Genomic DNA, 72089 nt, shown 5'->3' with positions numbered 1-72089 from the left:
TTTAAACATAAAAAAAACAATTTCGACTCCCTTGCCATGGTGAATGGCTGCATTATTTGGGCTCTTGGTCAGGTGTCATGCAAGGAACGCTACAATCCCAGAGCATTTCTGTAACCCAGAGAATCAGGGAAGCCCATGGTGTTGTGCTTTGAGTGGACCCTAGCAAGTTGTCTTACCCAGAATGCCCTATAAATGTCAATGTATGGGTCAAAAATGGCTATCTTTTCATATTTACGTGTCACAAAACTCAGACACTTCAAACTAATGGCCAAAGTATTACCACCCTGCGCTCCCATACTTCTCTCGATTGTAAAGCTACCTCCAGTGTGTGGTTGTTGGACCTGATGCATGTCATTGGAAGGACCAAATCTGAAAGCATACGAAGACCTTATTGACAACACATTGACTTTACACACTCCAAGTATTGACTGGCTCCAGTAGCAGGCAAAGACCTAGCCAAAGAAGTGGGGTACCATTTTGATCAAGAGAAATGTAGGAATGGTAATGAGCAGGAATTTTGTGGACCCACACAGATTACGGAACTTTCCGTCACAGATATGTAAGGAAAATCCATGATAAAGTTTGACATTAGCAGGGCATTCATGATAAGAAAACATAGTGGCATCCAGGCAGGTTATACCACCTTGGACTTCCCTCTTGGACTTCCCTGGATATCTAGTTTTCAGGGTTTAATATTTTTACTTGGGTGCCAGCCAACCCTGGGCCTAAGCATTGCAGCTATCCCCATCACCAGAACGTATTATTTTGAAAGGCCAAATCTTGATGTCTCTTCAGTGAATTTTGGGGCTTTCTGATGCAGGTCATAGGCCCAGCCACACAAGTGGGGTACCAGTTTTTTTGGTAGAAGCGTGGAAATGCTAGGAACTCCCCTATAGATAGGTTCCTGTCAGTGCCCTTGGCTTTCTTTTGCTGCTCTAAGCTTTTATCTTTTTCTTGACAGGGGATGGACCTATCTGCCTTGTTTGTTGCTCACTTAAGGCAGGCTGTTCTCCAGCAGAGTAATTATAGTCTGCTTGGTGTCTCTATTAATGGCAAAATTTGAGATGTCTAGGAGATTTCTTGGGGGAGAGGGGCTAATGCATCTTTCTTGAGCATTCTCGTGGTGGTGTGCACCTCTGCCTTTGCTAATTACTGATTTTACTTTGGGTGCTCCAGTTTCTTCTTTGCCTTTGGTTTTTGTCTCTTATACTGGGTATTTCCAATTAAAAATCTGCTTCAATATGCCTGCTCTATTCCTAGCTCATCTTGCTGCAAGCAGGTCTTCAGTTCATCACCTTTCTAATTTGACCAGAAAACTGTGCACTAAGTTCCAGGTTCTCGACTGCCCAAGCTGGAATGGAGCAGATTCAGATTTGAGCTTGAATTGCTGTCTGTGAGGGTCTGAAAATGAAGATTACTACACCGACAGACAGGTGGCCTTTCCACCTCTGCAGCAGGTTGGACACAGAGGAAGAGGCCAGGACATGTGCATTTTTAGTTCTGGTGCTGTGTTTACCCCCTCCTTTCAGTGAAGTTACTCTTCCTATTGAGTGGTGATGCTTACATCTTTGAATCTTTAGGTGTTGTGTGGAGCTGTTAGTGCCGCAGTTCAAGGGGGAAAATGCAGAGCCTAGTTTGTGGGGTGTATTTCTGTGATTGCAGGGTTAATATTTGTCAGGCGAATGAGGTTTGGGCCATGTGTATGGTGTTTTCCTATTCCCGTTGATTCGAAATTCTCCGCCCAGTGGTAGAAATGGCTGCCCAGTTGTGGAGATTTCCACTGCTAGGACTGAGACCTCCCTCAACAGGCTTATAGTAGAAATCTGACCATAAAGTTACTGTTTAGTGACATTACGTTGTAATTATGCCATGAAAGGATCCACCCCCTCCTCTTGGGAGGGAGGATGGAGACTCAAAAATCATACTACTAGGTTGAGATATATGCTTAAACAGGTGAATAATATCTGGGCAGAGTTCTCCGCCTAGGAATAGGCAGAAATCTACATAAGCAGAGACTCCACCTGCAGATTTTCCTTTTTTTTAATCAGGTTCTTCATCTTCATTTACCCTGGGCACCATTTGGTTGGGGATCATCGTATGCACCATTTTACAGAGCGTTCCCATAGAGTAAGAAAGAAGGAAATTATTTGTATTGCTCTATCTAGAATCAGACTGCGTAGAGTGCCGCCATCACAGAATCAGACTGCGTAGAGTGCAGCCATCGTAGAATCAGACTGCGTAGAGTGCAGCCATCATAGAACCAGACTGCGTAGAGTGCAGCCATCATAGAATTAGACTGCGTAGAGTGCAGCCATCAAGGAATGTGTTAGCGAGATGTAAACTTTCACCGCTGAAACGGCTAGTATATAATTTGTTAATATATGCCTATCCTATGGAGATTTAGCATTGGGTTGAAGGGCGTTTGCTGGTGCAAGTCATAGAGTGAAAATAGACAGTTTTTGTAGTGTTTCTGAAATGAAATGAAAAATGGGTTTTTGTAGAGAGCGTGTTTGCCGTGGCGTCTTAGCGCTTGCTGCCATAGAGTGCAACCGGAAAATCAACCCCCCGATTAGGTGCACGTAAATAACCAAGTTTTAAGTTCCTTCCTGAACTGTAGTAGATTGTTTTGAATTCTGAGGTGCAGAGGCATGGAATTCCATTGCCTTGGGGCTAAGTATCGAAAACTTCTGCCACCCCATTTCAGCGTTTTTATCCATGGGACTACAAGCAGAGACGCCGATGCTGAACAGAGGGATCTCTGTGGGGTGTAGCGCTTAATGTATTGGCTGATCTCCAAGCCTCTATATTGATGAGTGGGTATTAGTTCATAGTTGGCGCCTTAAGCGTTTTTTTAGTGAGATGAAACTCCCCAGTAAGATGTTGGAAAATTCTGATTTCTATATTTAAACACATCATCAAACAAAGGGATACACACTTCCAGTTTCGAAATTCTTAACTATGATGTTTGTCGATGAGCTGATTAACATGGAACTCAAGAGATAGCTAGGTATGTACTCTCACCAAATATAAAGCAATTGCAATTGTTGAGCGACATCCAAATCACGTTCTTAATACATAAAAAAGGTTCCCAGACTGCAATCTCAGTCCCATGACCTTTATTTAGGGAGAAGGTTCACTGGGACTACTGTTAAAAATGTTCTCCGTTTCCCACGATTTGTACAGAAAGATTCATTTCAGAAAACATGCTGATTCAAGCATAAGAAATGGAATGTCTTCAGAAACAAAATTCAAACAATTGTTTTGTCTGCTCCAAAACAGCAATTATTTCTCAAAAGAAAAAGAAACAAAATTGACCCACTGAAAAAATATGCAAAATGGCGGAAAAATTAATTGTAAATTAGCAACACCAGAGCAATGTATGTAATCCAACCCTATGTTTTGGTTCCACGCAGTGCAGAAAAGCATCACACGCAGCAAAGGTATCAAGATGCATCGACCATCGAACTACGAATTCTAAAGCCCAACCCAGCGGGCAGCGGAGACGCCATCTGTTCAGTAGATTATTGTCTCGTGGCGACTTCCTGTGCTTGTGACACCTGATCCCGGATCATTCCCATCAAATGAAGTACACGATTTGATCTCCCCAAAAATGTATTGCTTCAATATAGAATGATGACCTCAATTTGGCATGCACTCTCCAATAAGTTGTTTTAGGGTTCTAACTTGTAACAATTCAAGCTCCTTTATTTGCACTCTTGTGTTTGTGTGAGGCGATCTGCTGGTTGTGAGAAACTATGGGGCAGATTTACAAGGACTGGCACATCTCTGCATATTAGCAGGGATGCGCCAGTAAAGATGCAACACGTAAAATTACCCTTGCGCCACCACAGATGCACCGCATTGACAATGCGGCGCAAGGATAGTCAGATGCGTGTCGCATCTTTTGTCGTAAGGGCAGTGTATTGCTGGAGTCGTGTCGCAAGCCTGACGCAACTCCAGCAATGCTCAGGGGCGGCCTACACCTAACATGCTGCGTCACCCCTTACGCCTGCTACAAGCAGGCGTAAGGTTTTAACGCAGAGGGGACATAAAAGTGACTCAGTGATATTTTGTAGATTTCACTGCGTCACTTTTACGGGGCTTCCTTACAACGGAACGCCCACCCTGCATAATTATACCTGACGCAGGTATAATGTAGCACAGGGCTTTACAACGTGACGCATCTCACTAGATGCGTCACGTTGTAACACGCAGCGGAGAGCGAGGGGTTTGGAGGAAATCAAAGAGGCAAATTCAAAAACAGAGTCTGAAGCGTCTGAATTTTCATCTCTGTATTTAAACTGATACGGGGCGATTAAGTCACGTTGAAAATCTGTCGCATTGTGGCTCATTGTTTACGACGCCGCTGCGTCACAAAAGTGACGCAACGGTGTCGTAAAGATGTCGCAAGGGGCTTGTAAATCTGCCCCAATATAATAATTATAACTTAAGTTAACATATGCAAGGACAGCCTCAGTTTATGCATGAAAATATTTAAAGACAATTAAAAGGTATAGCTTAGATCTTTGGAGGTGCATTCGAGTGTGGTTTGTAAGGAGGCCCAACCTAACAAGCTACGAGGCACTATGGGACAGATTTATAAGCCCCTTGTGCCTCCTTGAACCGCCATTGCGTCACTTTATGGACGCAATGGTGGCACTGCATCTGCTCCATATTTACATGGATGCAGATGCGTCACTTTTCTACAGGCTGTGTCGGTTTTCACGTGGGTGCAAATCGCCTGCGCTGCCTTAGATTTTTATTCATGCAAGGTAGGCGTTCCACTGGAAACACCTACCTTGAAAATGCCGCAATGGAGGGTCTCATTTATGAAAAGTGACGCATGTCGCAAAGAGTTACAGATACGTCAGTATTTCTGACGTATCTGTAGGCGCAAAAATGACGTATTGCTGGAGTGTGTCACGAAAGTGACGCAACTCCATCAATGGGTCATTTCTAATGGGAAAGTCCCATTTCAAATGTGCCTGTATCAGTCTTACGCCTGCCGCGAGGCAGGCGTAAGATATTGACACATTTGCATCCTAGAAGTGACACAGTGAAATCTCATAGATTTCACTGCCTCACTTCTACGAGGTTTTCTTCCGTCAGAACACCCACCCTTCATACATTATACCTAGCGCAAGTATAATGTGGCGCAGGGGTTTACAAAGTGACGCATCTACCTAGATCTCATTGTAAATATGACGCAACATGGCGCAGTTAAAACTGACGCACCGCCTCTAATTTTGATGCATTGTTGGAGTAGCATCGGTTTTCTTGCCAACTCCAGCAATGCGCCAAAAAACCCTGTGTCATGTTGCCCCGTATTTTAAATATGGCGCATCCATGGTGGCGCAAGACTTTCTCCTGCAGGCGCAAAAAAACGGACACATCGCTGCTTGAACGCAGCGATGCGTCACTTCTTGTAAATGTACCCCCTTGTCTCTAAAAAATGGCGAGGGATAATTATAGGAAGAACTAGAGCATACTAAAAACTTTGAGGTTCTGGTCTACCACACAGTAAGCGTTTTTGGGTGAAATAAAATAACAGCAAATATGCAAAGCTGAAATGGTAAAATATGTATGTGACTATCTCACAAAGGATCGTGTAATAATGCAAAAGTGCAAGTGTTCAGTCTAGTTAACTGTATTAGCAAAACTATGTTACACGGGTTTGAAAGACAAAATGAAAAAGTAAACAATTATGATGTTTGAGTACGTTACTTGTAATGCATTGCAGAGTCCATACTAAGGTTGTACAGATAATTCATTGATATGAACCACCAGTCCAAATATACTGTATTTTAGCCATAGTACTATTCTGTTTTTTTACTTAGGGTAAAACATAACGGAGTACCCTGTCTGCCTAACCTTTGTTCCGCCAGCACAGATATGAGATGGCTCTGACTCGGAAACTTACTCTAGTAGCCCAAAGAAGTAGGTACCATCAGATTAAGGGTATCTTACGGTCTGCCCTATAAAATGTGGACGATCTGATGTTTCTTCATTTCTGTCATTCACCACAAACAATACCAAGCATTGGATTAGTCAACAGGTCTTGCCTTTGGGACCTTATAAATGTTTAGCCATGCAGCACACTATCCTGGGTGCTGTGCCGCCAGGGATTGATAAACTTTCCAAATAGTACACACTGGGTCATGCAGTGTTATTCAGGAATACACGCTTGCCTCAGGAGACATTTATGGACATATTCCAAGGCTTTTTAATGCACAGACAGAAAGACAAGTACCTTGATGCAAGTCAACAGCACCCTAACATTCTCTGTGCAACTGCATCGCTAGAGTATTGAACAGCATAGGAAAAAAGCAGTGAAGTACTCTCCAATGGGTTAGACGTCACATCCCTCCTCCCTCAGGCCTCTATTCCCTACGCACCCTTTTCTAGAGTTTTCCATTCAAAACACTGCTTGCACCAGCCCCCTGGGTATAGGAGCACTGGTCATAGCAACAACAAAATGCTCCAATTTGTCACGTAGTGGAGAAATAATGAATAAACAGGTACTGCGTCTGCATCACTTAATCTCCGCACACCTAAAAACCTAAAAATTAACCTGTCCTTGTTTAATGTAACTGGCACATTTGTAAAGCGCTCCAAAACCTTTGGGTCTGTCGAGTTCACGCTCTATAAGATTGCCTTGACATTGTGTAATGTAACTAGAGCTCAGGTAAAGTGCTCCAACACCTTCGGGGACCTCAAGAACTCATATAATAAAAAATGCCTCACAGTCCCCGGGGAGCTGCCGTGAATGTACTTTGAAATTAGGGCTCTGAGATGAATAGGATGACAGGAACAGGGAGCGGGCATGCAGAGACATGGGAGGAGGTGGGAGGGATGAATGCTGCTGCCATTTGTCAGGTGGAGGGTAAAAAATGAATAAACTGGGATGGCGTCAGCATCACTTAATCTCTGGGCACCTAAAACAAAAACATTAACCTGACCTTGTGTAATGTAACTGGCTGTTTTGTAAAGCGCTTTAATACCTTTGGGTCAGTAAAGTTTGTGCTCTATAACAATGCCCCCAAAAATGAATCTGACATTGTGTGATGTAACTGGCCCTCATGTAAAGCTCTCCAACACCTTCGGGTCACTCGAGTTCACATTGTATAAACAAGTGTCAAAGGAAATGCAATGGAAGTTGCCCAACCCTTGCCTTTAGCTATGCTACACGGTTGGGCTGCTATAGGTCTGGTGACCAAGGCTCGCTAAAGCAACACGCAGCGGAGCGGGAGGGGTTTGGAGGAAATCAAAGAGGCAAATACAAAGATGAAGTGTCTGAATTTTCATCTCTTTATTTAAACTGATACGGGGCGATTAAGTGACAGGTGCCAAAGCTGAACCACCGAAGACGGGTAAACAGAGATATGAGCAGGAATCAAAGATAAAATAGTCCCCCAAATGAACACATAAACACAGAAGGGTAACGCTAACAGTAATTGGGCTGTGTTCTGTGGGAGAAAAACACAAGAAGGAGGGACTAAGAGGAAGGATCAACCACTAGCAAGCACGCATTTTTGAACGGCAATCGAAGGGACAAATAAAAAGGGAATGGGTGGACTGTAAGCCCACAGAGTGAATACAGCATGTCTCGAAGAGACAGCGCATGCGCTGCCTAGGCTGGACCAAAAAAATGATACTCTACACCATGGGAGTTAACTCCCAGGGTGTGGTGGCCATTAGTTTTTTTAAGAAACAAACTTCTGCTTTGAGAGTTTTTTTCTGAATTATTTTTGTTTTTTAATGCACAGCCATCAGAAACATGGGAGACATGCAATAAAGTTTTGTGCAGGTTTGCTCTTGATCACTGTAGAGCCAGCAGTGATCACTAGATGTGATGGGTAAGAGACAGGCCAGGGTGACGGAGGTGATGACCTCTGCCACCCTGACGGATGGCAGCCTACAAACATACCTCAATATCATGCCCTTAGTTAGTGGCCAGTATACAAGCTCACGGTTGATCTTAATGGTTCTATAAGATGTTCTCCTCTGCAATGTTTTGTGTTGCGTACATACGCAACTCACTGCACCCTCCATGAGCCAGGAGCTTATGGGGTAGTATGGCAGGTGTCTGTTGTTACAGTAGAGAAAGATTAATCATTCAGTCAGCCGTGTGTGCACTGTTTTGTGAGTGCGTTTAGATGATGGCTGCAAACTAGGCTTGGTTGCTGTCAATACCCAGGATCTGAATTACAGTGCTGCTCATTTTTTAGTCTTATCTGCAAAGTAAGTCAAATCACGCAGCAAAATGTCAATTGTGGCATTGGTGGCCAAACATAACCTGAACCTATGCTTTATAAACAGCACTGACCATGTATTATTCTGGTTTTGTACTGTGCATCAACACCTCCCTAAAGAAGTAGTACTTCAGATGTCTTTTTTGTAGCTCTGTGTTAGTATGTGCCTTATACCAAAAAGCACACATAAGCAATGCATGCAGGAATAAAGATTTTCTATATAAATCCCTGGAGTCACAGTAGAGAACTCTTCTTGTCTGTTTAGCATTTACATTTCCACCATTGGTTGAATGGGTAAAAGAAAAGGGAGCATGAGGCTTGATGTATCAAAGGGATTTACCCATTCTGTATCTATGGAGACAGCTGTCCATGTCTGCCTGAAATCCCATATCTGTGTCGTGTCAGATGCAAATGTCCCTTCTTGAGTGAGGGGATGAGTGAAGTTCCCCTGTGGAGGACAAACTTGTGACTGCTTCCAGAGGGTGCGTGGGTCCACCGGGACCCATCGACCACACTGCTGAGGGCTTCAGGGAAACTCGCCGTTGCTACCTGATATGACTGCTCACATTTAGAAAAATTAAAGATTGGTATAAATGTGAGCATTGTTTGACCTGTCAACTCTGGCTATGCAATGATGAGGGCTCAGCAGTATTTCTAAGTGGACAGCCCTAAGTAAATATAGCCACACCAATCTGCCCGGCCATTGGTAGTTGCACATAGAGTGTCCTACTGCGAAGGCGCTCCTGCTGGTGAAAGTCCCTGCTATGTACTGAATAATAGTGCCAAGGCCATTTCTACTTTATGTTAAGCAGCCCCATATCCATGTTTTGCAATTCGCATCCACAAGTCTTTGACATGCCATCTGCTCAAGGAGCTCGGGGGGGGGTCGAGAGGTAGCATCACTGTTCTCACTGAGTACAAGGCCTTTTAATAAATGTGAAGAAGCCACAATTGGAGACATTTCAGGAAATGTTGCAGTGCTTGACAACATTTTTAGGTCCGGGCTAAAGACAGCTTTAGATCTGTGTAGCCTTTTGTAATCTTTGCAAATAACACATAGAATAAAATAATACTTGCACGGAGGGATTTAGGTCAGCCCCCTTCAGCCAATGGTGTGTTAGATTGTCATTAAGTTTTGGTTTAACTCAAGGATACACACTGGGGAACTGAGTTCGCCCCCTTCAATCATTGGCAGTGTCTTTCACATTTTGTAGAATTCCATAAGCCAATCGTTAGGTAATTGAGTTGTAAGTTATTTTGAGTGATAGCATTCTGACTCTGTACATGTGTGTCTGCATCACGACAAACACCTACAGGCAAACATGACCCTCTCTGACACACCCTCTTGGCATCATCCACATAGCGGAGTCCATTTCAATAGCACCACGGCCACCTGCCTTAACACAGTTGATGACAGGTGACCTACTCTCAGACTCACTGTGTGACTGTTTCCTTTGACAAGTATGCATTGTGCCATATATGAAGTCTTTCTGTAGTCTCTCCCCTGGCAATGCTATTCACAGATAGGAGTTGCTCTGCAGCCATTTAGCTTTGTCCTGAATCATCTGGTATTTCACTGGCCCTGCTTTATGTCCCCCAATAGCCGTTTTCTGTCTGAATGATAAGTTGATACTGTCTATTGCCTTCATGTTACAGAACCTTTTCATTTAATGTCTTCTATGTGTTTTAGATAAACATTTTCTGACTTAATAATAATGAGCTCCTTTGCTTTTGGATATGAATTGATATGCAGTCTGTGTGTTTGTTGCACTTTTAACAGTACATAATATAAGAGTATTGCTGCAAACAATAATTAAAATGTTCCATTTCCTATCCTAATTTGCATATCAATATAGTGGAGAGAAGAAGGTGAACATTCCCCCCCCCCACGAGTTATTCATTTTGCATTTGTTTATTTATTGATTTTTCTCAGATTATAGATTTTTCTTGAATGTATTCATTTTAATTGTATTGACAAAGATTAAGGGCCTGATTATGATGGCGGTGGAACCTCCACCGCCAGGCTGTCGGTGCCCATCCCACTGCTATCCAGTCCATTGGCCTGACCACCGCAATAGGATGCAGGCGGTCGGAGCTCAGGTGTTGGGGGCAATGACCGCCACGTCTTACAGGATCAAGGATCCCGTAAGTGCGGCAGTCAGACTCCCATTCCCTGCAACTGCCGTAGGGATGTGCCTTCCCGCCTGCCCTTTCATGGCTGTTCACTCAAAGGCGGAAGTGCCTTTGGGAGCCCCTAGCAGGGCCCCTTCCCCATGTCCTCCACAATGGGGCCAGAGGGGCACCAAATATCCCTGCACCATGTGACACACACTTCATGGTGCCTGCCACATAGTGCAAGGATGTTTTCAATGTGTATATTTTGTATCGTGGTGTGTGCTGCAGCCCGCAGCACACGCCGCAATTCAAAGTATACACATTGTAATGCAGGCAGTGGGACTGCCAACTTCTAGTCGGGCGGTCCTGCTTCCGCTAGGTGCTGGTCGGACGAGTGTCCAACCGACATTGTAATCAGTCCCTTAGTTTCATGGTGAAATCTTGTGTTATGTTTTCCTCAATTAAGTTGTGAGGGATGCTTCAAGTTAGAAGGGAATAATTACACTTTTCAGTTTCCAAACTTTAAATACTTATCCATTTCAAATATACACATAGAAAACGCCGTGAAGGCAGTCACATAATAATGCAGGCAACAGGACTGCCGACTTCTAGTTGGGCGGTCCTGCTTCTGTAATGGTGCTGGTCGGACGAGAATCCAACCGACATCATAATCAATCCCTCAGTTTCATCGTGAAATCGTGTGTTATGTTTTCCTCAATTAAGATGTGAGGGATGCTTCAAGTTAGAAGGGAATAATGACACTTTCCTGTCTCCATCCAAATGTAATTGAGCTGACTTGGTGACTTCTGTGAAAACTGCTCCTCACACTCGGGTGTTGGTGTGTCTTCTCCATTAGTATATGTGCATGCATGCCAGTCGAGTTCTCCATGTTAATGTGTAGGCTTGCCTTATCTTTTAGGATTAGCAAAGAATAAACCATTTTTTAGCAAATCACAAAGGCCATATTCAGAATGCTATTGACAATAGCACAATGCTGGCATTATCATCTACTCCATTTCTAGATTATTCTATGATAGATAAGTATAAGTAGTCCATATTGTAATTACCAGATTTGGGCTGCTTTTGTGTGGGGTCTATCAGTGAAATCTTCAATTGTATTCACTTCTGGACTTCTGCTGTGGCATTGAACCCCTTAATGGAGTCTCAGCCATTGTAGTTCTTTGTGTAAAATTGATTTGAACGTTTTCATTCTGTGCCCACCTTTTAAAATATGGCCAAATATTGTTTACAGCTTGTGTAAGGGGCTCTGAGCAGGTTCACAATGATATTTGTGTACATGCACATGGACACAAGCAGGATCAGCAATGAAGACTGTTATTTTTTTTAGCCTGGCATCTGTGCACAGGTAACTCTGTGGTAGAATGGGCCCAGTTTAAATTGTTATGATTCAAGTGGAGACCAAAAGGGACAGTAGCATTTCTCTTACGTGAAGTGTAAAATGTTTTAGTAAAGTGTACATTTTGTAATGTTTCCCTATGCACTTGATGTATAAATTTGGTTTGAACTGTAACTTTAGATTGAAACATGATATAAGGATCAGAGTCACTAACATGTATGTATATTCTTGGGCCCGAAATCCAGCGATGAGGGTGTAGGACTTGGCCCTTTTTGGCTAAAGTTTCCTAAACTTTTTGCTTTCCCCCTAGATTTTTTTTCTGACATGGTGTTGCCACTCTGCTACACAGTGTCAAAGTGCAAGTGCTCCCTGTATAAAGTGTAATGGTAATTGGTTGTCCATGATTGGTATATTTGCCTTCCTAGTAAAGTCCCCAGTAAAGTGCACTATGTGTGCCAGGGCTGGTAATGCATCTGCTACTAGTGGGCCGGCAGCACTAATTGTGCCACCCACACAAGTAGCCTTAAAGAGGGAACTCAGCCCTGCCATTGCAGTGCCTGCGCACAGTTTGTTAAACTGCCATGTTGTGCTGACAAGTGCACCCACTTGCCAGACCTTACCCTTCCCTTTCTGTGCACATCAGACCCTATGGTAGGTCCAAGGTACCCCCTGTGCAGGGTGCAGTGCATGTGAAAGGTAGGACATGTACTAAGGTGTGTATCATGTCCTGACAGTGAAATAATCTCCATTTCGTTGTTCACTGTTGAAAGGCCATCTTGCACATATGACAGAATGGGGAGGCTGTGTAATATGCTTTCCAGCCTATCTTCCCAAAGGCTTAAGATGGAGAGGTGAAGTTTAGTATGCCTGAACTCACAATGTAGTAACACATCTTTTTATGAAGGTGTTTTTTGCATTGTGTGTTTAGAAGTGGATGGATTTTTGTGCTCTAACATTTCTGTGTGTCTCTGCCTGGTTGTGGATTGACTGTCTGGATTTGAAAGTGATAGTATCTGGGGAATGTCTTGACCCAGAGGAGGAGGTGAGACAGCAACAGGCTGAGCTACATTACACATTGCATTATTCCTGCATAACGAACTACCTGATTAGTGTATGACACATGGAATTGTTTCTGCATAACAAACTATCTGATTAGCGTATTACGCATTGCATTATTCCTGCATAACGAACTACCTGATTAGTGTATTACGCATTGCCTTATTTCTGCATAACGACGTACCGGGTGGTTGTATTACGCATTGCATTATTCTTACATAGCAAAAGTGCCTGATTGTTGTGTTACGCATTGCATTATTTTTACATTGCAAAGTACCTGATTGTTGTGTTACGCATTGCATTATTTTTACATTGCAAAAGTGCCTGATTCGTGCATTACAAACTGCATAACATGGTATTAGGATTACAGTGAAATGTTTAGAAGTGCTCATTAATATCGCCTAACAACCGGCCAGGAGAAACAGTACACATACTCATATGTTGGATTCATATTGTGTGGTCTTATCGTATATCTTTGTACATAAAATGTATACTTGTTTTTATAAAACTCTCGTGAAGTCTATTTGTGGTGTCATCATTGGGTTCCTGTGAGCGTGGTTGCAAATACTTTACACATTTGCCTGGAAGTTAAGCCCGGCTGCTCGTGCCAAGCTACCAAGGGGGTGAGCGGGTGCTATCTCAGAAGGTGACCTTCCTTTCCCTGACGTGGAACCGTGGGTCCCTATTTGGCCTAAGGTACCTACCTCAGCCAACCAGGGATCCTGGGTCTAACAGAGGGCATTTTTGACATAGTCGGATTCCTTAATTTACTTTATATTTTTTTTATCTTATTGAGGCCTTAATTGAAGGAGTCATTTAAGCTGTCTTGCTGAGTGAGCTAATTAGTCTAATTGAGCAAATGGAGGGTCGAAGCCCTCAGTAGACAATAAGCTTAGGGGTGCACCCCCTCCTGATACGTAATCTGTTCATTGTGGACTCTCTCCAGGGCTAGTAGCATTAGCTTCCTGATTCTCTCCCAGGTCAGATCAGAGTGAATTTGCTGTGGACCCTGGTGGAAGAGGTCCCCTGGACTCCTGGTGGACCCCCTGGACTTCTGTTGGACTGGTCCTGCTGTGGTATCTCAGGAGTGGGCACTGGTGACTCTTGTTGTCGTGGCCAGTCAACATGCAGGTTATGCAAGATCTGAGTGGGTGGGGAGTGCAGGAATTGAGAGTGATCTGCCATAGAGGAGCTAAGGGTGTTGCTGAGGAAGACTTTGGTTAAAGACAGGGGTGCAACGCTGGCTCCTGCAGCCCCCTGCTGCATAAGGGCCAATACTTGAGAGGGCCCCCAACTATTCAAGGGGGGGTATTCAAACCAAGGGTAAAACATATCTGTAAGCTCAAAGGTCCCTCATCACATTCTACAGAGGTGCCCATTAATTTGCATTCCGTCACTGAGTGAAGACATCACTGGAGCTGGGCTAGAACACATGCTCAGGGCCCTACTGATAAGCTACCACTAAAAGCAGGAAGAAGCAGAAATGGCAGCGGTTGCAATACAGCTGCAGAGATTCCTCATGAGAAATTGAGTTTCAGGATGCATTGCAGAGTGACATCTGTGGCTGGAGTATGCTAGCAGAGCATCACTAAGTCCATCAAAAACGGTCCAATGGTAACAGAATCAATCAAATAGTGGGTGGAAGCATGCTTCCTCACATCCCAGCACTCAGTTCGCCGCAATGCATCATGGCAAATGCAGTGCATGATAACACTTACTTCACTGGCAGCCTTCAGTTTTTCACCCTTGTTGGTGCAACCAGTGCTGTGTATCTCTAGACATGTGTTTCAGGATAGTCGTCCTTTATCAGTGGAGAACAACACATTGTTCTGGGATACTGAAAATGCTGCCCAAAGGCTTCTCAAGGTCTCTGTACCACTCAATTGGCGCAGATGCATCACCCAGAGCTCGTCAGTTCATTTGCTCATGGGAGCCTTTTCAACAAAAAGAGAGTGGGAGCATACTGCCTCACCTGCCAACACTCAATTTCCCCTAATGTATCATGGTAAATGCAGTACATGATAACACTTACTTCAATGACAGTCTTATATTTTTTACCCTTGTTGGTGCAAACATTGCTTTGTATCTCTAGAGGCGTTTTCCAGGATAGTTGTCCTTCTTCAGTAGAGAGCAACACATTGTTTTGAGGGTGCTGGAAATGCTGTCCAAATGTTTCTCCGGTCTCCTTACCACTCACAGGGTACAGGGACATCAGCATCAGCTTGTCAGCTCATTTGTTCAAGGGAACCTTTTTAAACAAAAGGAAGGGTGGGAGCACACTGCCTCACATCCCAGCACTCAGTTCACTGCAATGCATCATGGACAATGCAGTGCAAGACAACACTTACTTCAGTGACAGTCTTTGGTTTTTCATCCTAGTTGTTGCAACCACTGCTGTGTATCGTGTATCTCTAGATACATATTTCAGGATAGCAGTCCTTTTTCAGTGGAGAGCAACATATTGTTTTGGGGGTGCTGGAAATGCTGCTCAAAGTCTTCTCATGGTGTGTGTACCACTAATTGGGCGAAGGTACTGAAGCCAGGGCCCATCAGCTCATTAGCTCAAGGGAGTTTTTTCCAAACAAAAAGAGATCCAGAGCGCACTGGCTCACATCTGGGCATTGAGTTATTCCCAATGCATCATGGTAAATGCAGTGCATGATAACACTTATTTAGTTTTTTACCCTCATTGGTGAAGCCAGTGCTGTGTATCTCTAGACACGTGTTTCAAGATAGTTGTCCTTCTTCAGTAGGGAGAAACACATTGTTTTTGTTGGGCGCTGGAAATGCTGCCCAAAGTCTTCTCAGGTCTCTGTACAACTTCCTGGGTGCAGGTGCATCAGCCAGAGATCATCAACTCATTTTCTCAAAGGAGTCTCTTCCAAACAAAAAGAGAGTCAGAGCACACTGGCTCACATCTTGGCACTGGGTTATTCCGAGTGTATCAAGGTTAATGCACTCCATGATAACACTTACTTCAGTGAAAGTCTTTAGGTTTTCACCCTTGTTGGTGCAGCCAGGGCTGTGTATCTCTAGGCACATGTTTCAGGATAGCAGTCCTTTATCAGTGGAGAGCAACATATTGTTTTAGCTGTGCTGGAAATGCTACCCAACATTTCTCAAGTCTCTATGTTACTCTCATCCACAGGCATTTTTGATATTATCGGAGAATGCACAGTATTGCTGGGTCATCACTGGTTACTATCACTGAATCTCTAGGTAATACTGAGGTATTTCCTAATGTTGGGAATGGGGCTTAAAGAATGTCCAATAACCCAGTTATTGAGCAGTTTCACTGATTAACACCATTTCCACCCACTTCTCTTTAAGAGAGTATATGTTAAATGCAACAATTGCACTTGCACTTTTAGGCTTGCATCAGCTTTAATACTGGAATTTCAAAATGTAGTACGTTATTGTTTATAAGTGGTTCAAGTTGATATTTCCTATACAGAAACCGGTCGGCTATTCCTGGGGTACGTAAGTTTACAGGGGCTCTACATACAATGAGGATTGTGTCAGGTAGCAAATGTAATAACAACAGCAGTAAGTCCTTACAAACCTTTTTATTATTTTTGTTAACATGTTGACTTGGCTTCATATAGTATCTACTTGGATGTTGCATTGCAGAGATCTCATAATTGAAAAACTAAAAGGTGAGTGAAAAGTGTGTTGCATCCACCATAGTAGTGTGTCCAAATATTCAGCACCTGTATGGTACATTCAGTTTCCAAAGAGGGATGAAAGTTTTTAGGGCTTGTCTTGAAAAGCTCCATATGCAGGTCTTTTTTTCCACTTTTCACTGCTGGAACCCGTGGGGGCCGGTTTGGAGGGCCCAGGGCCCCTCCTGGTTCCTCTGTCACGTTCCACAGCTCCCTGAGGTTAAATGCAGCAGGCACAGGAGACTCCCAAGAGAGAGAGAGGGAGAGGAGGAGAGGGAGGGAGAGTGAAGGCAGAGCGAAATCAATCAGAGAGGGAGAAGAGAGAGCAGAGAAAGAGAGAGAGCATGGATGGATGGAAAGAGAAAAATTGCTGGAGGAGACTGTAGTAAATTACTTGTCTACTGTTCTCCACTGGACTGCTCTGCTAGAATGTTCCAAGACATCATAGAATGCCTGAGTGCCTCTCTGGGCTAGAGTGTCAGTTAGTCAACTCAGGCTGAGCTGTTGGGAGCCTGCTCCTGGTGAGGCTATCTTTGTACCATCTATCTCTCCTACCATCCTGACCACCTATGCTGGAACCAAGCTACTAACAAAGAAGTATCCTACATGTACAGATGGACTCTGTATCTTCATTTACAACAGAGACGAAGGGAATGGGTCTGGTTTCAGTATTTTTACCACGGGTGCTTATGGTTCCCCTGTCCGTGCCTGCACCGATGCTTTGGATAACCCACTCTTGTTTTCTTGGCACACTGTTTTTTTATGTGGTTTGGCGGTGGGTTGCCCTGGAGGACATAGTGGATGTCCAGAAGGGTGCATAAAAGTATCTCTGACAAAGGTCTGAGAAGTGAGCACACAAGGCTGACTTTATTACAAATGATCCAATGATAAGCTTTATACCTGGGCTTCCTACTATGCTTAGGAATTCCTCTTGCAGTGTGCCAAAGGTCACACAGCCTCAGAGCAACAGTGACGTGCACGCGGCTTAATAAGGTGTTTGGATGACTGTTAAAATAGTCCCGGAGCAGCAAATGTGTAGTCTGGTCTCAAAATATTTGACTGGTGCTATTTCACGTCCTTGGTGGTAAGCTAAAGACTTGTTTGCTCCAAACACCTTTTTCCACTGTATTTTGTAAATCGCATTCTGGAGGTGGTAGTCGTCTGACAAGAATGCTTGAGGATATTTATGTAGTGGTGTTTGATTGTGGTCGTAATGTGTTCTGTTATTTTTTAAGGCTGCTATATTTTTGTGCTGAACTATAGCCATATAATTTTGCTTGTATTGTAATGCAGCCATGGTCCTGTGGCTTGTTTTACATTTCTGTGGTATTCTGCCATGTAATGTTTCAGTTATGTTGTTGTATTGCACTGTGCACATTATTGTGTTATGTTCTGCTGTTTACACATGCCAACAGATGTTGCTACATTTCCTGCCAAACGGAAAACAATACTTTAAACTTCCAATGGCAAGCAAACATTTACCACTGTCTAAAGGCGTAAAATAGCGCCTCTCTCGGACTTCAATACTTAAAACATGAGAAGGCCCAAAATAGTGACATAGACTGAGCCTGAATCAAAGGTTCTAATTGCTCACTTTATGTGATGCCGCCCCTGGTGCAAGAGTCTGTGGCCAGATCCCAGACCAGTTACAACTTGCAGAAAGTACTGAGTCCGGGATGAAACAGACAACTTTATTTCCAAACAGCTTTTTTCTCTGCATATTAATGTCTGTCTTTGGTGAGAATACAGCTGAGCCATCCCCTGACATTTCCCTGCTATCTGCACATTCTGCAAGCAACTAATCTGGGCTGGTTTCCAGCTACAGGGCAATGAAGGCAGCCAACCTGGGCCCTGTTACATCCCACGGGCTGTTTGGAACTTTCAGTTGTGCATTGAATCTCCCAAGCTGAAGTACATTCCCCAAACAGTCTTGCTTGAGTCTGATTTCCAGTGTGCTATGGAGACACATAGCTTCCATTCCACGTTATTCAGGAACCAGCCTTAAGCATGGTGGCCCTGGTAGCGTTTTTAGGTCTCGCCTGACCCAGCGCATGCGCTGGTCTGGCGAGAATTATTGAGAGGGCTCCAAAAAGTGCTACCAGGCCAGCCTAGAGCTACAGTGTATGTGCGCGGGCGCGCGCGCGTCGCGCTTTGCCGCAATTACTTTCACTTTCGCAGCCACACGGCCGCTTTGATGTTTGATCGTGATCCCGATCGCGATCACTTTAGCCTTCGCGGCCGCAGGGCCGCTTTGCATTGCCAATAGGTCTCGCTTTTGGGACCTTATAAGTATTTAGTTATGCAACTGTTGCATGGCTAAACACTTATAAGGTCCCAAAGGCGAGACCTATTGGCTATGCCAATGCTTGTTTTAATTGGGATAGCTGCTAACAGCACTCAAACCTACCAGTAATTGAAAATTGACTCTGAAATAGGTCCATCCAGAACCGTATGTTTCTTCATTCTACTGGCAAAACAATAACTGATTTCTCAACAATGATTGTAAAAATCCTTAAGGTAATCTTGTCTGTGATGTAGTCCCTGTTTACATTTCATGTTTTGCTTCATCTCACTAAGAGTATTTGCTTTCTCCAGATGTTGTTTTCATGGTGCTATTTTTATTCAACATATGACTTGTAGAGCGCATACTGTGACCTGAGGCACCTCCAGGTGTCTAGGTGAGTTCATTTTGTGGGTGGGTGTTCACAATCATGCGCGATTGAGAGCTCTGGCGCGGAAGCTGAAGGCAGTGTGAATTTCTCACAGTGGGTTATAAAAGGTTTATACTACATGCTCATCCAGTCCTTGGCCACTGCAAAAGGCACAGAACAGGGGACTTATATGTGGCAATTGTAATTATAATTGTATGTGCAAGTGTGAAGGAGGTTTGCGCAACTTTTTAAATGCTGACAATGCCAAATGAAAAGTAAATGCTGTGTTTGCTGGTGAGGAGTTGAAGTTTGTTTGTGAGAGAGAGGGCATGGTGAAGGGAAAATGATACATGGACATACATGCAGAAGGACAGAGTGAAAAGACAGTGATGAAGATGAAGGATTTCAGAGAAATGTGGTAGTGAAAGGGCTTCAAGTATCTAACAGAGTGAGAGTCTGCTGGGGAAAGTGGTGTGAAGGGGAGAACAGGAGTGAATGAGATACATTATAGACCACTATCGATCCCCCAGGCCTTAGCAGTGTTTAATTTACAGTTACTTTCAATTTCACAAAACCATAATTGCTGTTTCTCATGTATCTGCTACTGTTAAAAAGCAGTGCTAGCACCAATAGGTCTAGCTTCTTTTAAGTGTAAATGATCATTGTTATGTGAATGGTTGGATGCAAAACCAGAAAATTCACTGAGAGGCACCCACAATACAGGTCAGGTGGCAAGTGGTGTGAAGCGCAGATTTCTAGTTCACATGAATTGTGCCGTGCCATTAATTATGTTGTCCACACCACTTGCTATGCCTATTTGACCATGACCCCTTTACCACCACCTACCTCCCTTTCTACATCCTACATGAAACATTGGCTACAGGGCCATACATACTCACTTTAACTACTATCTTGTTTCATGTCCTTTGCTTTAGAATCAGGGATCACTAAATCTCATGACATGGACCAGTTGACAAGCAGTATGCGTATTTGTGTGCTAACATATGAGGTAGCATATCTTTCCTGTACGATGCTGTGTGCTGTTTATTTTCAAACAGTGTGTGTTGTGTCTCACATGGAGACAATCTATCTGTATCTTGTCTGAACAGGGGCAGTTATCTCTCTAGCCAGAACGATAAATCACTGCACAAGGTAAGAGAGCACCAGCATCTACGATGCTTCATATGCACTGATAATGTATAAGCAAGTGTTGGTAGGTGAACACAGTACAGAGATCCTAAAAGTGCATGTGAGAAGTGAAATTGTAGAAGCTATTCCACAATAAAATTCTGTGTGTGCATTACATTTAGTTATAATACATTTGAGTCCATCACTGTATATTATTATGAAGCCAGTGCAATTTAAACAACATCATATAATGTCTTTTAGTGTGCTTTTCTGACTTAGACTAAACCTCAGTTAGGCCTCAACTTCACTTTTTAAAATGACTGTCATATCAAGATGTTCACTTTGTGTTCATATTTCTTGTTTGGCACCACACACAGCACGGTGTGCACTGTCTATTTTGTAGGGTATTGTTCTCAAAGAACTCCTTGGAGAAACTACTTTCCTTCTAGCATACTGTATTGCAATTATTCACAACTGTTTTCTTTTATTTCTGTATCTAGTTTGTTCAGGCACCTCCAGATGACTTTAGGTCAGAAGGAGCGAATCAACATTCATGTAGTGGGATAGTTTTAAGATGATAGGGCTAGTTGACAATTTAGGATATTACTGTATAATGTGCTGAAACTGTAAATCATTTGTTCACAACATGCTGACTTTCCAGTTTCTAGTATTTCCTATGATGTAATTGGCCATGTCAACCCCTGGCTTTGGGGAGAGACTCTTTGAGACTTTGGGGTTTTGCTAGAAATCTGTCCGATTCTCTATTGATTTGCTGCACATTTGATACTTAGTCTATTTTTCAGATTTTGCTTATTTCAGTTTTTTATCTGAACATCAAATGTCTTCATGGCAATTGATTTCTAGGCGCCTTTGCTGAATTAATGAAATTGTTGCTGTATTTGCATTTTCCCTAATTTCTGTATTTCACATAAACTTTTAATAGACTTTCATGGTTTTTCCAAATTTCTGGTCTCAAACTCTTTTTTTGAGTTCATTCTTTTATTGATTGCATTTGAAATGCTGTTTTGAATCTTGTTTCTGGGGACAGAGTACCTCATAGTTCGTGAGGCCAACACCATTCACAGCCCTGCAAATTAAGCACCACTATCAAGCAGATTATCCAAGCAACATTGCACATGTGGAAGCCATCTGGAAATGTGCAATAGACTCCTGGTTACTGCAAAGGAGCAGTTTGCCTAACTTGCAGCAGAGGTGAAGCCACAGACTAAATCTATTTTAGTTAAAACTCACCCCCATTTCTGAGGAGCATAAACCTGATTCTTATATGCACCTTCCATAGAGCACACAGTGTTTAGATTGGCTTTGTGTACTGGTTAAAAAGCAATAGAGGACAAAATGACTTTCCCACAATCTTCGAGTTCTAAATCCAGTGTTTCTAGCATTAGGGTCCCATCCTTGCACAACATTTAAATCAAGGAACATTGTTATCAGCTTTCAAATTGCTACCAATTTTAACATTGTGCTCGAAAAAAAACATTCCAGCCAGAGATCCGAGTCACAAGGATAATTTGCACACATGTGATCTATTGAAGAACCCTGTAGATTTTTAAATAATGACCACCATAAAAAAGCTTGCTAGATAGGTGGATTCAAGATAAGAAGTGACAAATTAATTTGGATGCGCTTTGTACGCCCTGGAGTGCCATCGATTTTTTGAATCCCCTCTTTTAACGGTAGGACTGATCAAAGCAACACTTTAAGTCAACTTTTGGTAAGCATGCTACTAGATAAGATGGTGACAACGTGAACAACAATTAAGGATTAGAAAAATGCTGGTGAAATGAAGTGAGAATGGTATATCTGTAAAAGATACTCCCTGGGGGTTACAAAATAGCGAGGGCAGACCGTAAAATTGGCAGGGATGGAGGGATAGCTGTGGTGTTTAGGGACACTTGGGCTTTTTCCAACGAGGAACCTTTGGGCATAGCTGATGGGGAGGCACTTGATTTTACCATCGCTATGTCACCACATTTTAGGCTTGGTGGCACACTGGTGTATCGCCCCCCGGCCCCCCCGGAGCTTTTTTGAAAGCACTAGATGATGCCATTGTTCCCCGGGCGCTACGCTTTTCAAATGTTTTACTTCTGGGCGATTTTAATATCCATCTTGATTGCCCAGAGGCTAACGACTCTAGGTACCTAGAGGACTCGCTTATTCTGGCACAACTGACCCAATGGATCACATCTCCTTCCCATAAGGGGGGGCATATGTTAGACTTGGTCTGTTCTAACTTCCCTCTGTCCATTAGGGAACCCCTTCAGGTCCCTTGGTCAGATCATTATCTGATCCAGTTCCCTTGGATCTTCGTGAGGCCCCTTTCCCCTAAAGCCATGGCTCAAGGTAGACCGTCACAGAAAATAGATATCCCTGCTTTCTCTAGGGCTTTACTAGCTTTGCGGCCGACTGTCGCTCCCAATCTGGAAGGAGCGCTGGATAGCTTTGCCAATTGGATCTCCCAAGGGATTGATTCTGTATCTACACCCCTTTCTAATAGACAAGTGTGAAAAGCTCCCTCAAAACCCTGGTACTCTGGTAAACTTAGAGATCTCAAGCAGGGATGAAAAACTTTTGAACGTTGCTGGAGACTGGAGTACTGTCCCCTGGCTAAAATCGCCCTTCGGAGGGCTCAGAGAGTCTACTATGCAGCCATTCGGGAGGCGAAAAGTAGCTTCTATGCGGAGCGCATTGCTAAATCCAACAATAACAGTAAGGACATTTTCTCCATTGTCCAGGGCTTTTTATCACCGTGCGCTGAACATACTGCTCTCCTGGCTTTGTCAAAATGGTGCGAGAAGCTGTAATGTTTTTTAATTGAGAAAATACAAACTATTCAAGATAGCCAAGGGATAGGTTCCCTGGAACAGGTAGAATCCCACACCCCGTCCTTTTCAGTTCCCATCCCGTCAGCTCCCCCATTGACAGAATCCTCCCCCATTGCTTTGTCAGACATGCTGTCTATCCCTAAATCACTTAAGTCGGGCTCTCCCACAGACCCATGTCCAGCTAGGCTACTAGCAGGGGTTGCAGAGGTGGTCATCCCGGTGGTAAATATTATTATTAACCTATCCTTACAGTTTGCCACTGTCCCATTGATCTGAAACAGGCTAAATTGCTGCCACTTCTGAAAAAGCCTACTCTAGATCCCACCAAACTCACTAGATGCCGCCCTATCTCTCTTCTTCCTGCGGTGGCAAAGGTGTGTGATAAAGCGGTCTTTAGACAGCTAGACGCCTATGTCGAGTCATCCGGTGCACTCCACCCTGCCCAATCAGGATTCAGGGCAACATACAGCACGGAGACTGCACTCGTCGAAATGTCAGAGGCAATAAGGGAGTGGCTGGACCCAGGTGGCAGAGCGGCTATGATTTTACTGGACCTCTCTGCTGCCTTTGATACGGTGCCCCATCAACAACTACTTGCTCAACTTTCAAATATCAGAGTTACTGGTTATGCCTCGCATTGGCTTAAATCCTTTTTAGAGGATCGCACCCAGCAGGTCTGGAAGCCACCTTTTTCATCGGCCCCCAGGAAAATGTCCACAGGAGTGCCACAGGGCTCCACTCTGAGCCCTTTGCTTTTTAATATTTGTATTACACCCCTGATCTATCTTGTTGAAGAGCTGGGAGCCAAGATCATAGCGTATGCTGATGATACCCAGCTCCTCTTTACCTGGAAGGATAATGACTTGTCCTCGGTAACAGCCCAAAAGTGTCTTTCTACTGTCTTCAAATGGCTTGCACGAGCACAATTTAAGTGCAATGAGGACAAGTCAGAGGTCCTCCTGTACGGATCCTTCCCTCCTTCTTTCAGGGAGACACTGTGGCTCTTAGACTACCCTCGGCCCAACTCAGTGGGCAATCCTGTTAAGAACTTGGGGGTCTGGTTTGGTGAGGACCTTAGGTTCTCCGTGCAGATTAAGAAACTTGCGGGGGTATGCTTTGGCCCTCTCAAATCGCTTAGAAAGTTTTTTCCCTAGCTACCAAGGTCAGCCAAAGAAAAGGTGGCCCATGCTCCTAATTTGTCACACATTAACTATGCCAATGCCTTGTACATGGGCATTCCGGGCTACCTGCTAAAAAACTATACAGAATGCTACTGCCAGACCTCTGCTGAACATCTCAGGAAGGTCAAGCGTTAGACAGCATCTGCGGGATCTGCATTGGCTTCCTGTCGCCCATAGAGTGCAATTCAAAGCCCTCACTCTGGTTCACAGAGCCTTGTAGGGACTAGGGCCGACGTATCTCAGGAAGCATTTTTTCTTTTATGTCCCCAGCAGATCTTTGCGCTCAGCACGCAATGGCTGGCTGTGGGCCCCCATTTTCACAGGATGCGTCTGGGGGGCCACTCCCTCTCCGTCAAAGCAGCGGTAGTATGGAATTCTCTCCCCATGGAATTGCGGAATATTCAAGACCCTAGGCTTTTTAAAAAACAATTAAAATCCCTACTTTTTAATATGCCCATTTAAATTTAAATGTCACCTCCTTGCTGCAATGGTCACTTTCCACGCCGGGACACTCTTGAGTATCTGTGCGCGTTATAAGTGTATTATAACATAACATAACATAACATATATAATAAAATGTACCAGGTCATGAACCTTCATACCCATTTTTGTGTTTGGTGTTGTTACTGTGCAAATGGCGTTTTGGGTAGGGCCAGCTCATCCTGTGGAGAAGTGTGGTGCAGCGGCCAGGGAAGCTGACTTCAGAGCACAGGGTTCATGGTTCGAACTCCGGCTCCGGCGGCAGCTCAGCTCAGCACCATGTGACTCTGGGCAATAGCTCACTTAATTTCCATGTTGGCCTCCAGCGCCTGGAGACCCATAAGGGTGAGTAGTTTGCGCTTTACAAAATACGGATTTACATCCTATGACTAAGCTCACCAGTCCTGAGTCTTTTCCACCTTCTCCTAATTAGATTCTCCTATTTGCATTGCAGAGACTGCCATGTGTTCAAAGCTGTTCACTCAACAGTAAGTTTGGTATTTTGCCCTGGTGGAAAGTTCCCATCTTGTAATTATAATGCAAGCATTAGCAAAGTTCATAGGTTTGTGCTGTAAAACCTAATGGCTCTTCCAATGCTCCAAATCTGTGAGCATTCACGACTGTCACCAAACTTGAATGGAATTGGTAAAAAAAAGTGAATATATATATATATATATATATATTCACTGAAAAAAACAAAGGTTACAGGGATGTTATAGTTAGGCTGACATTTGACTCATACAAAACCAGAGGAATTCAGCAGTTAGAGTTAGCTGAGCTAACTATAACTTACGCCCCCGCAATGCACTGCTTATGACCTCACATATTACATCACTCATGATATGGTCTGCGACATCACTCATGACATCACTAATGACATCTCAAATGACATCACTGATGGGCACCAAGAACCCTCAGCATTCAAGGGAACTTCATCCCCAAACTAGTAGTGTGCCAGAAGGTGCATTTACAGAGTGGTGGAAAAAGGGGTCATGGCCTCTGACCATCTCTCAGCAATCCTGCTGTATGGAACTTACTGGAGGTAAGAGGAGGGGTTTCTGGCCCCCAAGGACCCTCAGAAGGGAAGGGAACTTCATCCCCCAACAAGTACTGCACCAACCAGGATGTTTGCAGAGTGGTGGAGAAAAGGAGTGTGGCCTCTGAAGACCTCAAAGCAATCATGCTGTGTGGAAGTTACTGGAGGTAACAGGAGGGTGTGTTGGGCCCCAAGAACCCTCAGCTTCCAAGGGAGCATCCATCCCCCAACCAACAATGTGCTAGGATGTACATTTGCAGAGTGGTGAATAATGGGGGTGGGCCTTGTGCGACTTGCCTATCTTTTTTTTTACTTTCTATTTTTGAATTATTCTAGGAGGGAGGCCTTCCCTGGGTCAATTTTGGGCCAAGTACCCCATCCCTTAGGGCCAGGCCAATTTTGAATAGGGGAGGGGGGGCCAAGCAGCGCCCATCCGTGGGCCAATTTCAGCCCTGGGGGCTCTGTCCCCAGAACCCTGCCTTTTTAAAAACATTTATTTAATAACTCAAAGGGGGGGCCCAGCCTCACTTGTCGGTGCCCTGGTCCTACCTAGGGACCCTATCTTTTCGGGACCCTGTGGGAGCCTCAAGGCCCCCGCAGTGCCTGCCGGCTCCCCGCCTCCTGCTGGGCTTTGACAGAGAATGAGCTGCTGAACATGCAACTCACTCTCTGTCAAAGCAATTGTGCTCAAGTTTGAGCAAGCAAGAGCAAAATGTTCTCATGTGCTCAAAGCAGAGTCCAGTTAGCTATGGCTTTACTGGAGCATATATATATATATATATATATATATATATATATATATATATATATATATATATATATATATATATATATGATTCCTCCAGGCTTAGGTAACTGCCACCGCACTCCTGAACAGAGGGTGCGTCGTCGAGGCGGACCACCCAGGCTCGGTCCGTAATAAATTTCAAAATTCCTCGTACTGCAAGGATGACGACGCCGTGTTCTGGTCAGAAAAACTTTATTGCAATCGGCTGGTAGGACGCGTTTCGCCTGACTAGCAGGCTTGTTCACCAACGACTTGCCCGTTTCTTGAGCCATTTTAAATAAAGTGTTCACAATCGTGTCACATGACTAAGACTACTGACAGAGTGTATTGGAAGAAAGACTCGTAGTTTTTCATTATGGCATACACGCACTGAATATCACGATCGTTACAATGAATATGGATATCAGTTTTAGTAAACAAATAGACGCTTGCTCCTTAATACATTTCAATACATAATTGACAAAGCATAATCTCATTATTTATAAAACAGTATCTCTTCTAAAATTCATTAGACTAGAAGAAATCTTGTCGGGGTTAAGCCCTAGTGGGCCGTAAATTCAGTGCATATTTTAAGGACAAATTACAAGTGAATTTCATCCTCGTAATATACCCCCAGTGGGGCTGATACTACAGTATAGTCCCAGGTACATTCATGATTCATCTTAAAAATTTGAAATTGTGATTGTGTATCTAAAGTGTAACAAATATATAAACGAAAATAAACTAAAAAATTCCTTAAAAAAGATACAGTTAAAAAACGGGGCAGAGAGATTGCCTATTAAATATTTGTTTCTCATCCCTAGCGCTGACGCAAAATTCAATTATAAATGTGTCACTAAATCTTCCTCAATATTCAATCCTCCAGGGGACCGTGTATTGAGCTCTAAAATGTAGCAGGACTCAAGTTTACGCAACTTTTTTTCTCTGTTTCCTCCTCGTTGGTTTGGAGGAATACAGTCTACCACAAAATAAGATAGGCCTTGAGTACTCTTGTTGTGATATGCTGCAAAGTGTCGCGCAACAGGATAGGAATTGTCACCATTCCGAATCGCTCTAAGATGTTGTAGCACCCTTTTGTGGACTGGATGGATCGTGCTGCCTACGTACCTCAAGCCACAAGGGCATTGGAGCACGTAGACAGCAAAATCTGTCTTACACGAAAGATGTCCTTTAATCTTTTTCATCCGTTTTGATAGTCCTAATGTGTAAACCTGTGTATTCTTCCCAAAACTACAAGCTTTGCATTTGGTGCATTTGGTGAACCCATCTCTGGGTTTGAGCCAATTCGTGGACTGTTTCTTGGGACGCTTCATAACATTACTCACCAGCATTTGTCTGAAGGACCGAGCCCTTCTGAATGTTATTGCTGGTCTCCTCTGAGTTAATTTACCGAGGATTGGATCATTTCTGATCAAATGCCAATGTTTAGTGAGAATGCTTCTGATTTGACTATGCTTACAATTATAGGTTGTGATCATTCTTGGTTGATTCTTTTCCAAATTAGATGTTTTACTTTTGCTGGGTCTAAAAAGGATATCTTCCCTTGAAGATTCCCTTGCCTTTTTAGTTGCTGTTTGTAGATTAACTTTGGTATATCCTCTAGCTCGAAATCTCGAGTTGAGTTTTGTTAGCTCTTTCTCCAAAACTACTTCTTCACTGCAATTACGCATCGTTCTTAGGCATTCTCCGTATGGGATGCTTTTAATCAGATTCTGAGGGTGGAAACTTTCTGCATGCAAGAGAGTATTCCCTGCAGTGGGCTTTCTGTATAGTTTTGTCTGGAGTTTGGAATTGTTAACATAGTTGGAGAGGTCTAAAAAATCTACTGACAAATTACTGATGGTGCTGGTGAATTTAAGATTTAAATTGTTCACCTGTAGTTTTTTAATAAAGTTTATTGCTGACTCCTCCGTTCCTTTCCAGACTACAAACAGGTCGTCGATAAATCGACTCCAGTGTAGTACATTTTCCTCCCACTCAGTTTGGTGTGCGACCTGGACCACCTGCTCCTCCCACCAGCCCATATGCAAATTAGCATAGCTGGGGGCAAAGCAGGTGCCCATCGCTGTCCCACAGATTTGGTGGAAAAGCTCATCATTAAAGAGAAAGTAATTGCTTTTCAAGCAGGTAGACACCATACTCAATAGCATCTGGGTGTGGGCCCAAAGTTTAATCGGACGATTACTCAAAAAGTGTTTTATGGCGTTCAAGCCATCCTCATGTTTGATACTGGTGTAAAGTGTAGTTACATCAATCGTCAACAACAGATAGTCATCTTCCCAGGGCAAATCGTAAATTTTTTTCAGAAAATCTCCTGTATCCTGAATATAGGATGGTAAAGTTTTTACTATAGGGCATAAGAATGAATCTACAAATTTTGATGTGTTCTCAAAAGCTCCTCCTATTGCGGAAATGATGGGGCGCCCTGGGGGATTATCTAGGCTTTTGTGCACCTTAGGAATCAGATAAAAAATGGGGATAACCGGTTTGTCTATTTTCAGAAACATACGTTCCTCTGAGGTTAATAAACCTTGGTTATGCCAGTCTTGAAGTTGTTCATTAAACTTAGAGAAACTCAATTGCATCAAAGACTCAGCAACTCTTACATAATTGCTGCAGTTATTAAGTTGTTTGTATGCCTCATTCAGATATCTGGTTCTATCCCATAGGACCACATTCCCTCCTTTATCAGCATTTCTCACAATACAGTTACCATCTGAAGTCAATTTAGTAACTAACGCCGAATACTCTTTTTCATGCTGTGAATAGACTTTATGTTTCACACTCGTACATTTCTCCAAATTCTTAAGATCGTTAATCACTAGTTCATTGAAAATGTCTATAGAGTCCTTGGCAGTCATGGGTATAAATTTGGATGGTGGTCTAAAACTGGTAGGTTCATTTGCGGTGATTTCAAGCTCTTGTTCTCTGGCAGTTACTAATGCTTGACTCATAGAGAACCCAGAGGTTTCTTCTTGATCGTGAAGGCTGATGATCTCATCCTCATTAGTCCTTGAAATACAACGATCACCATCATTGTCCATGCCCCGTAGACCCAAAGGTCAAAGCCTTTTTGAGCTTGTAAATCCATTGCAAATATGTCGGCTGCTGAACTTAAAAGCAGAGAAGAAGCCGCGCTGTCCATTTTTGATGATACTGTCAAATGTAGCAAGCAAGTACCTACGACAACTACAGATAAAGTTTCAGATGTAACAACCCGCCTCAGACGCCTGGAAAAACTCAAGCGCAGTGAGCTGTCTAAATGGTGGGAGGCCAAGTCCCTCCAACGATATCTGGAAGTAAAAAGGATTCCGAGAGGGCTTCGCATTTTGGTGGCCCCCACGTATGAGGACCCCAATCCAAATATGCTCATAGAGTGGGCAGATAACAATCAAGAGGCTTCACGAAGGATGTTGGGGATCCTCATTAAATATGCCGAAATAGATCGACAAAAGATAATGGAAGAAATCTCTCAAATCTCTGACATGCTGGAGAAAGAAACCAACAGAGAACCAATTGACAAATTTATGGCTGAGTTGTCTGAACGCCTGAAAAAATTGGAAACAACTATAAAAGAAAGAAAGGCTCAAAAATTCTTGAGAGATAAGAACGACTACGAAAGGGGTCAGATCTACACTTTTGCTAAGAAATTCGAAAGTGTTAGAAAACAACGATTGAACTACAAAGGACCCAATTCAACAGTAGACCAGTCAGAATTGAGTAGTCTACAAAGCTCCGAAGTCGACACTGATTTGGAGGAAGGCCAAAGCAGACAAGGAGACTCGAATGCACCTTCAGTTCTAGAAGAATTTGGTTTTTTAGAACAAGAAAGGAGATTCAATCTCCGCCCGAGACCTTTTGTCAACTACGAAGGCACACAAAGAGGAAGAGGCAGAGGCAACAGAGGCGGAAGGGGACAAAGAAATACCAATCCCGCAAACTTGAAAAAGAAACAATAACTGAAACTTTATCCGAAGAAGAGGAAAGTACAATCATAAACCTCACGGACATCACACTAACTGAGAAGGAGACCAAATTACTTAAACTAGGACTGTCCTATTGTCCACCAGCAGATTTCAACTACGTAACAACTAGAGTAGATGTATTTAAATTTGTCAGGACTTTAAAATTGAAAAAACTATTTGCACAAAAGAAGGCACTGAAACCACGAGAAGAGAGCAGCGGTCCTGCTGTTTCAGATCATCCAGGCAGTCTTTCTGTTGCAGATATGGATCTTATGTTGGGTCTACGGGGCATGGACAATGATGGTGATCGTTGTATTTCAAGGACTAATGAGGATGAGATCATCAGCCTTCACGATCAAGAAGAAACCTCTGGGTTCTCTATGAGTCAAGCATTAGTAACTGCCAGAGAACAAGAGGTTGAAATCACCGCAAATGAACCTACCAGTTTTAGACCACCATCCAAATTTATACCCATGACTGCCAAGGACTCTATAGACATTTTCAATGAACTAGTGATTAACGATCTTAAGAATTTGGAGAAATGTACGAGTGTGAAACATAAAGTCTATTCACAGCATGAAAAAGAGTATTCGGCGTTAGTTACTAAATTGACTTCAGATGGTAACTGTATTGTGAGAAATGCTGATAAAGGAGGGAATGTGGTCCTATGGGATAGAACCAGATATCTGAATGAGGCATACAAACAACTTAATAACTGCGGCAATTATGTAAGAGTTGCTGAGTCTTTGATGCAATTGAGTTTCTCTAAGTTTAATGAACAACTTCAAGACTGGCATAACCAAGGTTTATTAACCTCAGAGGAACGTATGTTTCTGAAAATAGACAAACCGGTTATCCCCGTTTTTTATCTGATTCCTAAGGTGCACAAAAGCCTTGATAATCCCCCAGGGCGCCCCATCATTTCCGCAATAGGAGGAGCTTTTGAGAACACATCAAAATTTGTAGATTCATTCTTATGCCCTATAGTAAAAACTTTACCATCCTATATTCAGGATACAGGAGATTTTCTGAAAAAAATTTACGATTTGCCCTGGGAAGATGACTATCTGTTGTTGACGATTGATGTAACTACACTTTACACCAGTATCAAACATGAGGATGGCTTGAACGCCATAAAACACTTTTTGAGTAATCGTCCGATTAAACTTTGGGCCCACACCCAGATGCTATTGAGTATGGTGTCTACCTGCTTGAAAAGCAATTACTTTCTCTTTAATGATGAGCTTTTCCACCAAATCTGTGGGACAGCGATGGGCACCTGCTTTGCCCCCAGCTATGCTAATTTGCATATGGGCTGGTGGGAGGAGCAGGTGGTCCAGGTCGCACACCAAACTGAGTGGGAGGAAAATGTACTACACTGGAGTCGATTTATCGACGACCTGTTTGTAGTCTGGAAAGGAACGGAGGAGTCAGCAATAAACTTTATTAAAAAACTACAGGTGAACAATTTAAATCTTAAATTCACCAGCACCATCAGTAATTTGTCAGTAGATTTTTTAGACCTCTCCATCTATGTTAACAATTCCAAACTCCAGACAAAACTATACAGAAAGCCCACTGCAGGGAATACTCTCTTGCATGCAGAAAGTTTCCACCCTCAGAATCTGATTAAAAGCATCCCATACGGAGAATGCCTAAGAACGATGCGTAATTGCAGTGAAGAAGTAGTTTTGGAGAAAGAGCTAACAAAACTCAACTCGAGATTTCGAGCTAGAGGATATACCAAAGTTAATCTACAAACAGCAACTAAAAAGGCAAGGGAATCTTCAAGGGAAGATATCCTTTTTAGACCCAGCAAAAGTAAAACATCTAATTTGGAAAAGAATCAACCAAGAATGATCACAACCTATAATCGTAAGCATAGTCAAATCAGAAGCATTCTCACTAAACATTGGCATTTGATCAGAAATGATCCAATCCTCGGTAAATTAACTCAGAGGAGACCAGCAATAACATTCAGAAGGGCTCGGTCCTTCAGACAAATGCTGGTGAGTAATGTTATGAAGCGTCCCAAGAAACAGTCCACGAACTGGCTCAAACCCAGAGATGGGTTCACCAAATGCACCAAATGCAAAGCTTGTAGTTTTGGGAAGAATACACAGGTTTACACATTAGGACTATCAAAACGGATGAAAAAGATTAAAGGACATCTTTCGTGTAAGACAGATTTTGCTGTCTACGTGCTCCAATGCCCTTGTGGCTTGAGGTACGTAGGCAGCACGATCCATCCAGTCCACAAAAGGGTGCTACAACATCTTAGAGCGATTCGGAATGGTGACAATTCCTATCCTGTTGCGCGACACTTTGCAGCATATCACAACAAGAGTACTCAAGGCCTATCTTATTTTGTGGTAGACTGTATTCCTCCAAACCAACGAGGAGGAAACAGAGAAAAAAAGTTGCGTAAACTTGAGTCCTGCTACATTTTAGAGCTCAATACACGGTCCCCTGGAGGATTGAATATTGAGGAAGATTTAGTGACACATTTATAATTGAATTTTGCGTCAGCGCTAGGGATGAGAAACAAATATTTAATAGGCAATCTCTCTGCCCCGTTTTTTAACTGTATCTTTTTTAAGGAATTTTTTAGTTTATTTTCGTTTATATATTTGTTACACTTTAGATACACAATCACAATTTCAAATTTTTAAGATGAATCATGAATGTACCTGGGACTATACTGTAGTATCAGCCCCACTGGGGGTATATTACGAGGATGAAATTCACTTGTAATTTGTCCTTAAAATATGCACTGAATTTACGGCCCACTAGGGCTTAACCCCGACAAGATTTCTTCTAGTCTAATGAATTTTAGAAGAGATACTGTTTTATAAATAATGAGATTATGCTTTGTCAATTATGTATTGAAATGTATTAAGGAGCAAGCGTCTATTTGTTTACTAAAACTGATATCCATATTCATTGTAACGATCGTGATATTCAGTGCGTGTATGCCATAATGAAAAACTACGAGTCTTTCTTCCAATACACTCTGTCAGTAGTCTTAGTCATGTGACACGATTGTGAACACTTTATTTAAAATGGCTCAAGAAACGGGCAAGTCGTTGGTGAACAAGCCTGCTAGTCAGGCGAAACGCGTCCTACCAGCCGATTGCAATAAAGTTTTTCTGACCAGAACACGGCGTCGTCATCCTTGCGGTACGAGGAATTTTGAAATATATATATATATATATATATATATATATATATATATATATATATATATATTCACTGAAAAAACCATAGGTTTCACACATGTTATAGTTAGCTGGACATTTTACTGATAAAAAACCAATGAAATTCCCCCGTTATAGTTACTGTAGGCAACTATAACTCACGCGACCGCAATCCTCTGCTGATGCTAATACTGTATTTAGACACTTATTTGCCCATATCTTCTTCCATTAAATTTTAGCTATACATATATTACAAATATTTTTTTTTCATAAAGACACATATGTCATCAGCAGAGGATTACGGTCGCGTGAGTTATAGTTGCCTACAGTAACTATAACGGGGGAATTTCATTGGTTTTTTATCAGTAAAATGTCCAGCTAACTATAACATGTGTGAAACCTATGGTTTTTTCAGTGAATTAGCAAGGTTTTTTAAATGCTATTTCCTAACTATAACGTGTGTGAAACCTATGGTTTTTTCAGTGAATTTGTACGGTTTTTTAAATGCTAAGTTACTTTACGCCATTTGTGGCGTGCGCGCCCACTTAACGCAGTTCGTTCCGTGCACGGTTTTTATCAACTTTAATAAGCCCTGTACATTTGGTGGCCTTCGGCCACCAAAAGCACAGGGGGTGAGGTCAATGTGGATAGTGTTTTTTTTATTTCGATTTTATAATTTCATGTTGCCAAAATTACGTTTTTTTTCTCTATTAATAAGCCCTGCACATTTGGTGGCCTGCGGCCACCAAAAGCACAGGGGGTGGGGTAAGTGTGGATAGTGTTTTTTTTATTTTTATTTTTTTACCGTAAGCTTACGGTAAGCTTACGGTAAGCGTACGGTAAGCGTACCCCGCGAAATTGCCGAAAAAAAAATAAAACCGTTTTTGCTCTTGGGGGATGTTTGGGGACTCCCTCAACATGACTATGTGGGAGGGAGTTGTCAAAACAGCCCCGTAACATGTTTTTGGCCATCATGTTTGATAAACAACACTCAGTGCGAGAGACAAAATGGCGGACGCCGCTTCCTGGTTTCGGCCGATTCGAATGTTTACTAAGATCTAAGAGCCAATCAGAATCGCGCTCGCGCACGCCACCGTAAGCTTACGGTAAGCGTACGGTAAGCGTACGGTAAGCGTACCGTAAGCGGGCTCAGATATATATATTGATTTAAAGGCTATTTTCTCAGAATCTACTGAACAGATTTACACCAAACCTACAAAAGGCACTTCCTTGACCTAGGGACTACCTCTCTGCCAAATTTCTAGTAATTCTGTTCAGCCGTTCGGGCTGTAGCTCGTTCTAAAGGTCCTATGGAAAAATGCATGGGAAAAACGCGTTTTGGGACCCCCCTTTTATCTCAGCCCCCGCTTGACGAATCCCCCCGAGACTTTCAGGGTAGGAGCGGAGCGTAGCGCCCCACCTATTTTGAGAAATTCGCGAGGATTCGTCGACCGGCGCCAAAGTTATTCAAAATAGAATGTTGAGGTTTTCCTATGGAAACGTGGTCCTAACTATAACTACCTACTGGCGACCGCCAGTAGGTAATATATATATATATATATATATATATATGTGTGTGTGTGTGTGTATATATGTATATATATATTCAGTGAAAAAACCATAGGTTTCACACACGTTATAGTTAGGAATTAGCATTTAAAAAACCTTAGAAATTCAGTGAAAAAACCATAGGTTTCACACATGTTATAGTTAGCTGGACATTTTACTAGTAAAAAACCAATGAAATTGCCCTGTTATAGTTAGTTCAGCTAACTATAACTCGCGCGCCCGCAATGCACTGCTGATGACGTCACATATTACATCACTCATGACATGGTCAGTGACATCACTCATGACATCACTGATGACATCTCAAATGACATCACTGATGACATCATCCTTGTGATAGAGTGGCAGACCTCCTCTTCCCCTAATATAACCTTTGATACACACATTTAAAAATAGAGACTGAAATTTTCAAAAAATGGACATACCAATAACAGTTACAACAACCTATTCAGTAATTCTAAGATCCACATACACATCCACTCATTCACCAACAGTCCTATACAGTCACTCATACATGTACTCACTCATCATATGTACTCGTACACCTATACATCCTGTTACACAACACCACTCATCCATAGAGTTACTCACACACATAGTCACTCATGCTAATAAAGAATCAAACATCCATTTACTTGCATATACAGTTATACACACACCACCACACTTACTTCTACAGAAACTTACACATACTTACTCTCTTAAACAATCACTTATAGAAACACATACTTATTCATACAGGAACTCTTTCAATCTCTCACTCTCACATATACTCACTTATATACACCAATAGTCACATATACTAGTTTAAAACGTATGTAGTTACTCATAAAGACACCATTGAGACAGTCATTCACTCACTAACACACCCATGCACACACTCATCCACCCATACAGTCCTGCACACATGCTGTCTTCAACACATACAAACAGTGAGTCACTCATTCATGCACCTATGCACTACGTAATACCCCCACCGAACCATACAGACACTCATACTGATACTCAAAAAACCAACTAATAACCTATATAGACACCCATGTAGCTACTCACCAACCCATGCAGCCACTTATACACAAAGTGAGAGACTGATACAGATATATACATATTTAAACATTACTCACTAAAACATGTATTCACTATGATACACTTAATCAGTCAGTTAAACAATCAATTTGTCAAAAACAAATCATCCATTTAGACACTTATATACCCATTTATTCTTCCATCGACCTTGAGATATACATATATAAAACATATTTAATTTTCAGAAAAACCCACATTCACTGGATGATGTCATCAGTGATGTCATCAGTGATGTCATTTGAGATGTCATCAGTGATGTCATGAGTGATGTCACTGACCATGTCATGAGTGATGTAATATGTGACGTCATCAGCAGTGCATTGCGGGCGCGCGAGTTATAGTTAGCTGAACTAACTATAACGGGGCAATTTCATTGGTTTTTTACGAGTAAAATGTCCAGCTAACTATAACATGTGTGAAACCTATGGTTTTTTCACTGAATTTCTAAGGTTTTTTAAATGCTAATTCCTAACTATAACGTGTGTGAAACCTATGGTTTTTTCACTGAATTTCTAAGGTTTTTTAAATGCTAATTCCTAACTATAACGTGTGTGAAACCTATGGTTTTTTCACTGAATTTCTAAGGTTTTTTATATGCTAATTCCTAACTATAACGTGTGTGAAACCTATGGTTTTTTCACTGAATTTCTAAGGTTTTTTAAATGCTAATTCCTAACTATAACGTGTGTGAAACCCATGGTTTTTTCAGTGAATTTGCAAGGTTTTTTAAATGCTAATTCCTAACTATAACGTGTGTGAAACCCATGGTTTTTTCAGTGAATTTGCAAGGTTTTTTAAATGCTAATTTTTTTTTTTCTTCTATTTTTTCTAACATATTTTTATTTTAATTTTCTTCCCTTTTATAAAGACTATGATTAAATTTTTAAAATTCTTAAATATGTTTTTTTTAATATATTTTTTAAAATAAACATGTAAAATTTATTTGCTGTACTTTTTTTCTATTTTTTTTTAAATTTTTTTAGTACGCGTACCGTAAGCTCACGGTAAGCGTACGGTTTACGCAACGTCCGTAATTTTCCTACGCTGCTTGCGTATAGTTACGCAATTTGCGTAGCCGCGCGTACTCCGCGTGGGACGCGTACGCGTGTACGCTACACGCGCACGTTACGCGGAAGTGCCGGGAGTCACTGTTATGCGCATGCGCGCAAGCGCGTGTCTTTTTTACGCGCATGCGCACTTTTGCCGTAAGCGTACCGTAAGCGTACCGTAAGCGTACGGTAGGTCATGTGATCATGAAACACAACTTTTGATTGGTTGAAACTACTTTCAGTTCTAGAACTCTCCTACACCACACCCATTCCCCTCATTTCTGCTTGTGATCCCTTGGGAGAAGGAGCTGGTTTGTCTTTGGGATACGATGGCAGAACAGCAGAGCACTTCTGAGAGTGAGGCTAGCACTAGCAGCACTGTCTTGAGGCAGAGATCGAGGAAACAAAAGCCCTCTTATGTATGGGATTATTTTACTTTTCCTGAAGGCCAGCAAAAGGTAAATGCACCCTTAGTGACTTGTAAGCTGTGTAAGCGTTTACTTTCTAGAGGTAATCCTAACAGGAAGTATTCCTTTGGGAATCACACCATGAAGAGACACCTCCAGGATGTACACAGAAGGACACATGGTCATCTTTTTGGAGGTAACTCTTCAGAAAGACAAGCCAGTACATCCACAGCAGCTCAGCCTGAACCATCATCTGCAGGGCTGACTCCTTCTTCTGCAGGTCAGGTGAGCCCTTCATCTGTGGGGGGAGAATCTCCTTTTGCTGGCCCTCTGGAAATCAACCCTCGATTTCGGAAGGTTGATATTCGATGCACATTTTGTCAAGATCTAATTTGCTATAGGGAGACCAGTGTTTCCCTAGTGAACAACAAAATAGATCAACACATTTGTCGCTTTGAATAATTTTCCCATGCTTCCTTTCCTCTGTCCCTGCATGAACACAACGGTTCTTTTAAGAGCCAACCTTATCTTTCATCTTTTTTTTACATATGTTTTTAAAAACTTTTTTTTATTTTCTTTTACCGTACGCGTACGGTGCGCGTACTTTTTTTTTTTTTTTTTTAAAAACACTAAAAATCAATAAACACATTACAAGGTCCTTGAGAGACTACAATTATTATTATTGACTTACCATACTCACTGAAAAAATATTTATTCATTTGTTTTTTTTAAAAATAGTTTTAAAAATGTTTGTACTTTTCGAAAATTTTCTATATCTATCTGGAAAAAAAGAAAAAAGTATTAATATTTTTAAAACATTTTATAATACAGTACACATATTTACATGGGTGTGTGCTAAGAGTCTGCTTCTTCCCCCAAAAATTCGCTCCCCCTTTCCATCTAATGCAACTGTGAAATCACCAGAGCAATACGCAATAAATCTCTGCCTATAATTCCTCTCTGCACACAGAGTCATGTTTTCACATTAGTCCCAAAACGAAATTTCTTTGCCAATTTGAAAGCACACTTACTGCTCTTTTTTTTTTCGGGGCAAGTGAAAATCACTTTTACAGACTGACACATTATGAAAGCACTTTTTTTGATTTTTTTAAATGCACATGTCCAAACTGTTTTTTCAGACCACCACCATGTGTATTCTCGGTGACTGCCTACACTCCAGCAAGGGCAACCAGCCTTAGTGATGCTGAATGTATTTGCATTACAGACTGAAACCTGAAAACCCCACTCGCTTGTAAATACTGTGCATGACTATACATGGCAAGCACATGGGTGTGTGCTAAGACTCTGCTTCTTCCCCCAAAAATTCGCTCCCCCTTTCCATCTAATGCAACTGTGAAATCACCAGAGCAATACGCAATAAATCTCTGCCTATAATTCCTCTCTGCACACAGAGTCATGTTTTCACATTAGTCCCAAAACGAAATTTCTTTGCCAATTTGAAAGCACACTTACTGCTCTTTTTTTTTTCGGGGCAAGTGAAAATCACTTTTACAGACTGACACATTATGAAACCATTTTTTTTTATTTATTTAAATGCACATGTCCAAACTGTTTTTTCAGACCACCACCATGTGTATTCTCGGTGACTGCCTACACTCCAGCAAGGGCAACCAGCCTTAGTGATGCTGAATGTATTTGCATTACAGACTGAAACCTGAAAACCCCACTCGCTTGTAAATACTGTGCATGACTATACATGGCAAGCACATGGGTGTGTGCTAAGACTCTGCTTCTTCCCCCAAAAATTCGCTCCCCCTTTCCATCTAATGCAACTGTGAAATCACCAGAGCAAGACGCAATAAATCTCTGCCTATAATTCCTCTCTGCACACAGAGTCATGTTTTCACATTAGTCCCAAAACGAAATTTCTTTGCCAATTTGAAAGCACACTTACTGCTCTTTTTTTTTTCGGGGCAAGTGAAAATCACTTTTACAGACTGACACATTATGAAACCATTTTTTTTGATTTATTTAAATGCACATGTCCAAACTGTTTTTTCAGACCACCACCATGTGTATTCTCGGTTACTGCCTACACTCCAGCAAGGGCAACCAGCCTTAGTGATGCTGAATGTATTTGCATTACAGACTGAAACCTGAAAACCCCACTCGCTTGTAAATACTGTGCATGACTATACATGGCAAGCACATGGGTGTGTGCTAAGACTCTGCTTCTTCCCCCAAAAATTCGCTCCCCCTTTCCATCTAATGCAACTGTGAAATCACCAGAGCAAGACGCAATAAATCTCTGCCTATAATTCCTCTCTGCACACAGAGTCATGTTTTCACATTAGTCCCAAAACGAAATTTCTTTGCCAATTTGAAAGCACACTTACTGCTCTTTTTTTTTTCGGGGCAAGTGAAAATCACTTTTACAGACTGACACATTATGAAACCACCATGTGTAACTACAACAAAAACAATTTCCATTTCTATTATTCATTTCTTAAGTTACCACATACATCCCCTCTCAAACTGTAAACTCACCTTTAAAATTAGTTAGTTGTGAAAGAAATGTGACACTCAAAGAGCAGATTATCAGAGCCAGGATCTCTGTTGTGTTCACCTCTCTCCTCTCAGCAGAACCAGATAATGGCAAACTTTCCCTCTATTTTTCCACACATATACTTGTAAGTTTCAAATCTCAGTGCTTCCCCCTTTTTTTCAAATGTAATCACACATTTCTATTGGTTGAAAACCAACCCTTTTCCAAAAGTACCCTTCCCCCAACTTGACTTCTGCCTAGTACCCTTCCCCCAACTTGACTTCTGCCTGCTACCATAGCAACAGCTCATGGAACACTGCTGTGTTGAGTTAGGTCAGAAGTTCGCCAAACAATGTTTCAATTCCACAGAGCAAGAGTGCTTGACTTTTCAAACCTAACAGCAAATCCATAGTACTGTTCTTTGGTTACACATTTTTTTTTACCAATACAAAACATGCTTCTATTAATTTACACATACAGCCTAGTTTTTATTCTAGAATGGTATGAAACAGCCAATCAGTTCTTTTTGTTTTGTAAAAAATATGTATGCCTCCATTTCCAAACTGTCTTTCTTTTCATATTGCCATTCTACTGAAAGACACCTCCTGAGTGCATCCAGTTCTCCTTTGAAGATGTTCACAGTGTGGATTGTAGGGCACAGCTATGTCTTCTGGAGTGAAAAGTTTGCAGAGAAAACAGGTATGGTGAGAGACCTTGCTTTGCCAAATGTAGACATTAAATGGATTGGTCAGAGAGGGTTAAAGTGGCACCAATTGATGCCATTGGTGAAATCCTTCATTCAAATCCAACACCCTGACCTCATAATAGTGCACTGTGGTGGCAATGACCTAGGCACTTTGACTGGGGTAGGTCTGGAAATGCTTATGAAGGACACCTTTGCACAACTGTTTACACTTTTCCCTAAAACTGCCTTTGTGTTTTCCAACATATGCCAAAGGCAAAAATGGAACTGGTCCAATCATTTCTGTCCACAGATTGACAAAGCAAGAAAGCACGTCAACAAATCTGTTTCTGCTTTCCTCCGTGACTATGGTATGGGTGCCATTTACCACAACAACTTGCGTTATGACATGCAAGACATTTATAGAGGAGATGGTGTGCACTTCAATGATGAAGGGAACAGAGTCTTCCTCTTGAACCTTAGACTCTGCATCGGTACTTACTTGTAGGTACCACTTAAAAAATGACTTCATAAACACAACAGCTCTTTTTAGAGCTCCCTAATATCTAAACTCTTAAATCTTCTTTTCATTTATTTATTTATTTTTTTTTTTTACCGTACGCTTACCGTAAGCTTACCGTACGCGTACCCCGTGATTTTTTTTAAAATCAATAAATGGTTTTTTTGTACTTTTCTGTCCTTCTTTGACCCCCTTACAAATGTTAGGGGGTCTGTAACTCTCCTCATTGCCCCCTTTCCTTGTTTTCACTCTTTTTTTTCAGAGTGAAATACACAAAATGGCGGCCGCCGCTTCCTGGTTTCGACCGATTCGAATGTTTACTAAGATCTAAGAGCCAATCAGAATCGCGCTCGCGCACGCCACCGTACGCTTACCGTAAGCGTACGGTAAGCGTACCGTAAGCGGGCTCAGATATATATATTGATTTAAAGGCTATTTTCTCAGAATCTACTGAACAGATTTACACCAAACCTACAAAAGGCACTTCCTTGACCTAGGGACTACCTCTCTGCCAAATTTTGAGTAATTCTGTTCAGCCGTTCGGGCTGTAGCTCGTTCTAAAGGTCCTATGGAAAAATGCATGGGAAAAACGCGTTTTGGGACCCCCCTTTTATCTCAGCCCCCGCTTGACGGATCCCCCCGAGACTTTCAGGGTAGGAGCGGAGCGTAGCGCCCCACCTATTTTGTGAAATTCGCGAGGATTCGTCGACCGGCGCCAAAGTTATTCAAAATAGAATGTTGAGGTTTTCCTATGGAAACGTGGTCCTAACTATAACTACCTACTGGCGACCGCCAGTAGGTAATATATATATATATATATATATACATATATACACACATATATATATATATATATATTGTTTGTTTCATTAAATTTGTAAAACATTTATGAAAAATAAATATTTACAGTTAAAATAAATATAGAAATTAATTTACATTACAATTTATTATTACATATTTGTACTATTTTTAAAAGTTTAATAAACTCTTTTGATTTTTCTATACTTTACCTTTGAGAGATCTTGACTCTGGTGGCAGAGACCTCAGCTTATATGTGAAAAATTACCAGTAGTAACTTTACACTAGAAATTAGGCTGCACCACCCCCTGAATACAGAGTGCAGACACATGCAAGGCTACACTTTGTTGTACCTTTACACTTGGAAATGGTGAATAGCCAAATGTAGTAAGAATACTGAAAAGTGTAAGAGTACATTTACACTTGCAGATTTACTCATATGAAAATCTAACTTTGTAAATAGGCTCCACGAAGACCAAAATGCTCCTGTGTGGATGATAGAATAGGGAAGACAGCCATCAAATCAGAAGCAAAGAAGTGTGGCAGAGAACAAGGCTGTCCAGTTATTATCAATAAGCAGACCCAGAGCCCACTCTAAGTATATAGTGTATAGAAAACAGTAGGTTTGCCTTCAGAGAGTTTAAACTGTCTGTAGCTGAGACTAAAAAAAAAAAAATTGAGGCCATCTGTGGCATGCTCAAGGGAGCCACACATGCTTCCTTGGTTATCTAGCATTGTGTAGCTTTCGTGTTGCTAGGCAACCAATAATGTGCGACAGGATTGCTGTCTGAAGCCTGTGAGATAAAACATACTGAGTTTAGCTACCTGTGTTTTTGTCCTCTTCTGAGAGTGAGGGCGTATGCAAACATTGCACATGATTTATTGCCTTCAGGTCAATTGTGAGTTAACGCTCAACAGCCTGAAGTCAGTCTGGGGGCTTCGGACCTGCCGTTCCAAACTGCATTTGCCAGGTAGAGGTAGGGCTTTGATGCCCAGGCATCATATCAGATGCATTCCAGCCCCGCAGCACGGGACCTGCACATAACACACCTGGGCTGTACCTGGGCAAAGACCTGGCCAATATGGGCCTGTCTAATTCTGTCAGAGACTGACAGTGGCTGGCCTGGGCCACCCCACTTAGCTTCCTAACCTTCTGCACTGAATAGTTAAACATGGGAAACTGCAGCTACATCTGTGGCTAGGGATTACCCTTCAGCTGCCAGTATTGTGGCTTATCTTATGATTGAAATTGGGGCTATAAAACAAAGAGATCAGTAACGTGGTAGAAAGGTTGATTACCAGGCAACAGGCTGTGTCAGACATGGTCTCTCCCTACCGTCCAATGGTTATTCCCAATGGAATCGGTACTTTCGCACCGGTGTCAAAGGCTCCCCCTATGGCTTCAAAATATTTATCCAACCCTTTGTATCGTGAATGATTCACTGACAAATAAAGCAGCTTCACCTCCTAACCATGGAGCACAGTGCCCACAAAAATAATCTAATTTGCACTCTGCTTCACCCAACAAAAGGGTAAAACTAACTTGGGTATGCAGTCAGTACTCAGCGAAGACCACCCACAAGGCTTAGCTGGAGTACTGATTAGGGTACCGGAGCCAGATAAGTTTCGAAGGCTGATATAGAAGGTTATGGCCAGAAAAAGGTGATTATAAGAAAATGTTTATAAAGGAAAGCTTCAGTGCCATTTTCAATAGACTTGGGTTTCTAGAGGTGGCTGTGAATAATTGGACAGTTTCAGTGAGGCAGATTCAAATGGTACAAAATAAATTGGGCAGTGGAATATCAGCTGAAATGGGGAACTATAATGGTGAACAACTATGGGAGCCTTTCCGAGAGAATAAAGGTTGACACCCAAAAGGACCATCCCTTCCCCAGGTTCCTAGACATAATCAATAAAGGAACCCTGCACATGTAGAACACAATATGATCACTGCCCATTTGTCTCATGGCCCACGGAAAACCTCAGAAGGACATGACAGACTCATGCAATCTATTAACTTCCAATTACCATCTACTGCAACTCCTTAGGTTCAAGTCTTGAAGGACGTTCCTTGGTTATGCAGTGTTAAGGCAGAGGGTTAGAGGAGAGAACTGTGGAATAAGGTTAGACACTGGCTGGGTGTCAGTCTGGGCATGGACTCTGAACTGCTGGATGGCGTTAACATGGTACGATATGTCCCATAGATTTGTAGAAGCCCAAAAACCTCAAAAGATGACTGTGTAGTAGTGAACTTTGGGTAGGAAAGAATGTTATTTAAAATCACTTCCCATTTATATCATTAGGAATAATTTCTGTTGTTCCTTTGGGTTATTTATTATACACTAATTGATTATATCAAGGAGGACATGAGGAGGTATGCTGACCCAGCTGTGCAAAGAGAGTGCACTATCCTTCTTCAGGTGTTTCAGGCACTGCATACTTATAACATATTTACCCCACTGAATTCCTTAAGTGACCAAGATTGACAAGTGTTTAAGCATAAAACTGTCACTTCCCCCTGAAAGCCGGCTACCTTACTCTGAGTTGCTCTGGCAGTAAATTGGCTCATCAAGTTAAAAATTTAGTTACCCATAGCATCCGAAGAAAAGTCTGCAAAGAGGATTATATTGGGGTATTAGGCTGGAATGTCACGGGTATTAGATCTAAGCTTAATAACTCTGATTGGGTAAGTGTTATCAATAAATATGCTATCTTGTGTTTACAAGAGACATGGGCGATGGGTTCATCCTATGTTGTTCAAACTTTCATCCGACACCTGGGGTCTCAACGATAATATCCCTTGGGCTGAATTAAACCATTAAAGATGATGCACAATACCACACTTCTATCATCAGGCACTTCTTTTTCTCACCCTAGCCCTCCAGCATTATGGCCAATACCATATGAACTATGAACCAATCCCCATATGGTCCCTAATTGACCCCTCAAACACTCCCCTCTTACCAGGCCTTGCTTACCACATCTCGCACTGAGACTCCTGACCTACCTTCATACACCTAACTACACCTTGCAAATTTGTTTTTTTACTTTCTCCCAATACTCACTACAAGTTGATGCGGTTTGTCTAATTTCCATACATGAGGCACTATGCATAAACCTCAGTTGTAATTTTTCGAGACTGGCCTTCAGAGAGACTAATCCCTTTTACCAGGCCTTGCTCACCACATCTCGCACTGAGATGCCAGACCCTCCCTCATACATTTAACTACACCTCACAATTTTGGGTGTTTTTCTTTCTCCCAAGACTCACTAAAAAATTGATGCGGTTGTCCAGCTTTCACACATGAGGCTTTATGCATAACCCACGGTTTTAGTTTTAATTAAATTTTTTGAGACATCCCCTTCCTGTATATACCCCAAGTTCTAATTAGTTAAGAACCCCCGTGCTCGTTCAGTGAACCTTAGCGTAGCCACCACATTGTACTTATTAATAAAGTTACAACTACCCCCAAGATGGCCGCTCGGTCACTGTTCTAGCCCCAAGATGCCTCTGACATCCTCCTGCGAACAAAAGCTTTGGATCCGGAAGTTACCGACACGGGGCCCAGAGCAACGGTAGAATAGACGGAAGTCGGCTGCCACCCTTTGTGAGTATTCTGCCTCCATGAACACCGGTAAGCCATGTATCTCTGCTTGTTTTTGTGACCGCCTCACTTTTTCCACAGCCACAGAGCACCGATGTGCTCTGCTTCCCCCATCAGCTGCAGGCTCCTATAACAGGGGTGAGTTTAACAGGATGCTATGATTCAAGCATCTTCTGTCAGTGTTTAATTCAAGTTAATTCCAGTGCGCGATACACTCTATTTCACACGTTCACTTTTACTCTGATCGCCACCACTCTGCATGTGTGTGTCCTTTGCGTGTATGCTCGTCTTGCCATTACAAGACACAGCTACATTTGGGATCGATAAATGGCCACCATTATAACTTTAAACACCGGCATAATGTGTACACTCTCCCACTTTTGTGTACATACACTTCCCTGAATAAGTGTATGACAGCTGCCTTACTATACAAGCTTGGTACTGTTCTACGTGCGTCCTTTGCCTATAGTCTCGTCTTCCCGCAATAGCACACGGCAGTAGTTGGCACTAGTTACACAGCGGCTTAGGCTTAATCAACGGCTGTACATAAACCACTGTTACAATTAACAGCATAGTGAGAGTGTGTATGATTCCCCTCATTTATGCAAGTGCACCTTCTCGCATACACAGATGATTACTGGTTCAACATGAGCTGTTAGCTTGGTTTAACAATTTGTCCACCAGATGTCAGTTTGAAAGCCTACCTGCCATTACAGGCTCACTTTGCGCACACTAGCGCACTTGTGCTAATGAATCTGTTGACACAATTAACTCAACAGTATTACCTAGGCACCACAGCGAATAGATCACACATGCATGCGGCCGCTATCCCACTGTCACACCGAGCTGTCTGAATGCAATTGCCACAAAAGCACCGTGCCTAGAATTCTTGCCTACCTTAACTCTCCATTGGTTGTTCTTGTCCCTTTCCTGCTTTCACACCAGGTCTCCTTAACCCGGTATAAGTCTACTAGGGTACATCCTACTGCGCCTGGTCATTGGATACAATTAAGAGAGCCAGGCCAGCGGTAGTGCACCATTTACCTTTAGTTTTTCTTGGTCCTGCTTCTTCAAAAGATCTCTGGCAAAGAACCCTGTTTACGGGAGCCCGTTGGGCATTGCAGCGCCGGGCCGATGAGGAGCAAGGCCCAATGATGAAGCATGACACCTTTCGGGGTGTGTGAGGGCATCACGAAGAAAGACCTCCCTTTCTCCGCCTCTCCCGCTAGGAACTGCACGCCCCCTTGATACACATCGGAAAGGGATTGGCACTACGGAACAATATCTAAATCTTACTCTTTTGATTGACAAAAACATAATGGTTAAAAAAGACTTACCGTATGGGCAGCAGGGCTGACCTGCCAAAGACTCTTGCCAGCCTGACATTTGCTGGGCTGAGACCACGGGGGGCCCTGTGTGGGCACTCATAACTGCTCTGCAGGCAGTGCATGGGGACAGGCGAGCGCCTAGGTGTGCGATTGTCGAGCAGGAACGCATCGGCTGCCATTGCCCCTCCTGATGCAAGGCGGAGATCATCAGGCTGGCCCAGGGCCTGCACTGGATTGGGGCTTCCTGTCTGAGGTGAGATGGCCCTGGAAGGAAATGGCTGGGCTGCTGCTGTGGGGCTGCTCCCCACCTGTGGACTGCCTGAAGAGGGCTAACCCTTGTGTGCACGCGTGCCCCCATTAACTCCCAAGGACAGACTGGGGTACACACATTGGCGGTGGAACTGAAGGGGATAATTGGAAATCGAGGACCTGGGCCTCTGGGTGGGCTCCTCCGGTTGGTAAGCTGCACATCAGCTGCATACTAGCCTCCCAAGTCCATGGGGTGCCGCTCCCACTGGAAATATGTGGCGGCTGGGCCCTGGAAGGAGACGGAGTCTGCTGGAGACCAAACGAGTAGTGGGGGCTAGCCCTTTGGAGGTTAACCCCTCTGCCCCACAGGACAAGCTAGACTCCATATTGCTCGTCATCAGAGACACAAAAGAAGCCTTGTAGTAAGAGATAGACACTATCATAGCAGGTCTCAACTCCCTCCACGATGATTAATGCAAACTGGCCGACAGGCTGGAGAAAACTGAACTAACACAAAATGATATCGACCCTGTGACAAGGCACCATTGAGAATAGTGTTAAGATCGAAAATGTAGATATCAATGTTCTTTTTGCAAATGTTTATAATTATACATTCATATGTATAACAAAATCGCACCTCTATTATCGAATTCACCCATCATGAATTCTCCGTTAACCCGACTCAGAAATACGTGATCAGGCAGGCTCTGAGACCTAGGCCTGAGGGTACCGAGTGACAGGTCACAGGTGGGGTGGCACGTAGCTGGCAGACAAACTCACAAAGAGGAAACTCAGATCAATCCCATAGATAGGTGAAGTGACACCACAATGGTCCAGGAAGATTGACACCACAAAAGCAGTAATGGCTGGAAGGGTGCGTGCATTCCCAAAACACCATAAATGCAGACGCCACATGAAGTTAGGAACACATTGCCAATAAGGACAGAGCACATACAGTACATGCAGTGCGCCCCTCATGACGAACATCTGGTCACGTTACTTACTGGCCCTCACTGTGTCCACATAAGGTTGAGGACCACCTGCATTTGTTATCAGGGGCCTTCTTTATGACTCCATAGACAAGGCCCATATCCTTTACAAAAAAAGACTGATGGAAACACTTTATGATACCCAAAGAAATGTCTAAAACCTTGCTCAGATTGATAGTACTTTGGGACAGTCCTCATACCCACTTCTGTAATTGTACTCCCGGCCGAAGAGTTTAATTAAACTAACTGTTTTTGAATTGCTAAATGCCTCTTGACTTTCGTTTTTTCAAGGTAAATTCATATTCAAGCAACAATAGCAGAGTAAATATTGGGCTTGATTTCCTCCTAGCGGAGCAAAATATGAGGGCATCCTTTGTGGAGGCAAAGAAATGGCTCCCTGACCTGGATAGCAAGTACGCCATGCTGTACCCAGTGTGACTATGAATAATCACTGAACAAGGAACCAAATTCTTCTCAGACCGATGGGAGGTTTGGGACTGACTGGAGATGCGACCGCCAGAGAGTAATCCGTGGCACTTCCCACCCCGGTCCTGGCCCCACCACTGCATTGTGTGTCCCCGAGGTGGCATCCTGACAGCAGCTCAGGCACACCAGGATTGACAACACATGGTGGAAATGATTGCAAAACTTATGACCTCAGACTCAGAAAAGGCACTAACCCTTGCAGGAGGCACACCGGGGGCACTGCCTCTGGCCCAGAAAAGGATTCCACACTGGACTTATGCAGCAGTGAGCAGCTACCCTGTGTCACCCCATAGATAGCTGGTGACTTAGGCTGATGCTCTAGCTCTCTTCCTTGAGTGCAGGGCCGACTCTAGGGCAGTGCGATCAGTGCCACTGCACCGGGTGCTGACTTGGGTGGGGGTGTCATTTCTGGAACTATATTATCATTTTAAAAGCACCTGCTGCTGCGGTCCTTGCCTCCAGCAATTTCAGTCATCAACTAAAATGTCAAGATAACTCCAGTGATTAATCGTCTTCCTGGAAAGAGGGCGAGGTTTGTCTAGTGGAAGTTTTGACTCATGGGAAGGTAGCACAGAGGATTAAAATGCTGACTGCAAATAACATGTACCATGCAGATGACAAAGTGCATATAATGTAAATAGGTCAGTGTGTTACTGCTTCTGTAAGAGAGGTCATTTTGTTACTTGTAGTTTATGTAAAAATCCTAATATAGAACATTGAGCTATTAACTGTCATCAAAGAGCTGCATGCAAACTGCAAGGTATATGTTAGAGCTATATGTGTTTTTGCCTAGTCTTTTATTATTCTAATCTTGCCAAAAGGATTCATTTGGGTAGAAAACAATTCTTATTATTGAAGAGAACGCCTAACAATGATGTTACCTTTTAAATTCTGAATATGTACTTTTCCAGAATAAGGACTCTTAAACTAATTTGCCTACCAGTATCGGTGACATGTGCCTCCTACCCCTTGAAGTCCTGTCTGATGTAACACTTCCTATACACTGATTTACACACATATGATTGTCTCTGTGCAATGTGTGTAGGATGTAAAGTGCTCTGACAACTTACACTGATATGAGTGGTGCTAGAAAACTAAATGGATCTGAGAGACAGTGGTTATGGAGACTTGAGGGGCACTGTTACAGGGTGCTAGTGAGGGAATCCATGGCAGTGTTGGTAATTGGGGGGGGCGCCAACATACATTGTCACACAGGGCGACACCAGTGTTAAAGCCGACCCTGCTTGAGTGGGTGAGGGACAGGACACAGATGGACTTGCTGCTAAGTTACAAAGCCTGTGGTCTTGATGTTGGTGGGGAGAAATCCAGAGACTGGGAGCAATATGTCACACATGTTTTCATGGCCATATGATGAGTGACACAGCTAGGTCTCCTCCCTACAGAGCCTACTTTTCCCCTTTTGAGTAGGTGAGCACTGTAGCCTGCTGCTTTTTATGTGTTTGCGTAATGCTTGGATGCTGTGCTTAATTTGTAAAAAATGAAGTCCAGGTGCTCAAATGTGTGTCCACACCCACATTCCCAGGCTCCAACCACTTCCTCCACGGGCTCCACCCACTTACTCTATTGGCTCAACCCACATCCTCAACTGGCACTGCTGAAAGTCAGATGCAATATCCAATCTGAATTTCAGCAAGGGAGCCTTCCGCCTCTGAATCAAACAAGTGAATAACATTTGCACCTAGACAATTCATTTCATATAGTGCTATAAGAGTGGTTTAAATATTAGAGTCATAAAGCGTGATAACTTGTTTTTTATTGTGCTTGCTAACTGTGGGCTTTATCACTTGTAAATACTATGTGTTACTAGTCATTGGATCGACTTCAGAAAGATGAATGACTAAGTGTGAAGCTTACACATATATGCACCCATAGCCACAGGTAGAGCATATCTTACTGAGCTATCTTCCCGCAAAAGGGGTGTTGGTCACAGTCGAGGCGTGTAACTTATACTTGACTTGCGAAACAGTGCCACACCGTGATATACATTCTGTTAATGTGATGCTGTAGGAGTGAGGGGAGGAGGTGTGCATTTAGAAAAAAAAATAGGCAGTCTCAAGGGCAATTGTGTAGACAACTGGAGTTTTTAACAATACATTGACACACAAAAAAGGGCATATGAAACTGAGCTAGTAGGAGAGGGAATGTTGAAAGAGCACCAGTTTTGAGGAAAATGACAAGGCAAATGCAAGCTAAGGAGTGAGATAAAAATGATGACACATTTAGACTATAGAATAGTCAGTCCTTTCCCTTAGGTATGTTTAACTGAGCTCCTCCAACTTTTTTCAATAAAAAAGACATTGTTGCGTGACACTTATACTAACAGGAAAAGAACGGTACTTCATAGGGCTACGTTTTTCTCATGTTCCGTCAACTACATGAAGCAATATCTGGATATGCATGTGTAGTTGATTGTCACAGATGGAGTGAAGTGCTAACTTTGTGTCTCCGCCCCCCTTATTGACACAGGTGAGGGGACCAGATTGTCAAAACTACATTCATCAGCATGGTAATGGGAATTTAATGAGGCTTGTGAGCATAAGATCTGCATTTTTTCTAAAAATAATGCATGGAAAATTAATACATATTTTACACAATTTCATCTCTGTAGCATAAACTGCTTAGTAATAAAGTTGTTTCTCCCTCTGAGTTATGTCCTGGCATCACAAGGAAACAGCCCCACTGTTCAAAAAGGACACGTAAGCATGGCATGCTGTTCAGGAAGCAAAAACAATATGCAACTTAAATTAAGATAAAGTATGTCAGAACACCAGCACAATCTGGGCCGTATGACTACCGCATCAGAAGGACTAACATGCAAGAAGATCCGTGGACTCTCTCTATCCCAGTGCTTCATTTGTAAAAGGAATGAGTGGGGGGGCCACTATCCTACCTTTCAGCAGTGCAGTGGACGGGGCTTGACACCGCGACCAGTTCCTGGGATCAACGCAGTGCACCGGAGACGGGGAGGCAACGCTGTCAGTCTCCCCTGCCGCCAAACTACAGCATCGGCCGCAGTCGGGGGAGACTACAGCTCCCGTGAGGCCTTGCGAATCCTGACCGCATCCGCCCACCAGCACGCCCGGAGGCGCTTCAAAAGGGCAGGCTCCCTCCGCGTCGCGGGACGCGCGCGGGCGGCGCCGGGCTGAGCCCGGGCAGAGGGCGGGCCGTCTGTGGCCGTCAGGGGCAGACAGTGGCTGGGCTGGGCCACTCCCCTAATCTCCTGAGACTGTCAAGTAAGACTTGTGGTATACTGTGACTGATTGGGAGCATTATATGTAGTTATTTGATTCACTGTCTACTGTTGCGTATGCTAACAAATGGCTGGGAAAGGGAAGCGCACAACAGGAGCTGCTTCAGTGACTGGTACTCTTGACCAGTTCATCACAAGAGCTGTTTCTTTTCTTGAGCATGAAATTGCCATTACTGAATGGCGTCTCTCAGTTGAGCCAATGTATGCCAGACGTTCATCCATCGGCGCACTGGCTCTGGCTAAGTCTCCAACTAGGCCAGTAGGGCACCCTAGTGGCGATCTGTTCCATCATAGAACCCTCGAGGTTAGTCCTACTGTGTTACCGTCCAGTGTTAGCGCCAAGGAAGCTAACGATCCCCCCGCTTTGGCTATTGAGGGTTCTTTAAGCCCGGAAGTATCTTTCCCGTCAACTAGGGCCAGTAACAAAGTAACCAAAGCTCCTAGACCAGCCAATCCCAAGAGAGGTGTGGATGCTCAAGGAGACAGGCAGAGGAAAATTCCTAAAATTACTAAAAACGTGACTATGCCTGTTGCATCGCCCCACGAGGACTGTATGGCCGTGGGTGAGGCCCCTAATAGTCCTTCTGGTCGGCCGCAAGCCGATGATATGCTACTTCAGATTGAGCAGGTGGTTCGATCTTTAATGTTGCCCCTTTTGGAAAGAATAAAACTAGTTGGCGAAAAAGTTGACAACTTAGAACAAACAATTCTTGACAACTTTTGCTCGCTAAAAAACGTAGTTAAACTCTCTTCAAAAACCTGCGTTGAACCTAGTTCTATTCCCTTAGACAACTCTCTATCTGTTGTTTCTGCCTCTATTGGCTACCCTCCTGTGGCATCTAATGTTAGTTCTGGCCCTGGCTCCTCGAAGCCTAGGGCTAAAAATTGTAAGTCAACTAAGGAGGTTGAGCGGGCAACTACTGCACCCGGGGAAAAATATACTAAGGTTGACAAGCAACCGAGAACAGCTGTAAATCTTGAGTCCCACAAAAGCCCTACAGAATCCTCCCTGGTCCACATCCATCTCCCTCCAGAGTCCCTTCCTTATGTGGCGGTATTAACTGGTGTCCCCGAGTTAAAAAATGCAAAACCCGAATCCTTTGAAGAACTCAAAAACAAAGTGATTTACTGGCTAAATAAGAATACACCTATCCCTTACAATATGGATGGGAAGATTTTGTTTGTTAGAAGGGTTAGCTGGGTAGGATCAAGATCTAAAGAAGTTTTGGGTGACTCTATAATTATCAATTTTAGAGATAGTCGCATAGTGAGTTTTTTATGTGACCGTGCCCCCCTTGGGACTCACACGGGAATCCAGGTGCATGATTTGCACTATTTTTACATGCAACCCAATAGCCGGGATGATAGGAGGGGTCAGTTCTGGGCAGGGAGAGGAATGAATTATGGGTCCTCTAATCTGATTTCCAATAGCAATAATGGTGCGAGAGACTTGGATGATTTGGATTGACCGGAGTCAAGTCAACCAAGTCTAACCGCTTCCGGGGGTGTCCGGGCAATTGTAGATAATCCCCTGGGCGTTTTAGATGTAATCCACCAGCTCCAGCTCAGTACGCCTGCCCCTTACAGGGATTTAATCTTAAATTCGCCTATGCAGACGGTGAGCTCACAAGAAGTTACTTCTAGCTTTGTCACTCAGAGTAGGTCATTGGGAGCTAGGACAGGATCATTGATTTCTTGGAATATAGCTGGCCTCAGGGCGAAGATGGATTCTCCCGTATGGGTCGAATTTATAGGTAACTTTGACGTCTGTCTATTCCAGGAGACATGGTCTGTCGAGCCCCTGTTTTTGCCAGGTTATTTGAATTTCTATGTCCTAGCATCTAAGGGCCCAAAAGGCCGCCCTATGAGTGGCCTAACCATCTGGGCTCGTCAGAATTTATTTCCCAAGGTTAGTGCGGTGTCAACTGGGTCTCCTGATATTCAATCAATTAGGTTGTCTTTGGCCTCTAAGGGGGACCTGGTCATTTATAACCTCTATCTTAGAGGGAGCAAGGGGTGTAGGTAGAGAGTGTTGGACACTCTGGATTCCCTTATAGATGCTCATTTGAGCAAGTGGGGTGTGATCATTGCGGGAGATTTTAACGCTACGTTTGAACCTCTCCTAGCCTTGGACTCTGAATGGGGTCTTGATCCTGAGGAGGACCGCCAGTGGGGTATTCCAGGCTTGGCTCTTGCCCCAATTAAAAGATGGTCCGAGGTTGTAGTCCAGATAAATTCCCTTTGCTATGAGCAAGGCTTTAGGGCACTGAATGGCAGAACCTCGGGGGATAAGGAGGGCGCCAACACCTTCGATAATGGCCTCTCTAAAAGCAGGATTGATTACGTCCTTTGCTGTTTGAGTTTATGGTATTCCTTCATTGATATGGTGGTTGAATCAAGAGTAGAGAGTGACCATAACCCCATTTGTGTTACTCATCAGTGGTGGGGGGGTACTCCTGCCGAAGTCGAAGCAACAGAATTTACACTTCCACAAGTTGTTCCCTCTAATGACATGCGTAGGCTTAGGTGGCGGGAGGTGAAGAACAACGACAAGGTCATTGCAAACATTGATGCCGAGCTGGACAGAGTAACCTTGCAATTAGTGGGCGCAATGGCTATCGAAGAAGGTGTGTCCCAAGTTACCGGGCACCATGAGTCATTTTTTGAGGGAATAAGGAGGTATTTTTTAAAACCATTTAACAAAGGTAAAAAGCTCGCTCCTAAGCGGCTTCGTTGGTATGACGGGGAATGCAGAAAAGCAAGAGCAAATTTAGCTGTAGCTCTCTCTAGTGGTAACAGGACTTGTGTCCAGCAGGCCAGGCAGCTATATAAAAAATGCCTTGATCAGGTAAAAAAGAACTGGGATGAGCTTTTTTGGCAAGACCTGAAGGGAGCAAGTTATGCTAAGGATTCCAGATTATTCTGGAATATCATTAAATGGAATAGGGGTGGCCTGCCTGACAGTCCTTTAAATCATGTCACCCAAGAAGACTGGTTTAATTATTTTAAGCCTCAATATGCATGTAGTCTTTTACATAATCCCCCGGTAACAATACCTTACGTCTTCTACTGCAAAGGTCCTTTTAGTCCTAAAGACGTATTAACAGCCCTGGGTTCAGTAGCTACTGGTCGTGCACCAGGATCAGACGGGGTTCCGTCGGATGTCTTCCTCCACAATAGAACTTGCTGGAGCAAGTACATTGCATTAGTGGCCAACGCTGTGGCTGAAGGCACCCCAGTACCTAAGTCCTGGGGGGGTGCCATTATTATCCCAGTCTTTAAAAAAGGAGACACGGCACTCCCATGTAACTACAGACCTATTAGTCTGATAGACACAATCCAGAAGATCATTGGGAGGATGGTCCTGAACTTAATTCTGGACTGGGTGGAGGACAATGGGATTTTATCCCCGTTTCAAGCTGGTTTCCGTAAATCAATTAGCACAGTGGACCAGGTCTTTCGTTTCATCCAATTACACTGGAAGGTTGTGACTCTGGGGAAAGGCAGTCTCTTTGTTGCTTTTGTAGATCTAAGAGCTGCCTTTGACTTAGTACCCCGTTCACGGCTGTGGCTCGTCCTTGAAAAGTTGGGGCTTCCTGCGGAAGTTCTGACCTTGGTTATGAGATTACACGAGTCCAACTTTGCTAAAATCCAGTGGGGAGGTCCTGATGAAGTTACCCCTGAGTTTCCTGTTGAGCGTGGCGTGCGCCAAGGTTGCACCATGGCCCCCACGCTCTTCTCTTTGTATATTAACGGGATTGTAGAACGCATACTTAGTGTTACTACTGACGCTCCTAAGTTGGCAGGGGTAGTTATTCCAATTTTGATGTTTGCGGACGAAACCCTTATTGTGTCAAAAACACCGAGTGGTCTGCAAAGAGCTCTGTCTGTCTTTGACGACTATTGCCTCGCACATGGTCTGGAGGTAAATGTGTCAAAGAACAAACTCATGGTTTTTAAACCACCTCTTAGCTATAGAGCGAGGAAGTTTTTCATGAATGGCCAGCTGCTAGAGGAGGTTAACAATTTTATTTATTTAGGTATGCATATAACTAACGATAATAAGTGGAGTAAGCATATCACGATGTCCTCCCTGAAATTTAGACAGATTACTGGGGTCTACTCAGTGAGTTTAAAACTTCTCTCACTAAGCCGATTAAACCAGTGCTTCAAGTCTATGAGGCTAAGGCTTTAAGCTCTGTGTTGTATGGGGCTGAGCTATGGGGTTTCGACGCATTAACTACTCTAACGGCAGTTGAAAACAAATTTTTCCGTAGCATTACAGGCCTCCCCCAGAGCCCTCCTTTGGTTCCCCTTAGATACGATCTAGGTAGGAAGGCCATCCTGGACCTAGCCAAGCTCCGTCCGGTCTTATACTGGCGGAGGTTGTGGACTACCCCGGAACTTTCCTCTTATGCCAGCGGGCTTTTGGATGTTATTAGGTCTGATACATTCCATAAAATCGGCTGGTTGAGGAACCTTCGTGTGTCCCTGACTGACCTGGGTTTGGAGGGGCTGTGGAGCGATCCAACATCTGTTATATTCCCTTCCAAGAGCTCTCTGAGAACAATCTATTGGGAACACATCGATTATCAGACCTGGAGTAAAGTAAATCGTTCTTGGATGACTAGTTGGTATTTGGAGGTGAAAGTTACACCAGAGCTCTGAAACCCTATTGGGACCTGATCACTAAACCTAGTGCCAGGAAACTGTATTTCCAGTTGAGAGCTGGTTCTCTACCTCTCAGGTCCCTTACAAGCAGGTGGACAAGTGCGGGTATGGATACATGTCCTGCTTGTGGTTTGCAACCTGAATCAATTGCCCACTTTTTGTTTGTTTGTCCCGCCTATGTCGTTCCAAGACGTGTCTGGTTGTCGCCATTGTGTAAAGTTTTAGGCACCAGGAGTAGTGCTGTTGCCCTAAGGATTTTACGTACTAACACTTTACCGATTATTTCCATTGCTCTCGCTAAATACCTGGATTGGGCATGGTATTTAAGGAATAAAGTTGCCACGCATACTTTGTTAGTCATCAACTGAGCTCTTGTTATGCTGTGCAATGGATTCTTTCTTCCTTGTTCCTATTCTGTAGTATTTTATATGCTATTTCACCATCTAGCCGTTCGACTTACTGTTTAATGCTTTTTTAACTTATATTTTAATATTTATGACCTGATGGATTTTATGGACTTTGTATCTTTTAGTGTGTTTTTTTTTTATCAGATGTTGTATGTTTTGTGTTGTTTGTGTCTTTTATGAATTGCAATTTTCAAATAAAGACTATGATGATGATGATGATTAAAGGTCAGAATATTCTATACAAATGAGATAAGGCAACCCCCTACTGAGTTAATTTCAGGTCAGGGAACAGGGGGAACAAAGAACAACGAACTATAATACGCAGTATCCCTCTAGACCTAAATTGCTTTTAATTGTTGTGGGTTCACATGGAAAGAGCACAACAACCTTATATATGTGTTTATTTTTATATCTTTTTTATTATTTAATTTCTTTTTTCCATTATTCTCACATACAAGTAAAATTAATCTCTTTTTTTTAAAAAAAACGTACAAAAAAGATTATTTTTCCTTTGTATATGTGCAAAACTATTTAAACTATACAAAAATGTATAACAAACTTTTACATGTGCTTTGGCATAAGAAAACCAAAATAAGTGCAAAGTAGAAAGGAAGGTTTTTTCAAAACATACAATTCTTGGCATTGGTTCAAAAGAAATCCCCACACCATTTACACCTCTGGACATTCCACATACATATCACTATCATACATGGCATACATACTACCCACCCCAGAACCAACCAGCATGCACAGAAAAGCCAAACAGGGGTGAGCCGCTCAACCCTCTGATGCTGTGCTGAACGCTGGGGTGTGTCATACAAACTGGTCGACGCACGTTTCGATGGCTTAATCTTCTTTTAGTGCCATCTTCCTCAAGACCTGTTACTGCGCGATTATGTAACGGGCAAGGATGGGGAAATAGATTTTCTGAAAAGAAATTGTATGGTATTAATATTTTTGCTTATAAATTAGTATTACCATGTTTACAACCCACAGGAGAGTTTTCACATTGTCTCCAATATAAATGACTAAAAAGAATTTTCCGTACTATCAAAGTAACAATTGTGCCACTAATTTGTGCTCTCACTGAATGGGATAGAACCATATCCGTGCGAAAACATCAAGAAAATCGTGAATGAGTGAGAGAGAGATATAGGTTACTAACAGCCACAGTTCTAAAACAGGCATCTCGTGTGTACCCGGGAACATTGTCGGTCTATACGAGTTATTAATATCCTTCCTGGTATACTCATTCATCCTATTCATTGTGAATGACGTGTCATCACTAATGTTGATTCCAAAAAAAGAAAGCAATACTATCTACCTGTTGTATGTCGGTATTCTGGTCACGATAATTACTTTCTATGGTTACATTCATGTGATCACTGCTGCTGTCATAATCTGCCCAGCACTGTGAAGAAGTACAAATGACCACTGTTTAAGCGAATTCTTTGACATATGATTTTCAGTTGTCTTAGTATCTTATGTATCCCAATCTCGCATATGCAGTATATACCTTAATAGGACTGATTCTAAATCCCAGAATTCAAAGAAGTTGGTTTGTCACACAGTGGGTGTTCTGGATCCTGTCTCAAAAAATGCAGCTAAGGGCACCAACCTTCATATTATCATCTCGTATCTGCATGTAACGATAAAAATTAAAACTTATTTTTGTTTTTGTTGGGAGTTAGGTGACACTACTTATTTCCTTAATTTAGATAGAGTAATGAGGTAATTCAAAGAAGGCTGTTTGTTTTATATATGAGGAATCAGTATGTTTTGAATAACCTACTTGGTCCTGTGGGTATCCTTTACGCTCCTCCTTATGTTCTTTTTCTTTTTTCCTTTCCTTTATGGGCCACAGCGTTACAAGTATCTTCGTGGGGGTCAGTGATGTCCTCCTTTTTGATAGTCCTGACAGCGGTATAGGGAAAGATTAGATTTTCACACTCGGGGGGGTCATTGTTCAAGAGAACATTAAATGTACACAAGAGTAGTGCTAGGCTCTCTTCGTGAACGACATCTGTTAACTGTTGAATATTGCCGCTCAGAATGAGTAATATGCCATACCTTGTTGCGTGCTATACAGGACAGAAATAAAGGGGTCCCTAATTTATTAGTTCTTATTAGGGTTAGTAAAGAACTCTCTCATATTGACCTCAATACTGTCTAGTCGCCTGCTGTGGGGAGATGCCTCATAAATCTTATAAAGAGTTCTCAGTTAGCAAAACATGTGTCTTAGAATTACCACAAAACTATTTGAGATAAGTCTCAACTAAACCAAGGAGCCAGTATCTACGCATTCCCTCCAGTGGGTACCTTACCTTGAGAGGATGGCAAGTATCTCACATTCAGCAGTCCCAACGTACAACCGGCTCCGCTAAGATGCCGAAAATGATTCTATCTTCTTATATTCTCGACGGTGCTGACGAGAATTCTCTAATGCGGGGCACCTGCAAAGCATTATGACGTGATACGCGGCGCGACGGCTCGCGCTGCCAACAGATGGATGGCTACGCTGCCTACGGCTCCATCTTGGAATGATTATTATGAGGGTGGATTCTATATATATTCTCCCTATCTCTAAGATACTAAGAAAGTCAATATGTGTACTTGCCCTATTTATCAGGGATACAGAGTAGGGAATATCTGACCTCCACAGGATCTTATGTAGGAGGATATGAAGATATATCAATATGACCCATAGGATCTAACTACGCTCTCGTGATGGATAACGAAGCGTGGCCGCCATCTTAGAATGGGAAAGTAATAGTTTCCATGTCGTGAGAACGGGCTAACGACGGAGCATAAAGAATGGTAGTTTGTTACAGTCTCGTGTCTCCAATCAGTTGCACGTAGTACTGTCAACCTCACACCGAAACACGGAAATACCAATACGGTGGTAGAAAACTGTATATATTATTTGTGTGCATTCAAAAACCTCAATGCTATTATCAAGATATTGGGATTTTTCACCCATGTTGGGACACTGGAGCACTAATAAGTCCCCATAAAGTAAAAGGGGCACACTCTGGGTGCCACAGTACGGTGTCAGCATTATTGTGTGGAGGCAAGCATATTGCATAATGCATAGCATGGATGCACCTCCTATATGAAGTACAAAGTCAGACCGATATTCGTTTAAGAAAAAGTGTTCATGAGCAGCCAAAATGTTCTCGCCATTTCGCCATATGCACGCCTATTTGCATCGTACAATTACAGGTATACAGGTGAAGAATGCCATTCTTGCATGGATGCACTCAGAGTGAGTGGCAATTGTGACAATCATCACAGTTATATATGCTCCCCATCTAGATCTAATAGATAAGGGAGGAAGAACTTATACATGACATGCTTGATATATGGTCAAAATAACGCCTCATCTTGTATGCCATACTATTTCTTCATTTAAACCAATTTTAACCGTGTCTAGAGTGTAAATCCAATAGGTCTCTCGTACCTTCCGTACTTCTTGTGTGTCTTTGCCTGGGGTATGTCTTACTTTTTCTAGAATCAGCCACCTCAGTTCATTTTCGTTGTGTTTAAAGTCAATGCAGTGTTGGACCATAGGGCATGATAACTTTCTTGTTTTGATGGCAGATCTGTGTTCGCTGTAGCGCGTTCTGAACTCACAACCTGTCTCCCCCATATAGCCCAAATCACATGGGCACAAGATGAGGTAAACAAGATTCTGGCTCCTGCAATTTGTAAAGTCACGTAATTTACCTTTCTTCCCTTGATAGTTCCAGGTTTCAGTGACTAAAGCACTGTCACATCCAATACACGTACCACATTTGTGGTTTCCCAAAATCGGGGGTCCTACCAACGTAGTTTGTAAGTTCGGTTGGTTCTGCTTAGGCCTCTTGTGTACAGGGCTATCTTTAAGATTTGTATTTCTACGGTATGCGAGAATGGGTTTTTGAATGGTCTCTTGCCCTTCATTCGCATTCAATATATGCCAGTTTTTGTTCAGGACCTTCTTTATTTTAAACTTCAAAGTCGAAAGGTTCACAACACAGACCATTTTGTCATTTTTAGGACGTGTATTTCCTGCTAATAAAGCATCACGGTTATAATAACGTGCCCTTTTATAGGCAGATCTAATCAAACGTTTTGGATAGCCGCGTGATAGCAGTCTCTGTTTTAAGTCTTCCCCATGCTTGTCAAAATCCTGAATACTGGAGCAGTTTCGTCTGATTCGCAGAAACTCACCAAAGGGAATGGAGTCTTTTTGACAATTTGGATGATAGCTAGTGTGCGACAGAATGGTGTTCTTAGATGTTGGTTTCCTAAAGAAGTTGACAGAGATTTTACCCCCCTCTGCTTGGATGATGATGTCCAAAAACTCTACCGATATAGTACTTCTGTGGCAGGTAAATTTAAGATTCTTATCACTGGCATTCAGCCAGTCGATGAAGATAGTCAAAGTATCTTCATCTCCGCGCCAAATGAAGAAAATGTCATCGATGAATCTGTGCCATCTATGAACATTCTCATAAAACGGTGCTATTTCGTTGAAAATGTGTTTCAATTCGTATTCACCCATGTATATGTTAGCTACTCTTGGGGCACAAGATGCCCCCATGCTGGTCCCTTTAATTTGATGATAGAGGCTCCCTCTAAAATCAAAATAGTTGTTCTTCAGCACTATTTCTAAACATTCCACTATGAAGGCATTAGGCCTGTCTCCTGGTGTTCTTTCTAGGAGGGTCTTTACTGCTTCTACTGCTTGTTGCTGTGGTATATTAGTATATAGTGCTTCAATGTCTAGTGTAACCAAGATCTCACAATTGGGGTCATATGGTGCATGTTCCAATTTTTTTATAATGTCCCCTGTATCCTTAATATAGGATTCATACTGAGTTGTTAATGGGCACAGAAACGCATCCACGTATTTGGATAGTGGCTCAGTGGAGGAATTGATAGAAGACACTATTGGTCGTAATGGTGGATCTGAAATATTTGTGTGTGTTTTAGGCACACCATAAAATGCTGGAATTATTGTGTTAGTTTTATTCAGAAATAGATATTCTTTCTCACAAATAGTGTCTTCTTCGTAGGCTTTGCTAGTTGCACGGTCAATGAGTTCTTTCAACTTGGTGATAGCCCCTGATTTGATGGGTCTGTAATGTTCAGCCACGTCTAGCATTTGGTATACTTTTTCCTCATATTTTTTAGTGTCCATAAGGACTATGCCCCCACCTTTGTCACAAGGTTTTATAGTGAGTTCCGGGGTATTTTGAAATTTGAGGAGAGCAATTCTCTCTTCACCTGTCAGGTTGGGCTTGCTGTTATAGTTATGTCCAATAAGTTTGTTGATGTCATTGAGAACAGATTTCTCAAAGATGGACACCTCTGGGCCTACCATTTCCAAAGTGGGAGTAAAAGTCGATTTTAGCTTACATCCTGATAGATTTTCATCTGACTCGCCCTCTTCTCTACCTAGGAAGAATTTCTTTAGGCGAATTTTCCTAAAAAATGAGAAAATATCCTGCATAAGTTTAAACTTTTTGCAATGAGTGTTAGGTACGAAGGACAATCCTCTACTCAGGATAGCTATTTCATCTGTGCTCAACATATGTGTGGAAATATTGAAGATCGGTATAGTGTCCGTTCTGGGCCTATTTTTCAGTTCCCCCAGTACTGTTGGTTTCTGGTCCTCATATACATTTGAGGAGGTGGAGGGTCCATCTGCTGGTACCCTCTCCTGTCTGATTTCGTGTAACGAGTTCTGTTCCGACCTCGGCCTCTCCCTAAAAAAGGAGGTGGAGCTTGATAATAAGATTGGTAATCTCCACCTCTCCCTCTATAGGATCGTTGTCCCTGAAAGGTATCCTCATAGTTATTAGGGGCATCTCCTTCTGATTCCGATGAGTTGGTATCCAAAAAGGTAACCACTTTACTCTTATTGTTGTACACATATGTGTGTGTCTCATTCTCATTTTGCCATTCTTGATAGTAATTGCCTCTTAAATATGGATATGCTTTTTCCTGGGTAAACCATTTTATATCCTTCTTGAGTTTTTCTGTTTTTTTCTTTATGATGTATTCCTCAAAGTCATGTAGTTCGGCATTCAGACTGTCTAGTTCTGTCTTAGCCTCCTCCACAGCTGTGCTGGATTTAAGTTTATCCTCTAGTTCTTGAATTTCTATATTGAGAGCCGCGACTAATTCCTTCGCTGTTTCGATAATTAAAATCATCCAGTCTCTTGAGCATCTGTTACTTATATGAGACCATCTCTCTAGAAATTTGCGTAATTCTACGAATAATGTTGGAACATTACGAACTCGTAGACCCGATGGGATGACTCCAGCCCTAAGGTACTCTAGCATAAATGTAGCATGGGATTCCATTCTCTTACATTTTTTCCTTAAATTAAGTAATGCTTGCCATTCACTATTGGCAGCATTAGATAATGTGATATTTCGATTAGTATTGCCAGTGTTTCCAATCAGTGCTGTGAAGTCTGCGTCAGTGAAGCCAAAAGTCTGTAAGGCTTCCATTACGTTCTTATGGGGCGCTTTCTAACGGGTGCTACCCTAGTCACTACCTCCACTAACGTAAAACCAATTGTTGAATGTTTTAAACCAAGCAACGGAAAAAGGAAAAGGGAAAGATTCTTAATTAATTTTAAGACAATAAATATGATCCAAGAAAGGAAGAGTGATGAGCCCCGGAAGAAGAAGTATTGATAGCTACTCCACTTAATTGGAACACCTCAAGTATAGGAACAGAAAAAAGCAAAAAAGGAGAGAAAGAGCACTCAAATCCTGGGCACATTTGCTTACCTTGATAGATGAATGGAACACTCTCAGGAAAGCCTGTGATTAAAAAACCACTGTTAATCAAATGAGATAAGGCAACCCCCTACTGAGTTAATTTCAGGTCAGGGAACAGGGGGAACAAAGAACAACGAACTATAATACGCAGTATCCTTCTAGACCTAAATTGCTTTTAATTTTTGTGGGTTCACATGGAAAGAGCACAACAACCTTACATATGTGTTTATTTTTATATCTTTTTTATTATTTAATTTCTTTTTTCCATTATTCTCACATACAAGTAAAATTCATCTCTTTTTTTAAAAAAAACGTACAAAAAAGATTGTTTTTCCTTTGTATATGTGCAAAACTATTTAGACTATACAAAAATGTATAACAAACTTTTACATGTGCTTTGGCATAAGAAAACCAAAATTAGTGCAAAGTAGAAAGGAAGGTTTTTTCAAAACATACAATTCTTGGCATTGGTTCAAAAGAAATCCCCACACCATTTACACCTCTGGACATTCCACATACATATCACTATCATACATGGAATACATACTACCCACCCCAGAACCAACCAGCATGCACAGAAAAGCCAAACAGGGGTGAGCCGCTCAACCCTCTGATGCTGTGCTGAACGCTGGGGTGTGTCATACAAACTGGTCGACGCACGTTTCGATGGCTTAATCTTCTTTTAGTGCCATCTTCCTCCAGACCTGTTACTACGCGATTATGTAACGGGCAAGGATGGGGAAATAGATTTTCTGAAAAGAAATTGTATGGTATTAATATTTTTGCTTATAAATTATTAGAACATTGGAATGTTGGGAGCTCCATTGAAAACAATGGAGTGCTCCGGGCTTATAATGGCTGGTATAAGCCCGGAGCTCCAACATTCCAATGTGTCTTTGTTCACAGCTCTGGCTGTGAACAAAGACTTCAGGGAGCCTGAGGGGATTTCAATCCCCTCGCGCTCCCTGAAGGCTTTGTTTTGTTAGAACATTCTGCCCTCTAGTGGCAGAATGTTCTAATAAACTTATAGCCCTTCGTAGCAGGGCCTTTAACGCTGCAGCGGGCCTTTAACAGCCGGTATAGCCCGCTACGGCGGGCTATAAGGCTATAGTATTACCATGTTTACAACCCACAGGAGAGTTTTCACATTGTCTCCAATATAAATGACTAAAAAGAATTTCCCGTACTATCAAAGTAACAATTGTGCCACTAATTTGTGCTCTCACTGAATGGGATAGAACCATATCCGTGGGAAAACATCAAGAAAATCGTGAATGAGTGAGAGAGAGATATAGGTTACTAACAGCCACAGTTCTAAAACAGGCATCTCGTGTGTACCCGGGAACATTGTCGGTCTATACGAGTTATTAATATCCTTCCTGGTATACTCATTCATCCTATTCATTGTGAATGACGTGTCATCACTAATGTTGATTCCAAAAAAAGAAAGCAATACTATCTACCTGTTGTATGTCGGTATTCTGGTCACGATAATTACTTTCTATGGTTACATTCATGTGATCACTGCTGCTGTCATAATCTGCCCAGCACTGTGAAGAAGTACAAATGACCACTGTTTAAGCGAATTCTTTGACATATGATTTTCAGTTGTATTAGTATCTTATGTATCCCAATCTCGCATATGCAGTATATACCTTAATAGGACTGATTCTAAATCCCAGAATTCAAAGAAGTTGGTTTGTCACACAGTGGGTGTTCTGGATCCTGTCTCAAAAAATGCAGCTAAGGGCACCAACCTTCATATTATCATCTCGTATCTGCATGTAACGATAAAAATTAAAACCTATTTTTGTTTTTGTTGGGAGTTAGGTGACACTACTTATTTCCTTAATTTAGATAGAGTAATGAGGTAATTCAAAGAAGGCTGTTTGTTTTATATATGAGGAATCAGTATGTTTTGAATAACCTACTTGGTCCTGTGGGTATCCTTTACGCTCCTCCTTATGTTCTTTTTCTTTTTTCCTTTCCTTTATGGGCCACAGCGTTACAAGTATCTTCGTGGGGGTCAGTGATGTCCTCCTTTTTGATAGTCCTGACAGCGGTATAGGGAAAGATTAGATTTTCACACTCGGGGGGGGTCATTGTTCAAGAGAACATTAAATGTACACAAGAGTAGTGCTAGGCTCTCTTCGTGAACGACATCTGTTAACTGTTGAATATTGCCGCTCAGAATGAGTAATATTCCATACCTTGTTGCGTGCTATACAGGACAGAAATAAAGGGGTCCCTAATTTATTAGTTCTTATTAGGGTTAGTAAAGAACTCTCTCATATTGACCTCAATACTGTCTAGTCGCCTGCTGTGGGGAGATGCCTCATAAATGTTATAAAGAGTTCTCAGTTAGCAAAACATGTGTCTTAGAATTACCACAAAACTATTTGAGATAAGTCTCAACTAAACCAAGGAGCTAGTATCTACGCATTCCCTCCAGTGGGTACCTTACCTTGAGAGGATGACAAGTATCTCACATTCAGCAGTCCCAACGTACAACCGGCTCCGCTAAGATGCCGAAAATGATTCTACCTTCTTATATTCTCGACGGTGCTGACGAGAATTCTCTAATGCGGGGCACCTGCAAAGCATTATGACGTGATACGCGGCGCGACGGCTCGCGCTGCCAACAGATGGATGGCTACGCTGCCTACGGCTCCATCTTGGAATGATTATTATGAGGGTGGATTCTATATATATTCTCCCTATCTCTAAGATACTAAGAAAGTCAATATGTGTACTTGCCCTATTTATCAGGGATACAGAGTAGGGAATATCTGACCTCCACAGGATCTTATGTAGGAGGATATGAAGATATATCAATATGACCCATAGGATCTAACTACACTCTCGTGATGGATAACGAAGCGTGGCCGCCATCTTAGAATGGGAAAGTAATAGTTTCCATGTCGTGAGAACGGGCTAACGACGGAGCATAAAGAATGGTAGTTTGTTACAGTCTCGTGTCTTCAATCAGTTGTACGTAGTACTGTCAACCTCACACCGAAACACGGAAATACCAATACGGTGGTAGAAAACTGTATATATTATTTGTGTGCATTCAAAAACCTCAATGCTATTATCAAGATATTGGGATTTTTCACCCATGTTGGGACACTGGAGCACTAATAAGTCCCCATAAAGTAAAAGGGGCACACTCTGGGTGCCACAGTACGGTGTCAGCATTATTGTGTGGAGGCAAGCATAATGCATAATGCATAGCATGGATGCACCTCCTATATGAAGTACAAAGTCAGACTGATATTCGTTTAAGAAAAAGTGTTCATGAGCAGTCAAAATGTTCTCGCCATTTCGCCATATGCACGCCTATTTGCATCGTACAATTACAGGTATACAGGTGAAGAATGCCATTCTTGCATGGATGCACTCAGAGTGAGTGGCAATTGTGACAATCATCACAGTTATATATGCTCCCCATCTAGATCTAATAGATAAGGGAGGAAGAACTTATACATGACATGCTTGATATATGGTCAAAATAACGCCTCATCTTGTATGCCATACTATTTCTTCATTTAAACCAATTTTAACCGTGTCTAGAGTGTAAATCCAATAGGTCTCTCGTACCTTCCGTACTTCTTGTGTGTCTTTGCCTGGGGTATGTCTTACTTTTTCTAGAATCAGCCACCTCAGTTCATTTTCGTTGTGTTTAAAGTCAATGCAGTGTTGGACCATAGGGCATGATGACTTTCTTGTTTTGATGGCAGATCTGTGTTCGCTGTAGCGCGTTCTGAACTCACAACCTGTCTCCCCCATATAGCCCAAATCACATGAGCACAAGATGAGGTAAACAAGATTCTGGCTCCTGCAATTTGTAAAGTCACGTAATTTACCTTTCTTCCCTTGATAGTTCCAGGTTTCAGTGACTAAAGCACTGTCACATCCAATACACGTACCACATTTGTGGTTTCCCAAAATCGGGGGTCCTACCAACGTAGTTTGTAAGTTCGGTTGGTTCTGCTTAGGCCTCTTGTGTACAAGGCTATCTTTAAGATTTGTATTTCTACGGTATGCGAGAATGGGTTTTTGAATGGTCTCTTGCCCTTCATTCGCATTCAAGATATGCCAGTTTTTGTTCAGGACCTTCTTTATTTTAAACTTCAAAGTCGAATGGTTCACAACACAGACCATTTTGTCATTTTTAGGACGTGTATTTCCTGCTAATAAAGCATCACCGTTATAATAACGTGCCCTTTTAAAGGCAGATCTAATCAAACGTTTTGAATAGCCGCGTGATAGCAGTCTCTGTTTTAAGTCTTCCCCATGCTTGTCAAAATCCTGAATACTGGAGCAGTTTCGTCTGATTCGCAGAAACTCACCAAAGGGAATGGAGTCTTTTTGACAATTTGGATGATAGCTAGTGTGCGACAGAATGGTGTTCTTAGATGTTGGTTTCCTAAAGAAGTTGACAGAGATTTTACCCCCCTCTGCTTGGATGATGATGTCCAAAAACTCTACCGATATAGTACTTCTGTGGCAGGTAAATTTAAGATTCTTATCACTGGCATTCAGCCAGTCGATGAAGATAGTCAAAGTATCTTCATCTCCGCGCCAAATGAAGAAAATGTCATCGATGAATCTGTGCCATCTATGAACATTCTCATAAAACGGTGCTATTTCGTTGAAAATGTGTTTCAATTCGTATTCACCCATGTATATGTTAGCTACTCTTGGGGCACAAGATGCCCCCATGCTGGTCCCTTTAATTTGATGATAGAGGCTCCCTCTAAAATCAAAATAGTTGTTTTTCAGCACTATTTCTAAACATTCCACTATGAAGGCATTAGGCCTGTCTCCTGGTGTTCTTTCTAGGAGGGTCTTTACTGCTTCTACTGCTTGTTGCTGTGGTATATTAGTATATAGTGCTTCAATGTCTAGTGTAACCAAGATCTCACAATTGGGGTCATATGGTGCATGTTCCAATTTTTTTATAATGTCCCCTGTATCCTTAATATAGGATTCATACTGAGTTGTTAATGGGCACAGAAACGCATCCACGTATTTGGATAGTGGCTCAGTGGAGGAATTGATAGAAGACACTATTGGTCATAATGGTGGATCTGAAATATTTGTGTGTGTTTTAGGCACACCATAAAATGCTGGAATTATTGTGTTAGTTTTATTCAGAAATAGATATTCTTTCTCACAAATAGTGTCTTCTTCGTAGGCTTTGCTAGTTGCACGGTCAATGAGTTCTTTCAACTTGGTGATAGCCCCTGATTTGATGGGTCTGTAATGTTCAGCCACGTCTAGCATTTGGTATACTTTTTCCTCATATTTTTTAGTGTCCATAAGGACTATGCCCCCACCTTTGTCACAAGGTTTTATAGTGAGTTCCGGGGTATTTTGAAATTTGAGGAGAGCAATTCTCTCTTCACCTGTCAGGTTGGGCTTGCTGTTATAGTTATGTCCAATAAGTTTGTTGATGTCATTGAGAACAGATTTCTCAAAGATGGACACCTCTGGGCCTACCATTTCCAAAGTGGGAGTAAAGGTCGATTTTAGCTTACATCCTGATAGATTTTCATCTGACTCGCCCTCTTCTCTACCTAGGAAGAATTTCTTTAGGCGAATTTTCCTAAAAAATGAGAAAATATCCTGCATAAGTTTAAACTTTTTGCAATGAGTGTTAGGTACGAAGGACAATCCTCTACTCAGGATAGCTATTTCATCTGTGCTCAAAATATGTGTGGAAATATTGAAGATCGGTATAGTGTCCGTTCTGGGCCTATTTTTCAGTTCCCCCAGTACTGTTGGTTTCTGGTCCTCATATACATTTGAGGAGGTGGAGGGTCCATCTGCTGGTACCCTCTCCTGTCTGATTTCGTGTAACGAGTTCTGTTCCGACCTCGGCCTCTCCCTAAAAAAGGAGGTGGAGCTTGATAATAAGATTGGTAATCTCCACCTCTCCCTCTATAGGATCGTTGTCCCTGAAAGGTATCCTCATAGTTATTAGGGGCATCTCCTTCTGATTCCGATGAGTTGGTATCCAAAAAGGTAACCACTTTTCTCTTATTGTTGTACACATATGTGTGTGTCTCATTCTCATTTTGCCATTCTTGATAGTAATTGCCTCTTAAATATGGATATGCTTTTTCCTGGGTAAACCATTTTATATCCTTCTTGAGTTTTTCTGTTTTTTTCTTTATGATGTATTCCTCAAAGTCATGTCGTTCGGCATTCAGACTGTCTAGTTTTGACTTAGCCTCCTCCACAGCTGTGCTGGATTTAAGTTTATCCTCTAGTTCTTGAATTTCTATATTGAGAGCCGCGACTAATTCCTTCGCTGTTTCGATAATTAAAATCATCCAGTCTCTTGAGCATCTGTTACTTATATGAGACCATCTCTCTAGAAATTTGCGTAATTCTACGAATAATGTTGGAACATTACGAACTCGTAGACCCGATGGGATGACTCCAGCCCTAAGGTACTCTAGCATAAATGTAGCATGGGATTCCATTCTCTTACATTTTTTCCTTAAATTAAGTAATGCTTGCCATTCACTATTGGCAGCATTAGATAATGTGATATTTCGATTAGTATTGCCAGTGTTTCCAATCAGTGCTGTGAAGTTTGCGTCAGTGAAGCCAAAAGTCTGTAAGGCTTCCATTACGTTCTTATGGGGCGCTTTCTAACGGGTGCTACCCTAGTCACTACCTCCACTAACGTAAAACCAATTGTTGAATGTTTTAAACCAAGCAAGGGAAAAAGGAAAAGGGAAAGATTCTTAATTAATTTTAAGACAATAAATATGATCCAAGAAAGGAAGAGTGATGAGCCCCGGAAGAAGAAGTATTGATAGCTACTCCACTTAATTGGAACACCTCAAGTATAGGAACAGAAAAAAGCAAAAAAGGAGAGAAAGAGCACTCAAATCCTGGGCACATTTGCTTACCTTGATAGATGAATGGAACACTCTCAGGAAAGCCTGTGATTAAAAAACCACTGTTAATCAAATGAGATAAGGCAACCCCCTACTGAGTTAATTTCAGGTCAGGGAACAGGGGGAACAAAGAACAACGAACTATAATACGCAGTATCCTTCTAGACCTAAATTGCTTTTAATTTTTGTGGGTTCACATGGAAAGAGCACAACAACCTTACATATGTGTTTATTTTTATATCTTTTTTATTATTTAATTTCTTTTTTCCATTATTCTCACATACAAGTAAAATTCATCTCTTTTTTTAAAAAAAACGTACAAAAAAGATTGTTTTTCCTTTGTATATGTGCAAAACTATTTAGACTATACAAAAATGTATAACAAACTTTTACATGTGCTTTGGCATAAGAAAACCAAAATTAGTGCAAAGTAGAAAGGAAGGTTTTTTCAAAACATACAATTCTTGGCATTGGTTCAAAAGAAATCCCCACACCATTTACACCTCTGGACATTCCACATACATATCACTATCATACATGGCATACATACTACCCACCCCAGAACCAACCAGCATGCACAGAAAAGCCAAACAGGGGTGAGCCGCTCAACCCTCTGATGCTGTGCTGAACGCTGGGGTGTGTCATACAAACTGGTCGACGCACGTTTCGATGGCTTAATCTTCTTTTAGTGCCATCTTCCTCCAGACCTGTTACTACGCGATTATGTAACGGGCAAGGATGGGGAAATAGATTTTCTGAAAAGAAATTGTATGGTATTAATATTTTTGCTTATAAATTATTAGAACATTGGAATGTTGGGAGCTCCATTGAAAACAATGGAGTGCTCCGGGCTTATAATGGCTGGTATAAGCCCGGAGCTCCAACATTCCAATGTGTCTTTGTTCACAGCTCTGGCTGTGAACAAAGACTTCAGGGAGCCTGAGGGGATTTCAATCCCCTCGCGCTCCCTGAAGGCTTTGTTTTGTTAGAACATTCTGCCCTCTAGTGGCAGAATGTTCTAATAAACTTATAGCCCTTCGTAGCAGGGCCTTTAACGCT

Source organism: Triturus cristatus, chromosome 5_1, assembly GCF_964204655.1.
Source record: "Triturus cristatus chromosome 5_1, aTriCri1.1, whole genome shotgun sequence".
NCBI classification, from domain to species: Eukaryota; Metazoa; Chordata; class Amphibia; order Caudata; family Salamandridae; genus Triturus; species Triturus cristatus.
The sequence above is the reverse complement of the archived record's forward strand: the minus strand, read 5'-3'. Positions refer to the sequence as shown.